This window comes from Lolium perenne, chromosome 4 (assembly GCF_019359855.2).
Source record: "Lolium perenne isolate Kyuss_39 chromosome 4, Kyuss_2.0, whole genome shotgun sequence".
NCBI lineage: Eukaryota > Viridiplantae > Streptophyta > Magnoliopsida > Poales > Poaceae > Lolium > Lolium perenne.
The window spans coordinates 154095765-154167853 of NC_067247.2; the positions used below are offsets into that span (position 1 = coordinate 154095765).

At 47.5% G+C, this 72089-nt stretch overlaps 1 protein-coding gene across 1 annotated transcript; it reads left to right on the forward strand.

The window, feature by feature from the left end:
* The first annotated feature begins 13317 nt into the window (after positions 1-13317).
* LOC127347302 (uncharacterized) lies at positions 13318-40044 on the forward strand. The gene is made up of 2 exons (XM_051373504.1): positions 13318-14247; positions 39632-40044. The coding sequence occupies exons 1-2, from the start codon at positions 13318-13320 to the stop codon at positions 39962-39964; spliced, it is 1263 nt and encodes a 420-aa protein (XP_051229464.1). The 3' UTR covers positions 39965-40044.
* Positions 40045-72089: the final 32045 nt, after the last annotated feature.

A 72089-nucleotide genomic window follows, 5' to 3' on the forward strand; every position in this document is an offset into this window, starting at 1 on the left:
TCCGATCACTTTCAGGAAGGGCACCCGAAGAGTCGTCAACAAATGAGGGCACTGGGAAGACCTGCAGGAAACACCGTTACAAAAGGATGATGGACATGGTACAGCTGAGCATCCGAAATAACTCCCATCGGGAGAAGTACAAGAAGAAATATCATAACAAAAGTGTGCTAACAACATTGCTAGCACGGAGTTTATTACAAGCATAAGTTTTGCGGCAGAACAATGTTTCACATCAGCTCAAGCATAAGTTTGCTACAAGAATCAAGGGGCTTGGGTCTGAGTCGATAAACTGGGTCCAGCCGACGATTTCCTTGATGAAACTAGTTCAAGGAGCTGGCGGGCAAAAGTAAGGGCAGACGCTTTAAAGGCGCTTAAATCAACAAGCTGCCCGTCTTGCTCTTTCGGCAGCTCCTTGGTCATCCCTTCGATGTCACCCTTAAAGCCGTAACCCATCATAAGCTGGAAGGTAAGGACAGCACCATAAGTGCGCGATGTACGCTTGAATACCTCGATAACCTCCTTGGTGTCAACCGCGAAGGTATCGACCAGCTGCCCCAGGGTCTTCTCCTGCTTGATCTTGGGGAAAATCATCAAGTGCATCCGCGCCAGGGCACCCTTCCCCTTTACAAGAAGCTCCCGTGTAAGCTGGTGAGAGGCAAGAATCATCGACACAGCATTTGCTGGAGAGTTGTTTGGAACTCTGTCCAGGGCGTCAACAGGGATATTCGCCGCTTCTGCAAGGAAAAGAAAGGAAAAAAGTACATTGGCAAAAGGATCGAATCCATAAGTACATCAATCGACAGAGGTGTATAAAAATTACCAAGTAAGGCCAAAGAAGACTGACGAAGGACTTCATCCTTTTCGGCTGCCCGAGCTTCAGCCATCATCCTGGATGCTTCCTCCTCCTTCAACTTCTCTTTCAGCTTGCCCAGTTCCACCTTCAGAGAGTCAACCTCTTGGCGAGCCTCAGCAGCTATCTTGACTGCGCCATCCAATTTCAACGAGGAAGATTTGACTTCCTCTTGCAGCCGAGCCTTGTCAGCTTCCAGAGAAGTGAATTGGGAGGCGAAGGCCTCCAAAGAGGAAATAACGCCTCGCAAGTCCTTAAGAAAGAAGGATATTTTACCAGAAATTGTCAAGCAAAGCACGCTCCAAGAGATTTGCATCGCAGTTAGAAAAAGACTTACTGAAGGAGGAGTCGCGGTGGCAGCAGTTGGAGAGACGTCTTTCCCTTTGGAAAGGGAAGAAGCAGTCGATGCTTGAGCCATAGGGGCAGCCTTAGGAGCCGAAGCTTCGGAAGCCACTACGACCGGCGAGGCAGCATCAGATCTGGCTTTTTTAGACGGAGGCTCAATAAAGCCTTCGTCGCTGCAAAGGTGAAAGGTCGACAATGGTTATAAAAAAGAGTAAGAAAAATAAAAGGGCAAAGTATAACTACAGAAAAGAAACTACTTACATGTCGAAGAGATCATCTTCATCGGCAAAGCCGCCGGTTGATCTCTTCACAGGTGAAGCCCTGGCCTCCTCCGCAGCTGCATCAACAAAGGTATCATGATCAGCGTCGTCATTACGCATTGATCCATCTGGGACACCAGCGCCATCGGCTGAGGAGGGAAGGTCGGTGTGGGCAACTTCAAAATCTATCGGACCATTGTATTCATCCTCTAGGCCTGTATGCTCGACAGTGTGAAAATCTACGGGGATTGAGGAGCCTCTCCCTTCAGAAGTATCATCTGGTGAATCATGCATATTTCCAGAAACTATGGGGATATGTCGAAGAAAATAACAAGTAAGAGCAATGGTAATTATGTCGGTTAAGAAAAACGGCATACTAGGAACATGAAGAAAGAAAAATACCTTTGATGGTGGATGGTCAGCGTCAAGGGGAGCATAAGAAGAAATCAGCGGAACCGAATCTTCCTGGTTAAAGGAAGTAAGGCGACGGACTTCGTCAAGCAACTCCTTTTCCGACAGATCGGCAGCATTGATCCTGGTTTCATCCTTTGGGCCTGAATACAACCACATCGGGTGAGCTCTGGCCATGACTGGCTGGACCCGACGTTTCAAGAATAACGCTGCCACCTCTGTGCCGATCATAGTTTGACCGTCAGCCTCTTTGATTCGTAGGAATTTGGCGAATAGTTCTTCGGCTGTTGCTCTTTCATCGGATGAGAGAATATTCTTCCAGGAATTCTTGGGCTTGGCTTCGGAGACATCAGCACAGCAAGGAAGCCGAGACTCGGGTGACAAGGAGTCCTTGATATAAAACCATTTCAGCCTCCACCCTTGCACGGACTCTCTCATTGGGAAGTTGAAGTAATTAACCTCCGAACGAGCTACAAACCCCACTCCTCCAGTGACAAAGTATCCATTACTACTGCTGTATCTCTTCACATAGAAGATCTTTTTCCACAGCCCAAAATGAGGTTCGATACCCAGAAACGCCTCACAAAGGGTGATGAACACAGCAACATGGAGGATTGAGTTGGGGGTAAGTTGCCATAGTTGAATTTCGTACATTCGCAAGAGATGGAGGAGGAATCCATGAGTAGGAAGTGAAAGGCCTCGGTGAAGGAAAGATAAGAACATCACAGTAAAGCCAGCAGGGGGATCAGGCCGAGAAATCGCACCTGGAAGGATCACGTCTCCCACATCGGAAGATATCAATCCTAGGCTTCGGGATCTCTTCTCATCACACTTGGTGACGGTTGATGCTACCCAGTCTCCGGGCTTGACCATTGAGCTCGACGGCGCTGGCGGCGCCGGAGCTGGGGGAGGAGCGCTCGGAGCGCTCCCCTTCGGAAGAGAAGAGGAGGACTTCGCGGCACCTCCGCTGGTGGAACTGGCGGCGGCGGCAGGATTCTTCTTCTTCACCATTGTGAGATCTGATGAAGATTGGAAAAGCTGCGGTGGCGGCGCAGCAACGGCAAAGGAAATAAGAAGGGGAAGAATGAGGAGATGCTGCGGGAACCGTGGAGGAGATTAGGGATTTTTCGCCCTTTGGAGATTTTGAGGAGAAGTTGAGAGCTGAGTAAGCACGTGGCGCTTGAAGGAGGGCAGGAACCGGCGGCCCACTATTTCAACGTTGTGCGAAAATCGAGGAGGCGCCTCGGTCACCACGCGTGCAATGATCAAGCCCTAAAAACTGCCTGCGCAGAGCTAGGGTGGGCCCGTCAGGTCAAATCCTGTCAATCAGCCCACAGCAGTTACACGTCAACAGTGACGTCATATAAAAAAAAGAAAAAACACTTTGAGGTATTCGAAGGAAAAATGAAAAGTTATCGGATGAAGGACTTGAGTCTACGCCCGGCTGCAGACATCCGTACCTAGACTCGGGGGCTACTCCCATCGGGAGCGCTGACGCGCACCCGATAAAATGAAGACTCGACAGAATGAGAAGTCGAAGGAAGAAGGTTTGAGTCTGCACTCGGTTACAAGCGCTTGCACCCAGACACTCGGGGGCTACACTCCCATCGGGAGCGCGTGATGCACACCCGATAGAAGTTTTTTGCACTCCAGGATCATGCCCGGGGACTTGATTCTGTGTAGGGTAACGTTGTTTTGCCATTGGCAGTTAACCAACAAAAGTTGGGCACGTTACTCATTATCCTTTGCACAAAGGAAATATATCGGATGACCTATGAAGAACTGTGGAAAACATCGGCAGCGGAGAATATTCGAGTGGTACAACTTGAGTCTACGCACGGATTGCAAGCATCCGTACCTAGACTCGGGGGCTACTCCCATCGGGAGCGCTGACGCGCACCCGATAAAATGAAGACGAAGCAGATTCAAGGTGAATAAGGGCAATAAAGGAGAAGAACATCAGGAAAAGACATGTTTTAGTCTCTACCCGAACTATCTTCGGCTAGACACTCGGGGGCTACTGACGTGGGCACTACCCTTCGGGTAACCCACATTACTCTATCCTGTGTTGACTAATTGGAGGCCCATGAAGACACTTGAAGGCGAGATGGGCCACTAGGACGGTGCACCAGAAGGTTCCTTGATGGGCAAGACAAGGAAGCGATCGAACAAGGAAAGATCGGATCTAAAACTACTGTAAACCTAGTCATGCTCGGTTAGACCTCTTGAGACCTGGCCTCCTATATAAAGGCCAGGGGAGGGGCTGCCGAGGGACACAATCAATCTTAGCGATCTTAGCCAGCAAAAGCTCAGAACTAGGTCACCCTAGCAATTAGCCAACTCGGCGAGATCTCAGCCGACCTATTCGGCACCCCATTGTAACCCATTATCATCATAATCAAGAACAGACAGGCAGGACGTAAGGGTTTTACCTCATTGAGGGCCCCGAACCTGGGTAAATCGCTCTCCCCGCTTGTCTGTAAACCGATGTCTCGTGTCAGCTTGCAGGATTCCATCAACCCTAAGCCCCTATCGGAGGGCATTGGCGAGGAGTACCCTCGACACATGTACTTCATCATCGTCCTTGAAATTTCATTGGAGGTTCTCCTAAAGATTGAGTATTCGAATGGCCTACCTTTGGGAGGCTAGTGAGAAGGTGTCGGGAGGAAAATGTAAGTTCAATTGGGACCTTGTTTGCAAGCCTAAAATTAAGGAGACCTTGGAATCCTAAACCTAATTTGCCGCGACGCTCCGTTTGAGGTGGCTTTGGTTGGAATGGACGGATGACTCCAAGCCATGGAGAGGCCTCAGAACCCCTTGCAATGCAAATGATAGAGATCTTTTTGCGGCGGCCACAAAGGTTACTATTGGCAACGGAGAGAGGGCCCTCTTTTGGGATTCCTTATAGCTTGATGGAGGCCGGCCTAAAGATATTTCTCCCCCAATATACAAGATCTCTAAAAGAAAGAATTGCACCATTCGGAAAGCTTTGGAAAACAACTTTTGGGTCTCGCAAATCAACTTGCAACATGGCCTCACCATGGAGCATATCACCCAATTTGCCAACCTTTGGGAGAGGCTTTCAACTATTCATGACAATGAAGAGGCGCATGATTCGATCACTTGGAAGCTTACTACGCACGATTGTTACTCCTCGAGTTCGGCATACAAAATGCAATTTGAGGGCCTCACAAACTCAACCATGCCGGCTGATAACCCACAAGTATAGGGGATCGCAACAGTCTTCGAGGGAAGTAAAACCCAAATTTATTGATTCGACACAAGGGGAGGTAAAGAATACTTATAAGCCTTAACAACTGAGTTGTCAATTCAGCTGCACCTGGAAAAGCACTAGTAACAGGGGTGATGTAAAAGCAGCAGTAATATGAGAGCAATAGTAACAGTAACACAGCAGCAGTAGCAATAACACAGAGGCGATGGCACTAGAAAATAGTTGATACTACTTCCAATGTCATATAGAATGAGTATATGATGATGAGAGATGGACCGGGGTTCCCAGCGATCTACACTAGTGGTAACTCTCCAATAACAAGTGAAAAATGTTGGGTGAACAAATTACAGTTGGGCAATTGATAGGATTGAAAGCATTAAGACAGAACATCAAGATTATTAATCATGTAGGCATGTTTTCCACATATAGTCATACGTGCTCGCAATGAGAAACTTGTACACCATCTTTTGTCCTACCAGCCGGTGGCAGCCGGGCCTCAAGGGAATCTACTGGCGATTAAGGTAATCCTTTTAATAGAGCACCGGAGCAAAGCATTAACACTTGGTGAAAATATGTGATCCTCATATCACAGCCTTCCCCTCCGGTTGTCCCAATTTCTGTCACTTTGGGGCCTCGGGTTCCGGACAGCAATATGTGCAAACAACTTGTAGATACAATCTAGGCAATAATTATAGAGCTTAAATCTAAGATCATGCCACTCGGGCCCTAGTGACAAGCATTAAGAATAACAAGATTGCAGCAACAATAACTTCACAAACTTTATAGATAGACTAATCATAATGTATCATCCATCGGATCCCAACAAACACAACACCGATTACATCAGATGGATCTCAATCATGTAAGGCAGCTCATGAGATCATTGTATTGAAGTACATGGGAGAGAGAGTACCAACTAGCTACAGCTAGAACCCGTAGTCCATGGGGGAACTACTCACAGAGCATGATGGAGGCGATGGCGTTGATGGAGATGGCTTCCGGGGGCACTTCCCTGTCCCGGAGGGTTGCCGGAACAAAGATTTTGTCCCCCCGAATTGGAGTTTCGCGATGGCGGCGGCGCCCCTGGAGTCTTTCTGGAGTTTCGTCAATCCGTATCGCGTTTTTAGGTCGAAAGGGGTCTTATAGGCGAAGAGGCGGCGCAGGAGGGGCACCAGGGCGCCCTCCCCATAGGCCGGCGCGGCCAGGGGCCTACCCGCGCGGCCCTATGGTGTGGGGGCCCTGGGCCTCCTCTCCGTCTCCCCTTCGGTGTCCTGGTCTGTCTCGGTGAATTATGATGTTTGGTCTTCGTTTCGTCGAATTCCAAGAATATTGCCCGAACAGCCTTTCTGGAACCAAAAACAGCAGAAAACAGGAATTGGCACTTCGGCATCTTGTTAATAGGTTAGTTCCGGAAAACGCATAAAAACATTATAAAGTGTGAGCAAAACATGTAGGTATTGTCATTAAACAAGCATGGAACATCAAAAATTATAGATACGTTGGAGACGTATCAGCATCCCCAAGCTTAGTTCCTACTCGCCCTCGAGTAGGTAAACGATAAAAAGAATAATTTCTGTAGTGACATGCTACTTACATAACCTTGATCATACTATTGTAAAGCATATGAGATAAATGAAATGACTCAAGGAAATGATCTATAGTTGCTAACAAATAGATAACATATAGCAAAACTTTTCATGAATAGTACTTTCAAGACAAGCATCAAAAGTCTTGCATAAGATTTAACTCATAAAGCAATAAATTCAAAGTAAAGGCATCGAAGCAACACAAAGGAAGATATAAGTTTCAGCAGTTGCTTTCAACTTTCAACATGCATATCTCATGGATAATTGTCAACATAAAGTAAAATAATAAATGCAATAAGCAAGCATGTAAGAATCAATGCACAGTTGACACAAGTGTTTGCTTCTAAGATGGAAGGAAGTAGGTAAACTGACTCAACATAAAGTAAAAGAAAGGCCCTTCACAGAGGGAATCAGGGATTAAATCATGTGCTAGAGCTTTTCAAGTTTTGAAATCATATAGAGAGCATAAAAGTAAAGTTTTGAGAGGTGTTTGTTGTTGTCAACGAATGGTAGTGGGCACTCTACCCCCCTTGCCAGACAGACCTTCAAAGAGCGGCTCCCATGATGTAGTTTATTTTTATTTTTGGGTGACACTCCTTCCAACCTTTGCTTTCACAAGCCATGGCTAACCGAATCCTCGGGTGCCTTCCAACAATCACATACCATGAAGGAGTGTCTATTTATTTTAGTTTTATTTAGATGACACTCCTCCCCACCTTTGCTTTCTCAAGCCATGGCTAACCGAATCCTCGGGTGCCTTCCAACATTTCACATACCATGGAGGAGTGTCTATTTGTGATTAATTGGGGCTGGGAACCCCGTTGCCAGCTCTTTTGCAAAATTATTGGATAAGCGGATGAAGCCACTAGTCCATTGGTGAAAGCTGCCCAACAAGATTGAAAGATAAAACACCACATACTTCCTCATGAGCTATAAAACATTGACACAAATAAGAGATGATAAATTTTGAATTGTTTAAAGGTAACACATGAAGTATTTACTTGGAATGGCAGGAAATACCATGTAGTAGGTAGGTATGTTGGACACAAATGGCATAGTTTTTGGCTCAAGGATTTGGATGCACGAGAAGTATTCCCTCTCAATACAAGGCTTAGGCTAGCAAGGTTGTTTGAAGCAAACTTAAGTATGAACCGGTACAACAAAACTTACATAAAAACATATTGCAAGCATTATAAGACTCTACACTGTCTTCCTTGTTGCTCAAACACTTTTACCAGAAAATATCTAGACCTTAGAGAGACCAATCATGCAAACCAATTTCAACAAGCTCTACGGTAGTTCTCCACTAATAGGTTTAAACTACATGGTGCAAGAGCTTAATCTTGTTCTACTTGAGAGCTCAAAACAATTGCCAAGTATCAAATTATTCAAGACAGTATGAGGCATTTTCTGTTTCCAACCAAATAGCAATAAGTGCAGTAGCTTCCAACTTTTGCCATTGAACATTAAAAGTAAAACGAAGAACACCAGTGTTCGTATGAAAAAGCGGAGCGTGTCTCTCTCCCAACATGGATTGCTAGGATCCAATTTATTCAAACACAAACAAAAATAAAAACAAACAGACGCTCCAAGTAAAGTACATAAGATGTGACCGAATAAAAATATAGTTTCAATAGAAGAAACCTGATAAGTTGTTGATGAAGAAGGGGATGCCTTGGGCATCCCCAAGCTTAGACGCTTGAGTCTTCTTGAAATATGAAGGGATGAACCACGGGGGCATCCCCAACCTTTGACTTTTCACTCTTCTTGATCATATATCATCCTCCTCTCTTGACCCTTGAAAACTTCTTTCACACCAAACTTCTCGTAAACTTCATTAGAGGGGTTAGTACTCAAAAAAAAAACTTTAATCCACTTTAGTCCTGTAGTGACATATTGCAAGAACTCAATAAAACATTAGCTACAGCTCTCCACGTCTAGAAAGCCTTGCTTAAAGTCCACAAGAGACAATGCAAAAAACAGAGACAGAATCTGCTAAAACAGAACATCCAGTATAGATGAATTTTCAAGAGGTACTTATGTTGCTCAAATCATAAAACTCAAAACTAATGAAAGTTGTGTACATATCTGAGGAACACGCACGTAAATTGGCAGATTTTTCTGAGTTACCTACAGAGAACCCTGCCCAAATTCGTGACAGATAGAAATCTGTTTCTGCGCAGAAATCCAAATCTAGTATCAACCTTCTATTAGAGACTTCACTTGGCACAACAATGCAATAAAATAAAGATAAGGAGAGGTTGCTACAGTAGTAACAACTTCCAAGACACAACAAAACAGTAGCAAAATAAATACATGGGTTATCTTCCAAGAAGTGCTTTCTTTATAGCCATTAAGATTGGCTCAGCAATTTTAATGATGCACTCGCAAGAAATAAGAGTTGAAGCAAAAGAGAGCATCAAAAAGCAAATTCAAAACAAATTTAAGTCTAACCCACTTCCTATGCATAGGAATCTTGTACACAAACAAATTCATGAAGAACAAAGTGACAAGCATAAGAAGATAAAACAAGAGTAACTTCAAAATTTTCAGCATATAGAGACGTGTTTTAGTACCATGCAAATTTCTACAACCATATTTTTCTCTCTCATAATAATTTTCAGTAGCTTCATGAACAAACTCAACAATATAACTATCACATAAAGCATGTTTTTCATGATCCATAAACACATAGTTTTTATCAAGATCAAAAATAATGGGATTAAAACTTCCAAATCCACTTTTATCAATAATATAACAAGATGATTGATTATTCTCAAGAGATATGGGAATCCTTGATAAAGTCAAGATCTCTTCAATCCCATTTTCATTAGTGGTACAATTAATATTATCAAGTAACATAGGACCATCATCTAGAGCTTTATCATAAACATTTGGTAAGCAAAACTCTTTAGTACCATGCATTTCGACATCAGGCACAAACAAAGCATTATCATAAGATTTATCAAAATAGCAGGGATTATCATAGATAATAGTAGCATAATTATTCTCACAAGTTTTACTCATAGGTAGTATTTCAAGAGAATCCACAGGAACATAACATTCAACCTCCTTTGGTAAGCATGGAGGACAATCAAATAGTTTAAGAGATAAAGAGTTACTCTCATTAGAAGGTTGGCATGGGTAGCTAATCCATTCTTCCTCCTTTTGTTCATCACTCTCCTCTTCTTTTTCATCCAATGAGCTTTCAGGTTCATCAATTTCCTCCTTATTTTCATCCAATGAGTTTTCATGTTCGTCAATTTCTTCTTCCACATGTTCCTGCAAAATGTGAGTGCATTCTTGTGCATTAATGAGTCTCTCTTTATAATCAATGATATAAGGATTATCACTGTAACTTTCTATGCAAAAATTAAGGATAGAAGAGACATAATCTTTAAGGTCCTTACAAACAACACAAGTTTCATAATTTTTAACCATGAAGGATTCAATCTCAGAGGCTCCCATAAATAAGACAAATTGTTCTACTTCTTCGAACCCAAGATGAATATAGTTATTCCAATTGTAGTTCTTAATTAAAACTTCTTCACTAAAGCCACATTGAAATTTAAGATGTTTAGTATCCTGTTGAGAGTAACAGTTTATATCATGGCGTTTAAGCAAGATTTTAGCAATTGTATTCAATTTTTCTATCACAACACTCATGACTTTACCCGTTCTTGATTCTCTATAATTATTATATATTTCAATAAGCTCCAACATGGTTATGCGTTCTTCCATAACAACAGTTTTTAATTTTTAGGTTTTTCAATTTTTTATGGATTTTTGGGTATATGAGAAAAATAAAACAAGAAAAAAAACAAACTAGACAAAAGTAAACTAAGCAAAATAATACTAGACAAAAATAAACTAAGCAAAACAAAATAAATTAAAATAAAAACAGAGAGAGAGGTAGAGTGTACTCCCCAGGTGAACTTATGACTAGAGCTATGCCTTCCCGGCAACGGCACCAGAAAATAGTCTTGATAACCCACAAGTATAGGGGATCGCAACAGTCTTCGAGGGAAGTAAAACCCAAATTTATTGATTCGACACAAGGGGAGGTAAAGAATACTTATAAGCCTTAACAACTGAGTTGTCAATTCAGCTGTACCTGGAAAAGCACTAGTAACAGGGGTGATGTGAAAGCAGCAGTAATATGAGAGCAATAGTAACAGTAACACAACAGCAGTAGCAATAACACAGAGGCGATGGCACTAGAAAATAGTTGATACTACTTCCAATGTCATATAGAACGAGTATATGATGATGAGAGATGGACCGGGGTTCCCAGCGATCTACACTAGTGCTAACTCTCCAATAACAAGTGACAAGTGTTGGGTGAACGAATTACAGTTGGGCAATTGATAGGATTGAAAGCATTAAGACAGAACATCAAGATTATTAATCATGTAGGCATGTTTTCCATATACAGTCATAAGTGCTCGCAATGAGAAACTTGTACAACATCTTTTGTCCTACCAGCCGGTGGCAGCCGAGCCTCAAGGGAATCTACTGGCGATTAAGGTACTCCTTTTAATAGAGCACCGGAGCAAAGCATTAACACTTGGTGAAAACATGTGATCCTCATATCACAGCCTTCCCCTCCGGTTGTCCCAATTTCTATCACTTTGGGGCCTCGGGTTCCGGACAGCAATATGTGCAAACAACTTGTAGATACAATCTAAGCAATAATTATAGAGCTTGAATCTAAGATCATGCCACTCGGGCCCTAGTGACAAGCATTAAGAATAACAAGATTGCAGCAACAATAACTTCACAAACTTTATAGATAGACTAATCATAATGTATCATCCATCGGATCCCAACAAACACAACACCGATTACATCAGATGGATCTCAATCATGTAAGGCAGCTCATGAGATCATTGTATTGAAGTACATGGGAGAGAGTACCAACTAGCTACAGCTAGAACCCGTAGTCCATGGGGGAACTACTCACGGAGCATGATGGAGGCGGTGGCGTTGATGGAGATGGCTTCCGGGGCACTTCCCCGTCCCGGCGGGGTGCCGGAACAGAGATTATGTCCCCCGAATTGGAGTTTCGCGGTGGCGGCGGCGCCCCTGGAGTCTTTCTGGAGTTTCGTCAATCCGTATCGCGTTTTTAGGTCGAAAGGGGTCTTATAGGCGAAGAGGCGGCGCAGGAGGGGCACCAGGGCGCCCTCCCCATAGGCCGGCGCGGCCAGGGGCCTGCCCGCGCGGCCCTATGGTGTGGGGGCCCTGGGCCTCCTCTCCGTCTCCCTTTCGGTGTCCTAGTCCGCCTCGGTGAATTATGATGTTTGGTCTTCGTTTCGTCGAATTCCGAGAATATTGCCCGAACAGCCTTTCTGGAACCAAAAACAGCAGAAAACAGGAACTGGCAGTTCGGCATCTTGTTAATAGGTTAGTTCCGGAAAACGTATAAAAACATTATAAAGTGTGAGCAAAACATGTAGGTATTGTCATAAAACAAGCATGGAACATCAGAATTTATAGATACGTTGGAGACGTATCACCGGCCATGGTGTGGAAGCCTTGGGCTACCCCCAAATGCAAGGTTTTCACTTGGCTTGTGCTCCAAAATAGAGTGCGGGCGGCGGATAGGCTTGAGCGTCGTGGATGTCAAAATTGTAGAAATTGTAAGCTTTGCAACCAAACTCAAGAATCTGCCGCCCACCTACTCTTCTTTTGCCGTTTCACAAAAAGAGTTTGGCTCAACATCAAGGGATGGCTTGGACTCATTGATGTCAACCCGGAGATGTGACATGAAGCTTTAACCGTTCTTGAGTGGTGGATGTCCTTTGTGCAAAAGAACGGTCAATCCAAAAGGGTGATGGCATCACTTGCCATGCTCGTGTCTTGGGAAGTGTGGAAAGAGATAAATGCGTGTGTCTTCCGAAATAACTACTTCACTGTCGACATGGTGGTCTCAAGGATAAAGAACGAGATGCCTTTGTGGGTCTTGGCTAGGGCGAAAACGTTGGGTAATGTAATTCCGCGAGAGTTAGACCTTTTGATTTGGATCCTGGCTTTTTCCTTGATCATGTTTGGTTTGTAACACTCTCAAACTTCTTCTCTATCAATTGTCAATTGAAATGGAAAATCTTTTGCCTCGTTTTCCAAAAAAAAAATCCTTCCGATGCATATTACTTGATGCTAAAATAGATATATCTACAACTGAAATGTTTCTAGATACATCTATATTAGCGTCAAGTAATATGAATAGGAGAGAGTACAAATCTCTCTCATGGTTGAGGGATATGGGAATTAATTGGGAAAAGGGAAAGGAAATTAAGAGGCCCAACTCCCAAATCCTGGCGAGCTAACTACGCGGGGAAGGAGAATTGGCAAAAAGAAGAAGCGATAGATCTCTTTGTTCGTTTCAAACATCCCGAGATCAAAGTCAGCTTTCAAAACAAAAGACCCCTATTGCACGCGCCGCGGTGACATCGTCTACTCCAATACGCAATCCCTCATCTCATGGACATCAACATTATAAGTAGCAGCTGCTGCTTTAATTTGCCCAATCCACTCTACGATCTTTTTTCCCAGTTTCCTTAATCATCGATCATCATGTGTTCTTTTCGGCAGCACGGCGGAGATGGGGAGGACGGAGTCAACAAGCACCACGACATGTTCAGCGAGCTCCCTGATGACATCCTGCTCGCTATCCTCCAGCTGCTCGACCTGCGCACCGCCGTCAGGGTCGGCGCCGTCGCACGACGACTGATGCGCCTCCCTCGTATGCTCACCGATCTCGTTATCGACGTCGGCGACCTGATACCACACTCCTGGGATTTCTCTCCTCACACGGCGGAACATGTCATGGCGACGTACACCTACGCCGCGAGGTGGTTCCTAGCTCCCAGTAAGGAGCGGAGCATCAAGAGCTTGCGCCTCGCTTTCCACCTCAAAGACCCTTACCTGCGGTCCATCGGGGACGCCATCATCGAGTGTGGCGGCGCGGAGCGGCTGGAGTTCGCCATACAGGCACAATTGAACTTCAGGCCTAGGCATGTGCACCATGCCGTGTTTGCCCGACGGCTCATGGCATTCGTTGCCGCCTGCCCCGTCGCCTTCGGCTGGCTCACCAGCCTCACCCTCCAAAACATCAGCTTCAACGACTCCGACATTGCGGACCTCCTCAACGCCTGCAACCGGCTCGAGCTCCTTTCCTTGATCCGTTGTAGCGGCTCCGACTTGGAGGGCCCCAACCTGCGGATAGACGCTCCCAGCTCCTCGCTCCGGGCACTGGAGATCCGCGATTCCTTGTACCCAGGAATCGAGCTGACCAGACTCCCGAAACTAGACCGGCTTTTCTGCGATGACAGCTTCGATCACTGGGCCGGGAACTTCTACGTGCGGTTTGGCGATGTTCCTCGCCTGCACCACGTAAACCTCTCATCGCTGCATCTGTACTACTGCTATGGGAATCCAGGACAGCTCTTCCCCGCGTTCAGTAACCTGAGAGCTATTCATCTCTGCGACCTAGACATCAAAAAAATGGTCTGGACTCTTTGCGTCCTGAAAGGCGCTCCTTTGCTCGAGACACTCTCTCTCAAGGTACGCACACATCCTTTTTCTTCCTTCAAATTTCTACATGATGACATTCTTGCAAGACAATATCCATCCCAGCCAGCTTATTAGTGCTATCCTTTCATCACTTCATTTTTACAGAATTTGACTTTAACCAAAAATTATACGCAGAATTATTTTCATCATACCTACCGTTATCACATACCTACCACTAGTGGAGAAGAGGCCTTTGGTCCCAAGCAAATGTCCCAGTGCTGAACCAAACCGGGTCCAATGGGGGCATTGGTCCCGGTTCGTTTCTGCCCAGGACGACCCCACCCGCTGGCGCCTGTCCTGTAGTGGCCTTTGGACCCGGTTTGTAATTCAAACCGGGACTAAAGGGTCCACCGCAGGGCGCGGCAGGCCGTGTCAGTCGTGGGGAACCCTTTAGTCCCGGTTTGTAATACAAACCGGGTCCAAAGGCCCCGCCTCTGGCTATATAACCTTGCCCCTGCCCAAGTGTGAGCCACACTTGGCCATTTTTTCACTATCTTCACAAGAGGGGTGTATTGCTTTCCTCTCTTCTTCACATGCACAAGAGGTGTTCGATGAAATGCTTAAGAGGATTTGTTACTTGAGTTTACACAAATCAAGCCACACTTAACTTGCTTTTTTCTTCTTCATCGAGGTTAACAACTTTATCCTTTTCATCTGCAATTGATAAAATGCATGTGTATATATACATCGTGATGTTCTGTAATGGTTTTGATCAGCTTAATTATATCATGCAGATGAATCGGCAATGGATGTACATTGACCGACGGTTTGACGAGTTCACTGCGGGCCTGGATAATTTTATGGCCGTGGCGGAGGCAAACAAACATGGTGGCTTCATGTATTGTCCATGTGTGGACTGCAAGAATACCGTAAATTACGCTCACTCGAGTCTCATTCACAGCCACCTTCTACGATCCGGTTTCATGCCCAGTTACTATTGTTGGACCAATCACGGAGAAAGAGGGGTTATGATGGAAGACAATGACGAAGAGGAAGAGGATGATGACGGTTATCCCAATTTCCCTGAATACGATGATACTGCAGAAGGCAATGAAGACAATGGAGTAGAAGATCAAGAGGCACCAGATGAGCCTGCTGATGATGATCTTGGCCGGGCCATTGCTGATGCAAGGAGAGAATGTGAAACTGAAAAGGAAAGGTTGGCCTTCGACAAGATGATAGAAGATCACAACAAATTGTTATACCCAACTTGCGAAGATGGCCATAAAAAGCTAGGCAGCACACTGGAATTGTTGCAATGGAAGGCAGAGAACGGTGTCACTGATTCAGGATTTTGAAAGTTGCTGACAATAATTAAGAGGAAGCTTTCAAGGGGTAACGAATTGCCCGCCAGTACGTACGAAGCGAAGAAGATTGTCTGCCCTCTAGGATTAGATGTGCAAAAGATACATGCATGCATTAATGACTGCATCCTCTACCGCGATGAGTACGAGAATTTGGATGCATGTCCGGTGTGCACTGCATTGCGGTATAAGATCAGACGAGATGACCCTGGTGATGCTGAGGGCGAGCGCCCCAGGAAGAGGGTTCCTGCCAAGGTTATGTGGTATGCTCCTATAATACCACGGCTGAAACGCTTGTTCAGAAATAAAGAGCATGCTAGGTTGTTGCGATGGCACAAAGAAGACCGTAAGAAAGACATGATGTTGAGGCACCCTGCTGATGGCTCCCAATGGAGAAAAATCGATAGAGAGTTCCCAAACTTTGCACAGGATGCAAGGAACTTACGGTTTGGTCTAAGTACAGATGGCATAAATCCTTTTGGAGAGCAGAGCTGCAGCCATAGCACCTGGCCTGTGACTCTTTGTATATAACCTTCCTCCTTGGTTGTGCATGAAGCGGAAGTTCATTATGATACCAGTGCTCATACAAGGCCCGAAGCAACCCGGGAACGACATTGATGTGTACCTGAAGCCATTAGTCCAAGAACTTCTACAGCTGTGGTCCCTAGCAGGTGTACGTGTGTGGGACGAGCACAAGCAGGAGGAATTTGACCTAAGAGCGATGCTTTTCGTAACCATCAATGACTGGCCTGCTCTTGGTAACATTTCAGGACAGTCAAACAAGGGATACAATGCATGCACACACTGTTTACATGAGCTCGAAGGTGATTATTTGGAAAAAGGTCAGAAGGTCGTGTACCTGGGGCATCGTCGATTTCTTAGGATTACCCATCCCGTAAGAAAGAAAGGCAAGCATTACAACGGTGAGGCTGATCACCGGAGGAAGCCTCCCCATCGTGATGGTGTTGATATATTTGGTATGGTCAAGGATCTAGATGTAATATTTGGAAAGGGTCCTGGCGGACGGTCTGTTCCGAATGACGATGCCGGACACGCGCCCATGTGGAAGAAGAAATCTATATTTTGGGATCTACCCTATTGGGAAGTCTTAGAGGTCCGCTCTTCAATCGATGTGATGCACGTGATGAAGAATCTTTGCGTGAACCTGCTAGGCTTTCTGGGTGTGTACGGGAAGACAAAAGATACACCAGAAGCACGGGAGGACCAGCAATGTTGGAAAGACCCCAGAAAGCTGCATGAGAGAGTTAAAGAACGTCATTTATCCAGCTACGCTCTTACAAAAGCAGAGAAGGAAATATTTTTTGAATGTCTTAGCAGTATCAAGGTCCCGTCTGGCTTCTCCTCCAATATAAAGGGAATAATAAATATGGAGAAGAAAACATTCCAGAACCTGAAGTCTCATGACTGTCACGTGATAATGACACAGTTGCTTCCGATTGCATTGAGGGGGCTTCTACCGGAAAATGTTCAACTGCCCATTGTGAAGCTATGTTCATTCCTCAATGCAATTTCTCAGAAGGTAATAAATCCAGAAATTCTACCGAGGTTGCAGAATGATGTGGTCCAATGTCTCGTTAGTTTTGAGCTGGTGTTCCCACCATCCTTCTTCAATATTATGACACATCTCCTCGTTCACCTGGTCGATGAGATTTCCATTCTCGGTCCTGTGTTTCTACACAATATGTTCCCCTTCGAGAGGTTCATGGGAGTCTTGAAGAAATATGTTCATAACCGTGCTAGGCCAGAAGGAAGCATCTCCAAGGGCTATGGAACAGAGGAGGTCATTGAATTCTGTGTTGACTTTATTCCTGACCTTAAGCCGATTGGTGTTCCTGAATCGCGGCATGAAGGGAGACTAAGTGGAAAAGGCACGCTAGGAAGGAAATCAATGATATGTAGGGACGGGATTTCTTTGACTCAAGCACACTACACAGTTCTACAAAGTTCCACCTTGGTGGCTCCGTATATCGGTGACCACAAGAACTTTCTACGCTCCCAGAACCCGGGGCAGTCGAACGATTGGATTAGACGTGAACACATGTCGACTTTCGGTGGTTGGTTGCAAAAACATCTCCTGAATAACAAACATATTGAAGATCAGTTGTACTTGCTGGCCCAGACACCATCTTCGACTGTAGTGACTTTCCAAGGGTACGAGATAAATGGGAATACATTTTACACGATCGCCCAAGATAAAAAGAGCACCAACCAAAACAGTGGTGTCCGGTTTGATGCAATAATGAATGAAGGCCCAAATGACACATATTATGGTTACATAGAGGATATATGGGAACTTGACTATGGACCTTCTTTTAAGGTCCCTTTGTTTAGGTGCAAATGGGTCAACAAAACAGGAGGCGGGGTTCAGGTAGACAAGTTGTATGGAATGACAACAGTGGATCTCAACAATCTTGGGTATAGAGACGAACCATTCGTCCTAGCCAAGGATGTGGCCCAGGTTTTCTATGTGAAGGATATGTCTACCAAACCAAGAAAAAGGAAACATAAGGAAACAAATACATCAAACGATGAGCCAAAGCGCCACATAGTTCTTTCTGGAAAAAGAAACATCGTGGGAGTGGAGGACAAGACAGACATGTCAGAAGATTATAATCAGTTTGATGAAATTCCACCCTTCAGAGTGAACATTGATCCAAGCATCAAGTTAAATGATGAAGATGCTCCATGGTTACGGCCAAAGAAGATTAATTAAATGATGAAGATGCTCCATCATCAAGTTAATTGAAGAATGTTCATGGCACAAATGAGTATCTCAACATGGCAATCAATTTCCCATTTATTTTTGTGTAATCATGTAACTGTATGTAAGATATTAAAAGTGGAGATGCGCCACGGGAGATTTCCCAACCCTTTCCCCAACACTGTTAGATGAGATGTAGTCGTTCAGGGGCTTGCAGGAAAAATTCCAAGGCGCAGTTTCTGAAGATGCCGTAGGGCGTGTGCACCAACGACATCTTCGAGAAACTGCGCCACGGGAGATTTCCCAACCCTTTCCCCAACACTGTTAGATGAGATGTAGTCGTTCAGGGGCTTGCAGGAAAAAATTCCAAGGCGCAGTTTCTGAAGATGCCGTAGGGCGTGTGCACCAACGACATCTTCGAGAAACTGCGCCACGGGAGATTTCCCAACCCTTTCCCCAACACTGTTAGATGAGATGTAGTCGTTTAGGGGCTTGCAGGGAAAAATTCCGAGGAGCAGCTTCCAAAGATGTCGTAGGGCGTGTGCACCAACGACATCTTCGAGAAGCTGCGCCACGGGAGATTTCCCAACCCTTCCCTTCATCCATGGGAATGAAACTCTGCTTGGCTTGTTGATCTGCTTGGCAAGGCGTATCGATGCTCCTTTTATAGGCACGGCACCTCTTCTACTTTGTCTTGTTCCTTCGACAGGGCGTCGTGCACTACATGCTTTATCTCATCGAGCAGTGCGTCCACCCATGCGTTCTTATCCTGCCGACATCTTTAGTCCCGGTTGTACCCACCAGCCGGGACTAAAGGTTACCCACACGTCCTTATCCCACCGACAGTTTTGTTAGATGACACAAAAAAGGATCTTTAGTCCCGGTTGTACCCACCAGCCGGGACTAAAGGTTACCCACACGTCCTTATCCCACCGACAGTTTTTGGCGCCACTGCGTTCCCGCCTATTTTTCTTCCCGCGCTTTCCACTGCTTCCCGCCTCCGTCCTCCCGCCATTTTTTCACTATATATATGTTGGCTTGGCCTCCATTTACATATCACATCTAGACTCATATCTGCAAACCTCATCACCAGGTCACATGGCTTCCATCGTATCTCTAACCCTCCGGGAGGCGGAGGCGCTTTGCGCGTCGAACTACCCCTGCCCGCCGGGCTACCGCGTCCCTACCGGCTGGTTGCTGAGCGTCGGAGGGGTACCGGTCCCTCCTGTCCCTCTAGGTGTGGCGCGCGAGATGGCCATCACGAACCACTACTACTTCGAGCTCACGCCAGAGCAGCGGAGGAATCCCCAGTGGCATCCCGACTACAGCCCGACTTGGGAAAGCTTCTTCATCAATCGGCGTGAGAGGGCGCTCGCCAGGCACGAGGAGGGCGGCCCACCTCCTTCGAACTTCAACGAGGCCGGCTGTCAACACCCGGATTTTTAAGTCCAGATGCCTATTATGCCATACATCGCAATCCCAGGAATATTGTTGTTGCGAGACATAATAGTTGAATATCATAGAGTCATCATTTATTACAACACATAATCGTCTTACAAAGGTACATCACATGATCCAAAATTACAATAGTAGTTGATCTATTGATCAACGAACATCACAAATAGCGGAAGCGAAGTAGTAGTGGCTATCTAATCCACAGGCCAACGCTTGACGTCAGGAGCGGTCCTAGTTGTCGTAGACGTCCTGCTGTCCATCTTCCTCGTACTGCTGTTCCCCTTCATAGTCTGGCCATTTGAATAGCCAGGGACAAAGCCATGAGTACTTTAAAGTACTCGCAAACTAATACTAGTGTAAGCACTATCAATTTTAGTAAGGGGATACTAAGCTCTAGGTTTATTTGCATAAAGCCAAGTTTATTTCATAAACATTTAGTAAAGACTCTTCATTTGCTAAACTAACTCAAGTGGGAACATTAGTGTCATTCCCACAACTCTGTTGTGATTCAATTCAAAGTCACCATTCACCTTTCAAATTCAAGTCCCAAGTCATATGTCACATTTTTGAAAAGATCCTGATGACGGAACAGTATGGCCTTTCCAACCGTCCATAACCGTGGACACGGCTATTCGAATAGTCTACACTCTGCAGAGGTCGTACACTTGTGCCACAACATTTGCAATAATCCGTCAGGGTTAACTAGCCCTGATTTATCATACTCCGTATGCGGACTACCAACCATAACCTTTCACTTACATACTCTAGTATGAGCACCTCTCCCCATGAGCTTGGCCTCCCGGTGAAAACCGCAGTCAACCCGGGAACTGCACAGGGCTTGGGCCGTACATTCACCTCATATTAACATCATTTCTCATCAGTTCTTTTGTTGTAGAGGCAGCCTCCAGCCTAACCCCGATGACGCTTGTTTAGAGGGAACCCATACTAAAGCACATAAATTTCTAGTTAAGCCCTTACCCATGTTGGGTATTGTGGGGGTACTTTCAAATTGGAATGGTATCGCATCCGAACCCAACCATCAGTTTTCGTAAAATCCACCAAGTCATTCACCAGTCATATTCACCTTCAAAATCTTTCAATAGAATGACTCATCATTCCAAGGTTTTCAAAGTCATTGGTTTTCACAAGTTCCCATCTCTAGTAGTCCATTTTAGTTTAGCACTAGCAACTACTTATGAGGGATGCTAAGTATCTTGGATTGCTCTAGGCTAAGTTTGATACTCTTGCACTACTCCATAACTAGACTAAGTGAGTCAGGAATCAAAAATATACTTTGATAAACAAAATTTAGTAAAGCTTGTAAAGAAAAAAACTTGGGATAGGAGCATTAAGGATAAAATGAAAATAATGGTGCCTTGCTCTTGTAGAGCTTTGCACAAGGGAACCTTGCAAGAGTGTTAGCTTGCCTTGATTGGTAAGGTGATCAAAGTTTTCTGGCTCTTCCTCCTGGTAGAATACCTCCTCCTCTTGATAGTCTCCGGTACTAGCGTCTATAGATGAATACGAGGTACACAATCACCAAACAATACTTACATGCTAGACTAAAACACACAAAAGGGTTCACACAACTTATTCTAACATCACTTCTTGCATGGTATGGTGAATTACTTGGTTTGTTCTTATTTAAGAGAAAAATAATTTCCTCTCATTATAAGCATTTATTTGATTTGCTATTTAAGTCTTTGGAGAAAATAATTTCCTCTTATTAAGTCCTATCAAGATTTAACCTCCACAAATAATAATAAGGTATGAGATATAAGTTGACCCAGGTCAACCTTTCATATCTATTATGAGGGAGTAATAATTTAAATGAGGTGCTACACCTCATACATCTTAATACTAGTATGGAAATAATTTAATGTCTCTAAGTAACCAAGCATGAGACTTATTAGACCAAGGTCAGTACCTCTATTTGAATTTCTTAGGATCACAATTTAAATGAGAGAGAAGCTCCCATACTATTTAAATAAGTTTATGTGTATGTGTTAAATGGACTAGAAATGGCTCCATAGCCATTATTTGGATCTAGTCCATGATCATGCAAAACAACTATGCTATATTTTTGCATAAACAATTAGATTATGTCAAATGTGAATTATTAGAGTTGGAATCAACCAAATATCATTTGTAGATTATTTTTAATAATTATTTGAAGTTAGAAAAGTCCCTGCCTTGTTATTTTTATCATTTGAATTTAATTACGAATTTGGACATGAGGCCAGTGGCATTATTTAGATAATTTCATGAGCTTTCCAAATATATAAAATTGGTTAAATTTGGTGTAGTATATTTCAAACTATTCAAATTTGAAGTGGGCAGTAGTATTGGATTTTAGCTAAATAGATTAAATCGAATTTGAATGACCTGGGCCGCGCGGGAAAACCTAACGGGCCTAAAGGAATTAAACAGAGTAGCACGGCCCAGCAACACAGCCCGTGTGCGCGGGCCGCCTGACGAGGTGGGGCTCATCTGTCAGCGACACATAACCTCCGAATCGGTACCTTTCAACTGGAGCCGTGCGATTAGAAGCTGATCCTACGGTTGATCGTCGTCGTCGTCGACGGGGGAGGAGAGCTCGCTGCGCCGGCGAGGTAGGGGGTTGGCGGCGCGACGGAGGTTCCCGCGGTGCTCTGCTGGGTGCTGGGCGTCGTTGTCGAGGACGAGGAAGCGACTGGTACCGTCGGCGGGGCGTGGGGTGGCGTCAATCTTCGGCGGCGATCTGCGAGCTCCGGTGGCCGTCGGCTTCAAATTGGAGCAGCTCCGGTGAAATTAGGGCGAGAGAGGTGTTCGAGGAGGTCAAGGAGGAGGAGGGGAGCAGATTGTGTGAAGGAAGAAGGTGCGGGGGAGCTCTATTTATAGGCGGGTGGTGAGTCCGGCGGGTGCTGTGAGAGGTTGTCCATGGCGCGGCCGCTCAGGCGTGCGAAAGGTCGTGGCGAGGACAGCATCTTGTAGGCGGCATCACGACGATGCTCTAGGTGCAGCTAGTTCGTCCAGGGCGTGATGGAATGGCTCGGGAGCGTGCGTGTTCTGTCACGGCGTGCGCGGCCAAAAGTCGATGCGTACGACGGCGACGGCGTGGGCGTGGGCACTTGAGGTTGTCTAGTGGCTAGAGGGTGCTGCGGCGATGCTCGATACAGGCGTAGCCTTTGCAGGGGTGCGCGAGGGTGCTCGAGCGTTTGGCGCTCTGGCGCGTCCAGGATTGGGTCAGGGCGCGGTCACCGTGTGCCTGGCACGCCACGGCATGGTACTGGGCGTGCGCGTTCTGGACCGTAGCGTGTGTTTCCTTGCTTAGGGCTGGTACAGGCGTGCTTGGGGGAGTACATAGATGCTCGATGACACGGTGAAAGAGAGAGGGGAGAGCCAGAGAGATGAGTGGCATGTGTGGCCGGCATGGTGCACGGTGTGAACGTTTCTCTCCTTTTCTCCACTTTAATCGACCATGGCAAGGACGTGGTGTGGTGCAGGGGTTGCAGGAGAAGATGATCATCACATATGGAAAGGGGTTTAGCCCAAAATCCAGAGGATAATAGAGTGTATGCCAAAACCAGAATCATGCCTGCAAGGTGCTCGACACAATGGCCGCATGCAAATTCTTTTCAAATTTTGAAATTCTTTTTGGTGCAACTCAATTATATAAATAAAGTGAAATATTGGTGGTGGTGGTGTTCATTTTAGAGTTGTTTTGCAAAGATTTCAAAATGTGGTCATCTTCACCTAGTTTCAACATCACCACTTGTCAAAACTCTACTGGTCAACCTGGTCAACTTCAGCTGTGATGGTCAACATGAAAGTTGTTGACCTTGACATGGTCTTGGATGACATGGTCATAGTTGACCAAGTTTGGTTTAGGAAAGAATTAAACCAGAGGGGTAAAGAGGGGATCATGTTAAAAATCACCCAAATGACCATCATCACATGTGAGATGGTTTTGAGATTTCCTTTGATTTGATTCTTGTTTCTTTGATGCAATTGTGTTTGTTTATCATATATATGTATTCTACAAGCAATAGATCAAGCATTGGTGGCCTTGGTTGAAGATTTGCAAATTTGGCTAAGTGTATGTGAGTGAATTTTGGGGATTTTCTCCCTATTTGATTTCTCCCCATTTGAGTTGACTTTTGTTGACTCTAATGTGGTCCTTATTAGTTTAGAAACATTTTCCAACCATTGAAACCAATTCAAATGGTCTTGTTCAAAGATTTGCAAAAATGGCCATAACACATAAGAGGTGAGGTGTCAATTTTCATTATTCTTGTTAATTGTTCATCTTGTTTTACTTGGACATGGGTTGGGGTCAATTTAGTGTTATATTAGGTTGAGGGATGGATTCCCACCATTTGATCAAGTTTTAAAGGCATAGGGCAAAAATTGGTGAAATGGCTATGTGCCACATATGCCTCTATGCATATGTTGCATTTGAGTTTGAATTTGACTTGGCTTGACCCAATTGGTGTTGTTGAGTGTTGAAATGGTGTATAGGAGTGATCCAACCATTCACAGCAAGTCCTAGGGTCAAGATTCTTAAATTCACAAATTTGCACTTTTCTCTCATATGCCTCTATGGCATTTTTAGTTTCTTTTTATTTTCTTTGGAAACCACTTGGATTTGGTTTGACAAGTACTAGGTAAGGTGTGTGGAAGTTTTCCAAACCTCTAAACAAAGTGGAAAGTTCTAGGGTAAAGATTTATAATTAGAGCCCTAGGCACATATGCCTTTTTCTTGTTTAACTTCCTTTTATTTTATTTTTAACTAGGATGATGAAAAGAGGGGTGGGGTTTAGGGTTTAAGATTATTTCAAATACTAATAACAAGCAATCATGGCAATAGCACAAGAATTAAGCAAGATCACTATGTATCAAACTTAATTTAATAAAAGTTTTTGTTGGTTCCAAAATTTGGAACTAGTGAAATTCATTTATTTTGTTTTGAATTTATTTGGGATGTTACAAACCCTTCCCCCTTAAACAAATCTCGTCCCGAGATTTTAAGAAAAGTTAGGTTCCTAAGAGAGATTGAGCATTTTGATTAACAGGAAGACATACTTGTCATGGTCTGGGGTGCTTCCTGGGCTTCAGTGGCAGTCATGTGGTAGAGGCGGTCGTTGTTGTTGTTCTGGTTCCTTCTACCGGCGAAGCGACGCTGTTGCTGGGCAGGTGCAGCGGTGTTGGCGGCAATCTTGGCAAGCTTCTTGGGGCACTCATTGGAGTAGTGGCCCACAACTCCACATTCATAGCAGTTGATCGTGGACTTGTCCTTGGGGTTGACGGGAGCAGTGTTGCTTCCAGTTATTGGGGCAGTATTGGGGTTGCTGTTGTTGCCATTGGGGTGGTTGTTGTTGTTGGTGCGGTTGCCATTGCTGTTGTTGCTGTTGGTGTTGCTGTGGTTGTGGTGGTGGCTGCTGTTGTTGTTGTTGCTTGGGCGGTAAGTCTGAGCAGGTGGCCTGTTGTTCCTTGGGGTAAATCCTCCAGAGTGGTTGTTGCGGTGTTTCTGGGCATTGTGGGGCCCATTTTGGTTCATCATTCTGCGCTTGCGGTTCTCATTGGCCTGATGCAGCTTTCCTTCCATCTGTATGGCTGAGTCTACAAGGGCTTCTAAGTCAGCGAACGGAATGTTCACTAACACAGTTTGCATCTCGTCGTGCAGTCCGTTCAGGAATCTTTTCTTTCTCTTCTCATTGGTGTCGGTCTCATCCGGGGCGTACCTTGACAGAGTGAGAAACCTGTCGCGGTATTCCACCACGGGCATCCTTCCTTGCTTGAGTTCACGAAACTCGTCTCTCATCTTCTTGATCAGTCCTTGGGGCACATGGTACTTGCTGAACTTCAGCTTGAAGTCTTCCCAGGTCATCATCTGTCCCGCATTCATTGCACGGGCACTTGTCCACCAGGCTCTGGCAGGTCCTGACAGGTAGTGGGTGGCGAACAGTACTTTTTCTGCGGCTTCAACTCCCGCAACTTCGAGGTTGTTCTCCATGGTCTGGAGCCAGTCATCAGCATCTAGGGGCTCTTCAGTCTTGTTGAACATCGGTGGGTTGGTGTTCTGAAAATTCTTCAGCTTTGACCCAGGGTGATCATGATTTCCGTGGCCTTGATTGTTCTGAGCTATTTGTTGCAGTGCGGCAAGGTTTGCTTGGCGTTCAGCTCTTTCGGCTTCGCGGTCTGCCATCATCGTCTGCAGCAGTTGCATCATGGCATCCTGGGTGGCGTTGCGGGTTGGTGGGGCCATCTGATCATTGAGGTAGATGATGAGATAAGGGGGAAATTTCTATGTTTTGTTTTGGTAAAGTAAAAAAAAAAAATTCATAACTTAAAAATTTGAGTAGTGTTGCAGGGGTAAAACCGACAACACTTTTTCATTCATACCAAGCATCACATATTACAAAGCTAACACACCGTTGGTTTGAAGAACCATTCATCGCTCTACGATACAAGGGGGATCCTGATACAACTCACACCTACTATAGTGCTGGAGTGATACTACTCTTCAGGGTGGAATTCTTCGTCTTCACGGGTAATGTGCTTGGCGAGAGGCGAGGGTGTTGTCCAAATCCCTGCGGGTTTTGTACATCCTGAAGTCCTGGTGTGCTACATAGGGGTTTATCTCCGTGTTCGGGGGCATGGTCATCGGTCTTCCCATGGAGTCATGTCTTGGGTAGTAGATGAAGCGATTGTTCTTGATCTTGTTCTCATTTTGTCCGCACAGGCGGAAAATTGCTTCTTGCATAGCTCTGACTAGTCCTTCCTTCAAAGTGTTTCCCGTTGCAGAAAACCATATGGTTTCCCATACCGGGGCTCCAAGCTTTCTTCGGAGATCAGTGGAAACGTCCCACCGAGGTGGTCCTCCGGAGTGGTTTTTGAGGGGTATTCCGAAGAACTCGGGATACGGGTGGCCTAGGTATTCCACTAGTTGCTTCAAATCTTTTTCGAACGTTAGTTCTCCTCCGCGACCAAGCTGATAGAACTCCCATTGGTACTCCATCTGTGAGCAATGAGGATGAGTAAGTTAATGAAGTGATCAAGTGTGCAAAATTTTATGTACAATTATAAAGAAAAGTAGAGCATGGATTTATTCTTTTGAAAAGATCTTAAGATAAGGGTGAGAATAAGTTTTCAGAAATATTCACTTTCTTTGTTTTGAAACTAAGTTTTTAGGACGTCCATTCTAACTAGGGTCTCCTAAGGTCAAACAATGGCTCTGATACCAACTTGTCAACACCCGGATTTTTAAGTCCAGATGCCTATTATGCCATACATCGCAATCCCAGGAATATTGTTGTTGCGAGACATAATAGTTGAATATCATAGAGTCATCATTTATTACAACACATAATCGTCTTACAAAGGTACATCACATGATCCAAAATTACAATAGTAGTTGATCTATTGATCAACGAACATCACAAATAGCGGAAGCGAAGTAGTAGTGGCTATCTAATCCACAGGCCAACGCTTGACGTCAGGAGTGGTCCTAGTTGTTGTAGACGTCCTGCTGTCCATCTTCCTCGTACTGCTGTTCCCCTTCATAGTCTGTCCATTTGAATAGCCAGGGACAAAGCCATGAGTACTTTAAAGTACTCGCAAACTAATACTAGTGTAAGCACTATCAATTTTAGTAAGGGGATACTAAGCTCTAGGTTTATTTGCATAAAGCCAAGTTTATTTCATAAACATTTAGTAAAGACTCTTCATTTGCTAAACTAACTCAAGTGGGAACATTAGTGTCATTCCCACAACTCTGTTGTGATTCAATTCAAAGTCACCATTCACCTTTCAAATTCAAGTCCCAAGTCATATGTCACATTTTTGAAAAGATCCTGATGACGGAACAGTATGGCCTTTCCAACCGTCCATAACCGTGGACACGGCTATTCGAATAGTCTACACTCTGCAGAGGTCGTACACTTGTGCCACAACATTTGCAATAATCCGTCAGGGTTAACTGGCCCTGATTTATCATACTCCGTATGCGGACTACCAACCATAACCTTTCACTTACATACTCTAGTATGAGCACCTCTCCCCATGAGCTTGGCCTCCCGGTGAAAACCGCAGTCAACCCGGGAACTGCACAGGGCTTGGGCCGTACATTCACCTCATATTAACATCATTTCTCATCAGTTCTTTTGTTGTAGAGGCAGCCTCCAACCTAACCCCGATGACGCTTGTTTAGAGGGAACCCATACTAAAGCACATAAATTTCTAGTTAAGCCCTTACCCATGTTGGGTATTGTGGGGGTACTTTCAAATTGGAATGGTATCGCATCCGAACCCAACCATCAGTTTTCGTAAAATCCACCAAGTCATTCACCAGTCATATTCACCTTCAAAATCTTTCAATAGAATGACTCATCATTCCAAGGTTTTCAAAGTCATTGGTTTTCACAATTTCCCATCTCTAGTAGTCCATTTTAGTTTAGCACTAGCAACTACTTATGAGGGATGCTAAGTATCTTGGATTGCTCTAGGCTAAGTTTGATACTCTTGCACTACTCCATAACTAGACTAAGTGAGTCAGGAATCAAAAATATACTTTGATAAACAAAATTTAGTAAAGCTTGTAAAGAAAAAAACTTGGGATAGGAGCATTAAGCATAAAATGAAAATAATGGTGCCTTGCTCTTGTAGAGCTTTGCACAAGGGAACCTTGCAAGAGTGTTAGCTTGCCTTGATTGGTAAGGTGATCAAAGTTTTCTGGCTCTTCCTCCTGGTAGAATACCTCCTCCTCTTGATAGTCTCCGGTACTAGCGTCTATAGATGAATACGAGGTACACAATCACCAAACAATACTTACATGCTAGACTAAAACACACAAAAGGGTTCACACAACTTATTCTAGCATCACTTCTAGCATGGTATGGTGAATTACTTGGTTTGTTCTTATTTAAGAGAAAAATAATTTCCTCTCATTATAAGCATTTATTTGATTTGCTATTTAAGTCTTTGGAGAAAATAATTTCCTCTTATTAAGTCCTATCAAGATTTAACCTCCACAAATAATAATAAGGTATGAGATATAAGTTGACCCAGGTCAACCTTTCATATCTATTATGAGGGAGTAATAATTTAAATGAGGTGCTACACCTCATACATCTTAATACTAGTATGGAAATAATTTAATGTCTCTAAGTAACCAAGCATGAGGCTTATTAGACCAAGGTCAGTACCTCTATTTGAATTACTTAGGATCACAATTTAAATGAGAGAGAAGCTCCCATACTATTTAAATAAGTTTATGTGTATGTGTTAAATGGACTAGAAATGGCTCCATAGCCATTATTTGGATCTAGTCCATGATCATGCAAAACAACTATGCTATATTTTTGCATAAACAATTAGATTATGTCAAATGTGAATTATTAGAGTTGGAATCAACCAAATATCATTTGTAGATTATTTTTAATAATTATTTGAAGTTAGAAAAGTCCCTGCCTTGTTATTTTTATCATTTGAATTTAATTACGAATTTGGACATGAGGCCAGTGGCATTATTTAGATAATTTCATGAGCTTTCCAAATATATAAAATTGGTTAAATTTGGTGTAGTATATTTCAAACTATTCAAATTTGAAGTGGGCAGCAGTATTGGATTTTAGCTAAATAGATTAAATCGAATTTGAATGACCTGGGCCGCGCGGGAAAACCTAACGGGCCTAAAGGAATTAAACAGAGTAGCACGGCCCAGCAACACAGCCCGTGTGCGCGGGCCGCCTGACGAGGTGGGGCTCATCTATCAGCGACACATAACCTCCGAATCGGTACCTTTCAACTGGAGCCGTGCGATTAGAAGCTGATCCTACGGTTGATCGTCGTCGTCGTCGACGGGGGAGGAGAGCTCGCTGCGCCGGCGAGGTAGGGGGTTGGCGGCGCGACGGAGGTTCCCGCGGTGCTCTGCTGGGTGCTGGGCGTCGTTGTCGAGGACGAGGAAGCGACTGGTACTGTCGGCGGGGCGTGGGGTGGCGTCAATCTTCTTCGGCGATCTGCGAGCTCCGGCGGCCGTCGGCTTCAAATTGGAGCAGCTCCGGTGAAATTGGGATGAGAGAGGTGTTCGAGGAGGTCAAGGAGGAGGAGGGGAGCAGATTGTGTGAAGGAAGAAGGGGCGGGGGAGCTCTATTTATAGGCGGGTGGTGAGTCCGGCGGGTGCTGTGAGAGGTTGTCCATGGCGCGGCCGCTCAGGCGTGCGAAAGGTCGTGGCGAGGACAGCATCTTTTAGGCGGCATCACGACGATGCTCTAGGTGCAGCTAGTTCATCCAGGGCGTGATGGAATGGCTCGGGAGCGTGCGTGTTCTGTCACGGCGTGCGCGGCCAAAAGTCGATGCGTACGACGGCGACGGCGTGGGCGTGGGCACTTGAGGTTGTCTAGTGGCTAGAGGGTGCTGCGGCGATGCTCGATACAGGCGTAGCCTTTGCAGGGGTGCGCGAGGGTGCTCGAGCGTTTGGCGCTCTGGCGCGTCCAGGATTGGGTCGGGGCGCGGTCACCGTGTGCCTGGCACGCCACGGCATGGTACTGGGCGTGCGCGTTCTGGACCGTAGCGTGTGTTTCCTTGCTTAGGGCTGGTACAGGCGTGCTTGGGGGAGTACATAGATGCTCGATGACACGGTGAAAGAGAGAGGGGAGAGCCAGAGAGATGAGTGGCATGTGTGGCCGGCATGGTGCACGGTGTGAACGTTTCTCTCCTTTTCTCCACTTTAATCGACCATGGCAAGGACGTGGTGTGGTGCAGGGGTTGCAGGAGAAGATGATCATCACATATGGAAAGGGGTTTAGCCCAAAATCCAGAGGATAATAGAGTGTATGCCAAAACCAGAATCATGCCTGCAAGGTGCTCGACACAATGGCCGCATGAAAATTCTTTTCAAATTTTGAAATTCTTTTTGGTGCAACTCAATTATATAAATAAAGTGAAATATTGGTGGTGGTGGTGTTCATTTTAGAGTTGTTTTGCAAAGATTTCAAAATGTGGTCATCTTCACCTAGTTTCAACATCACCACTTGTCAAAACTCTACTGGTCAACCTGGTCAACTTCAGCAGTGATGGTCAACATGAAAGTTGTTGACCTTGACATGGTCTTGGATGACATGGTCATAGTTGACCAAGTTTGGTTTAGGAAAGAATTAAACCAGAGGGGTAAAGAGGGGATCATGTGAAAAATCACCCAAATGACCATCATCACATGTGAGATGGTTTTGAGATTTCCTTTGATTTGATTCTTGTTTCTTTGATGCAATTGTGTTTGTTTATCATATATATGTATTCTACAAGCAATAGATCAAGCATTGGTGGCCTTGGTTGAAGATTTGCAAATTTGGCTAAGTGTATGTGAGTGAATTTTGGGGATTTTCTCCCTGTTTGATTTCTCCCCATTTGAGTTGAATTTTGTTGACTCTAATGTGGTCCTTATTAGTTTAGAAACATTTTCCAACCATTGAAACCAATTCAAATGGTCTTGTTCAAAGATTTGCAAAAATGGCCATAACACATAAGAGGTGAGGTGTCAATTTTCATTATTCTTGTTAATTGTTCATCTTGTTTTACTTGGACATGGGTTGGGGTCAATTTAGTGTTATATTAGGTTGAGGGATGGATTCCCACCATTTGATCAAGTTTTAAAGGCATAGGGCAAAAATTGGTGAAATGGCTATGTGCCACATATGCCTCTATGCATATGTTGCATTTGAGTTTGAATTTGACTTGGCTTGACCCAATTGGTGTTGTTGAGTGTTGAAATGGTGTATAGGAGTGATCCAACCATTCACAGCAAGTCCTAGGGTCAAGATTCTTAAATTCACAAATTTGCACTTTTCTCTCATATGCCTCTATGGCATTTTTAGTTTCTTTTTATTTTCTTTGGAAACCACTTGGATTTGGTTTGACAAGTACTAGGTAAGGTGTGTGGAAGTTTTCCAAACCTCTAAACAAAGTGGAAAGTTCTAGGGTAAAGATTTATAATTAGAGCCCTAGGCACATATGCCTTTTTCTTGTTTAACTTCCTTTTATTTTATTTTTAACTAGGATGATGAAAAGAGGGGTGGGGTTTAGGGTTTAAGATTATTTCAAATACTAATAACAAGCAATCATGGCAATAGCACAAGAATTAAGCAAGATCACTATGTATCAAACTTAATTTAATAAAAGTTTTTGTTGGTTCCAAAATTTGGAACTAGTGAAATTCATTTATTTTGTTTTGAATTTATTTGGGATGTTACACCGGCCGTCGGCTGTGGTGGCACGACCGAACTCTCCAGGGCGTCATGGCCCACCGTGGCCCCCGCCTGCGCTACCCTCAGTCCCAGCCCACGCGTGCTCTCCCGCCGAGGTTTGACTACCGCGACCCCGATGCCAGCGACGATGATGACGGCGACTACGACAACTACAGTGGCGAGTACTATAGGGCTAGGCACGAGTATGACTGAATGACTTGAACAGTCGAATCTGGCCATGTATCTTAATTAATTTTCAGTTGAGCTAAGCACGAGTACTATAGGGCTAGGCACGAGTACTATCTGGCCATGTATCTTAATTAATTTTTAGTTGAGTTCTGTACTTTAATTCCACATGTAATCTGGCGGGAAACTTTTCTCATCATCAGCGTCTGCCACAACGACTTTATTGAAAATACAATAAAATAGATAAACAACTAGTCTAGTCGATCTACTCGTCGTCGGAGGTTGTCTCGGTCCAAATGTCGTCCCACCGAGGGTCGTTGTCGGCCCAAGTTGTATTCGGGTTATCGAGCTCGAACACGGCGACGGCCCAACGGTGGCGCCTGTTGGACCTGCGTTGTGCCCGGAGGTCAGCGAAGAACGCGGCGGTGTTGTCGACGTCGTTGGGGAACTGCGCCCTCCACTGGCGCATCAACTCCTCGTCGTGCTCGGCGATTGCGATCCGGCGCTGCACCTGGCGGTGGCGGCGACGGTCCTCGTCGTCGACGAGGCACGGCGTCGGCGCGAGGAACTCCGCCTCCTCTAGCGATTCGACGTCTGGGAAGTTCATGTCGCACCGTGGCCGCCGAAATCGCCATGCGGCCGTGTCGTAAGCGCGCGCCGCCAGCTCCGGGGTGTTGTACGTGCCGAGGGTGAGCCGGAAGCCACCGGCGCGCATCTCGGCGTAGAACCTACCGTTCGGCCGCGCTCGGACGCCACGGAAGCCGGACGAGCCGCGACGGCGCGGCGGCATCCCGGCGATGAATGAACGGAGGAGACGGCGACGTGTGGTTCCGCGCGCACGCGGCGCTTTATAGCACAGCGACGCGGCAAGTTTGGCGACAGGTGGCGCGGGGAAGCGGCGGGGCGTGGCACGTGGAAGCGGCGGCGACAGGTGGTGCGGGGAAGCGGCGGGGCGTGGCACGTGGAAGCGGGATCTACACGTCGCACGGCGGTGGCGGCGGGGCGAGGCACGTGGAAGCGGCAGCGACACGTGGCACGGGGAATGGACACGTGTGGCGGTGGCGGTGGTGGCCAGTACATGGCGGTGGCGGTGGTGGGCAGTACACGGTGGTGGCCCGTACATGGCGGTGACGGTGGTGGCCAGGCGGTGGCGGTGGCGACGGTGGCCAGTACACGGCGGTGGCGACGGTGGCCTGTACATGCATGGCGGTGGCGGCGGTGGACACGTGTGGCAGTGCGGTGGCTTTTTTTTCATTTGAAATAAGGCGGGAATGAAACTTTTTTAAAAAAGTGGCCTTTGGACCCGGTTTGTATTACAAACCGGGACTAAAGGCCTTTTTATGCGCGCAGCGAAAACGCAGCAAAAATGGCCTTTAGTCCGGTTTGTATTACAAACCGGGTCCAAAGTGGGGTTTTGGTCCCGGTTTGTAACACGAACCGGGTCCAAAGGGGAGCAGTATAAAGAAAACACTTCGTCTCCGCGGAGATTAATCCCGCGGAGACGAAGCAGTTGTGCCGCCAGGCTGCCGAAATCGCCGCCGGCCGCCGCTTCGTCATCGCCGCCGCCCTCCCGCGCGCCGTCGCCGTCGCCTCGCGCCACCGCCTCCGCCGCCGTCTCCGCCGCTGCCGGGCGCCACCGCCTCCGCCACCGCGCCGCCGACCGCGCGCCGCCCGAGCCCGCGCGCCCGCCACCGCGTCGCCCGCGCCGTCCGCCACCGCGTCGCCCGCGCCCGCCCACCGCCCGCGGCCGCCTCCTCGCCGTCCGCCGCGCCCCCGCCACCTGCCGGCTGCCGGCCACGCCCACCTCCGCCGCGGTAAGAGCCGCCGTCTTCTTTTTTTTTTTTTATTTGTTAGATTAGTTAATTTGTTAGGTTAATTATATAGAAACAATAGTTAGAAAAAAAGTTAGTACAATTAGTTAGAAATTTAGTTAGAAAAAAAGTTAGTAAAATTAGTTAGAAATTTAGTTAGAAAATTAGTTAAAACAATAGTTAGAAAAAAAGTTAGTAAAATTAGTTAGTAAAATAGTTAGAAATTTAGTTAAAACAATAGTTAGAAATTTAGTTAAAATAGTTAGAAATTTAGAAAAAAAGTTAGTAAAATTTAGTTAAAATAGTTAGAAATTTAGTTAGTGTTACTGTTACAAAAATAGTTATGAGGGCCGCGCCGGTAACCGCTACGCTCGCGATGGCGCCCCCCAAATACGGTAGTGCCGACGCCCCTGCCGGCGCCCCCAAAATAGAGTATGTAGTGCCGGCGCGCCGGTAACCGCTACGCTCGCGATGGCGCCCCCCAAATACGGTAGTGCCGACGCCCCTGCCGGCGCCCCCAAAATAGAGTATGTAGTGCCGCCGCGCCGGTAACCGCTACGCTCGCGATGGCGCCCCCCAAATACGGTAGTGCCGACGCCCCTGCCGGCGCCCCCAAAATAGAGTATGTAGTGCCGGCGCCCCCCAAATGGTAGTGCCGGCGCCGACTAACATAAAAGTAGTGAAGTTATTTTTTAATTTATGTTAACGTTGGTACATATATATATGATTTGTTTTCGTAGCTACGATGCCGCGACAGCCGCCGCGCCGTGGTCTGACTCTTCTAGAGGAGATGGAGCAGATGGGGGAGGTCCGGGACTGGGCTCCGCCGGGGTGGCACTGGGAGGTCTTAGCTTCCGGGTCGCGCACCTTGGTGCGGAATCCGGGTCCCGTTGTCGACCCGGATATTCTTTGGTGGAGGTCTTATGGGCCACGGTCGTTTCAGAGGGAGCCGGCCCCGCCGGAGGAGGTAGCTCAGCGCATTGAAGCGGAGGACCAGCACGTTCGCCGTTACATGTACGCGTTAGACAACATGTATAGGACCGGATGGAGCGTTATGCGGGGATCTCATGTTAGCTATGCTCCCGTTGTTGTTCCGTGGCTTTGGGGGTACACCCAGCGCGGCTCAGGACCCGGTCGGCGCCCTCTAGGACCCGGTCTGCGTGGTTGAGTGGTTGTAGTAGTGATTGATATGTATTAGGGTTAAATAAACATGAACCCGATCTATGTATGCATGTAACTGCAGTATCTGCTTTCAGCACTATATTATCGATCCTTAGTTAAGAACTACATATGTAACTCCATTTTCAGTTTTCTGCATTATCCTTAATTTGATCATATGATGGTTCCTATGTATAGCTTGCAGGTCGTTGTAGAAAGCATGGACAGAGATGAAATTCAAGAAAATTTCATGGAGGAACTCATAGCAAACGGTACTCTGGATGATCGCGACGACGACGTTATTCCAGATGATGGCGGTGACGATGTCACCGCAACTTATTTGAATGACTCCGGTGAGGGAGCGGAGAATATTGAGGAAGAAGATCCTAGTGGCGCCGGTGAGGAACAAGATCATCATAATGGCTCCCGAACTGTAGTTATCACCGAGGTATATAAATTAATTAAGCCGCTGTTGATCGATTAGATGCATTAACTAATTAAATTGTACTGACTATGAACTATTTCTTTTTTAGCACTCCGGATCGAGCACTTCTTCTGTAAAGTCGAGGAAGCGAGGCCCGGCCAAAAAGTTGGATGACGGTGTTAGGCACGACATCACCCACATCGAAAAGGATGGTAAACCGATTGCTCCAGAGAAAGGTGCAAAGGCATTTATAGCTCAATGCGGAGTGCTTGTTAGGGACCACGTCCCGATCACCGTTCGAGAATGGCACAAGCCGAAGGGACTAGTGCTGTCTGCAGAGGAAGAAGCTCAAGGTCTTTATATCGATGATGTAGCCAAAAACAGCATTATGAACAAGCTCATGTCACATTTCAACATAGTACCCGAAGAGGGGGGTGACGCTGAAAAGGCCAAGATGGAGCAGGCCCTCCGCGAGTTTGGCAAGAAGAAGATGGCCGAACTATTCAAGAGCCACAAGAAAAGATTGCGCCGACTTATCAAGTTAAAGAAGACTCCGGACAGTGAGAAGGTAAAAAATCACTGGGATGAATTCGTGAAGTACAGCACGAAGTCAGAAGAATTTAAGAGAAGGTCGGAAATAAATAAGGCAAATGCTGCGTTGAAGCTATATCACCAAATTCTGGGTCCAGGTGGATACAGGGCTAACCGTCCTAAGTGGCTGGCAGCTGAGGCGGAACTGACCAAGAAAGGGATCAGATTAGGGACACACGGTTGGATCGAACGGTGCAAGGAGTGGTTCTACGGGATTGGGGGAACGTTGGATCCAGAAACAGGGAAGTGCATCTATAAGAAAGCTCATCTGAAGGTTCCCATTGATGCCCTGGAACAAGCACATAGGGACGTGGAGGCGGGGTTGTTCCAGCCCGAAAGAGAGAACGATGAGCTGACACGCGCCCTTGGGAACAAAGAACACGGCGGACGAACACGAGGCACAGAAGGCTCCGTTCCGTGGAAGTATGGCTTTCCTGCGGAAAGGAAGAGATTTCCTGATAAAAGCCATGAGAGGAGGAAGGCAAGGGAAACAGACCGCCTGGCTAACTTAGAGGAGGGTATGAGCACCATGAAGGCCCAATTAACCATGGTAACCCAAGTACTTACATCTCAGATGGCTCGGGGGCAGGCTGTAGATCCTGCACTGCTCAATGCCCTCGCCCCGCTGCAATCTCAACCACACCGGAAAAGCAGCGTGGCTTCCTCTCAGCAGGTGGATAATGATGATGATGATGACCAGGTGGTCGAGCCTCCTCGCTACCCCCCCCGTGGATGATCTCACTGAGAGCCGTCCTTGTGAGCTGCATGTTAAAGTTTTCAACCTATCCTTCAAGGCGGCGGTCGGCATCCTCTTACCTACAAGGTCTTACCATTGCCGTCCGGTCCAAGACGACTTTGCTGTTGTGATGGTGGATGAAGTGTTGAGAGAGTATGAGGGGTTGGTGCTTGAGCACCCTGCAGGTGAAGATGGGGAAATCAAAGAACTGCGAGAAGCCCGTAGAACCACCGTGCAATGGCGGAAGGAGAACATTGTGTTTCCAGGTGAGAAGCCAACAAGCAGGCCACCTCCGCCTCCTCCGCCACCTGTGCAGTCTCCTCCGCGTGATGATTCTCCTCTGCGCGATGATGATTCCCCTATCCATGACCAGTCTCCTCCGCGTGAAAATACTCCGCCGCCTCCTCCTCCTCGTCAGGAGACTCCGCCGCCTCCACCTAAGCAAAAGAGGAAGCGGTCCGCGGCACCTCCTACAGCTTCGAAGAGATCATCAACTCCAATGAGGGCACAGACTCCAGAGTTGTTACCACATGAGTAGACTGAAGAGCAAAAGGCGTTTCTTGCGCCGAAGAAGATGTTTATTCCACCGCAGACAGTGAAACACTTTGCCGAGACGAGAATGAAGAGACCTGAGCTGAGAGCTGATTATGACCGCTCTCTTGGACAGTCCTCTAGAGCGAGCAAAGAAGCAAAAAAAGTCGCCCAGCTTGGACAGCAGGACATTCAGGCCGTACCCCACTTCATCGTGGAGCCCTATCATGATCCAGAGACGGCATCGATGATCGAACCGGCGGCTAGAGCTCAGGGAGCATCAGTTGAGTACGAAGATTACTATCCAACGGCTCAAGTGGTAAACAAGTATAGATACGGATCTGATCTCGTCAAACCTGGCGAGCTCGCGCGTCTAGGGACTCAGATGCGAAGGTTGCATGACTGGTACCTGAAAGCCTGTCGAAGATGTGAAAGCTACCTCACGGTGTATCTTAGAGATGAGCATTACTTCCGGGGGGAAGACGAGATAAACCTTGAGTTAGAAGAACTATTTCAGTTATTCAATCAAGACGCCCTCGACAAAGCTGTCATCAGTTGCTACTGCATGTAAGTGATTTATTTGTGTAATTAAGTTTGTAGCTCATTCATTTGCACTAAAAATTATCCTCATTATATTCTTTGTGTACGCTATACATTTAATTATGCAGAATGAAGAAGCTGGAATACAAAAGAGGCAAGCTCCTACCGCTGGGGTTCATAGACCCAAACACAGTTCATGAAGTTACGGTTCGACAGTACCCCAAGGACACAGAGGACAACATCGTAATGTTTTTAGAGAAGCAAGCAGACAAAGAGGATATATTCTTTCCCTACAACTTCAAGTGAGTGTTATATATAACATACATTATGCTTGTGCACCTTCCACTTTATTCTCGTAATCATTGAGCTATGCTTGTGCAGATTCCACTTTATTCTCCTAATCATTGATCTTCCCCTTGGAGTTGTAAAAGTCATGGACTCGAAACGTAAAGAATATGCGGAATGGGCGGACATGGCTGCCATCCTCCAGAGGTAGTTTCAATCAATTTCGTATTGGCATCTTCATCTGTTCTAATTCGAAGATATCATCAACTAATCAATTACTCATTTACTCATTATTTTTTGCCGGGCAGGGCTTGGAAACGGTTCATCAATACTGTTCCGGGTAAATGGAAACCGGAGCTTACATTTGAAGATTACCCTGTAAGTAGTACTATATATATAGCTATGTCCGTGAAACTTTATATATGATATTTACTTTCAATACGATGCTTGATTATTAGTTTGATCGAACTATTTTTTCGTAAAGTGTATGAGGCAGGAACAAGGGAATAACTTATGTGGATACTACGTCTGCACCTTCATGCGTGACATGTCCTGTCCCAAGGGTGGGGATGCCCAAATACACCACACTCGTGTACGATAACAAATTTTTACAATTAATCTTAATTAGTACCATCTATTGTATTGAGTTCCATTCATATATTGATCTCCTTTTTTAAATATAGATGACACGCCTGCGGGACACTCTCATAACAGCGGATCAAATAAAAGCAATTCAAGAGGAAATCGCGGGATTCTTTATTACCGAGGTCCTTACCCCAGGTGGAGAGCACTATCGGAAGATCGTGACGGCGGAGGAAATTCGTCGAGGAGATGTTGTATTGTAAATATGCATGCATTACGTGTACTGTGTTGACTATGTCGTGTACTGTTGACGATGTCTATATATATTCATGACGATTTTTTGTGGTTTCTTGAATGATATATATGCATTGCTGAAACTCTGCCGCGGCAGAGAAACGCCCTGTTTCTCTGCCGCGGCAGAGAAACGCTGGTACAGCCTAAATCTGTGCCGCGGCAGAGAAATAGCAATTCTCTGCCGCGGCAGAGAAACCTAGGCCCGGTTCGTACCACGAACCGGGACTAAAGGCCTTCCACCGCGAGCTCCCTGGCCGCACCACGTGTCGAGGCCTTTAGGCCCGGTTAATCTTTGAACCGGGACTAAAGGGTACCCCCTTTAGTCCGCCTAATTGGTCCCGGTTCGGGAACCGGGTCTGAAGGCCCAAATGGACCGGGCCTATTGCCCCTTTTTCTACTAGTGTACCCGTCAATAGGTTTTACTAGTATTAGTTTGCAGTCAACCTCGAGTAATTTAATTGCACCTTCTAATTAAGGTGACATATATATTTGTGATGCGATGGATCTTATTTCTTTTTTCTTTAATTCCATGAAGATACACGGGCCTCGCTGCTACGAGACCAATGTGGTGGAAGAAGCACCAGATTTTAAGCATCAGAACCTGAGTCTGCTGGTGATGAAAGGCTTAGCTGGACTTCAAACAGACTTTGAGGTGGTGCGATACATCTGGCTCGTCATGGAGCGTGCCGTCTCTTTGAAGAAAATCCACTTAGTTGAACAGTGCTGGTTTATTGGAAATTGCAGTGATGTCAGATGCTGCAGTCGGGACAATGAGCAAGAAATGAATCTGTTAAGCAAGGTACTTGCTGACGCCGGTAGAGCACCTGAAATAACCGTAGAATCGATGTCTGGTGACACTAGTTTGTGAGTTGTGACCTGAGTCCCTAGATTGTGCAGTTGAGTTCGTGGTTGATTCTGGGTGTAATTCATACAAGAATATTCAATAAAATAAATGGATTTCTAAGTTGTCCTAGCCAAATTGAGTACTATCTTAGATTTCACAAAATTTATAGACAATAGTACCAGCATGTACAAGTAGAAAATAAATACACTAAAGATTTTTGGTCTGCTAGCTTCTCTTTTAAGTTGGCCAAACTTAAGTGAGTTTGAATTAAGTCAAAACTATTAAAAAAACGATTAAGTGTTGGATTACATGACTACTTTATATATACAAGAATGTGCAATAAAAAACATACTACTAGTATTATTACAAATCCTAGACCGGCCTGTACCGTTCTTCCCCATGAACAAGATCGGAGTGCCCACGTGGTTGATAAGAGTCTCTTATATTAGACATCACTTGCCGTTTAGAAAAGGAAAAAAAGAACATGTTACACAATGGCTTATTTCTTAGTGATATATATGATATATCGTTAATAATTAGTATTTGCATGCTTCTAAGATCATAACATGATTAAAAAATATAGTAAAAAATGTAACTAAGAGCATAGCTAAAACTTTTCTTTCCGGCGAAGTGGGTTCCCGTTTTTGTCTCCACAAAATCTGCATAAGCATCGGAAATATTAATCATTGCATAAGCCACTACAGGAAACCGATCATATGCTGACGGCACCGTCGGCACATGCCTATGCCCCTGGCAGCGTATCGCCCTCAGCAAAGCCCCTTGACGACGCAGCACAAACACCGTCGGCACAACAGACCTATGCTGACGGCTTTGCGCCCTGTTAGCACCTTTTGGTTGTCACTGTAACAATCTAACAGACGGCCAATTGATGGCGCAGGACCTATGCCGATGATTAAACCGTCGGCATAGGTGGACACGCGCCAATGATTGGTGTGCCACGCCAAACTCTCGCCGTACAAGACCTATGCCGACGGTTAAACATGCCAGGGCCCGAAAGCCGTCGGCATATCTCTGACGTGCCAGGGCCCAACGGCCTTAACAGCTGGAAAGTTATGCCGACGTTTATACCGTTGGCATAGAACAACGCCGTCAACTGCCGCCATTCGGAGGACCGCGGAGCCACGCATCGCACGCTAAACCGACGATAGGAGATATGCCGACGGCCACCGTCGGCGTACCTCTATCTATGCCGACGGCCATTGTCCAGTCGTACCGTTTGGTGGCCGTCAGCAATTAAGCGTTTTCCTGTAGTGAGCATAAGCATCACAAATACTAATGACTAACAATAGACGTGTGATAAACCTTGTTTGAACTGTAGGCTGCTCATGCACAATTATTAGGAAATGAATGGCTTATTCTTTTAGTGATGAACAATTATGACTTATGAGCAACACTAAATCTACTGTGCCTGTCTTACTCTAGTTCCCACTGAGATATGCGTTCTTGATTCCGTGCAGCATTGCAGCCACTTCTTGCATGTTGAGGCGCTCGTTCGGGGACAGCTTGGTGCAGAAAAGTCCAATGTACATCATGTTCAGCGCTGAAATTGAACAACCCAGGTCGTTTTCCGGTCCACCGGATTTTCTTTAGGAAACTCACACTGATCTTGCAGTAGTTCAGGTTTAACAAGAAAATGCCGATGCCCCACTACGGGAGAACTGGACTTTGCCGTGCACCAGAATCGCACGGCAAAGGGGCAAATCGGCTCGGCAAAGCCTTTGCCATGCGGCCGTGCACGGCAAAGATTGCTCGGCAACGACCCGCCCGGCAAAGCCATCTTTGCCGTGCGTCGCGTGAAAATCGCACGGTAAAGGTTTTGCTGAGCGACGCAGCTTTGCCGTGCGCTGTGGCCTCTTTGCCGTGCGCTTGCCTTTGCCGTGCGCACCAAATCTTTGCCGTGCGGCAGTCTTTGATGTGCGCTTCCACTCCAACCCGCACGGCAAAGACTTGGCTTTGCCGTGCGCTTCTCCTCCACCCTGCACGGCAAAGAAACCTACAGCAGCAGCAGGTGGGCAGCGCGGGCGGCCTTTGCCGTGTGCATGTGCACAGCAAAGAGTGCCTTTGCCGTGTGCACACGTCTTTGCCGTGTGCATGTCAAAGGTGGTGCAAATTTTTCAAATTTTTCATGTTTTCCCATTAATAATTGCATATGCAATTCACAAATAGCAATAACAGTCCAGATACACATATAGCACAATATATAGAGCATTTGCATCATCAACAACAAAGTTCATACACGAGTAGTCCAACAAAGTCCATACAATAGTTCCAAGTCGCATAATTAGTTCATACAAGCAACATCAACAACAAAGTCTCTAACATAGAATGTTCCAAGTCGCACAACAAGTTCATACAAGCAACATTAACCTTCGCCACTTCCTTGTCCTTCTCCACTTCCTTGTCCTTCTCCACCTCCTTGTCCTCCTACAAGTTCATAGATGCATAAGTGGCATGGAATGGCTAAAATTGACATGTAAGAACTAGAATTGACATGGAAGAACTAGAATTGACATGGAATGGCTAAAATTGACATGTAAGAACTAGAATTGACATGGAAGAACTCGAATTGACATGGAATGGCTAAAATTGACATGTAAGAACTAGAATTGACATGGAAGAACTAGAATTGATATGGAATGGCTAAAATTGAACATAATCGCTAGAATTGACATGAAATGGCTAAAATTCAACATAATGGCTAAGAATGACATGGAATGGCTAAAATTAACATGGAATAGCTAAAATTGAACATAATGGCTAAAATTGACATGGTCGAATGGCTAAAATTCACAAGTGACATGGTATGGAAGAATTAGAAGTGTAGGAGAACTCACCTAGAAACTGTTGCAGGCTCCGGATGATGCCCGTATTGTTGACAATCAAGCCAGGTGTCAGTGGGCTCTGACTTGGCGCTTGCTGGAGGAGCGCCATCACAGCCGCATCAGGCGCGGGGATCTACAATATCCAAAGTTCGGTTAGAAAACAAACAAGATTGAGACAGAGATATTAAGTTAACCACTTACAAAATGGGCGAACATAGGAGGACACGACGTGCTAGGAGCACTACTGCCCGGTGGGGAAGTCAGCACGGCCTGGTTCATGAACATCTGCTGGAACATCTGCTGTTGTTGTTGCATCTGATGCAACATCTGCTGCCGCATCTGCATGCTCTCCCTAAGCTGCCGCTGCATCTGCATCTTCTCCTCTTGGTTCCTCCGTTCCCTTTCTTCCATCTCCGCCTACGTTGTGTTGTTGCGATGTCAGTAACATTGCAATGGAAAACATGTAATGAAGCGTAGAGGATCGACGAAGAACTTACCCGTAACTTCTCAACAGCTAGGTCTGAAGGCCGTGGGCGGGTCTCTACCCGAGGCTGCTCGCTCGTACGCCCACGACGGATCTAGCGTAGAGATGGAATGGTCTTTGGGTCGACTAACCCGTCAGCAATCCATAGGCGGCCACCCTTCTTGCCTTGTCCCGCAAGCACCGCAACCTCAACGTCAAAGTCTTTGGTGGTTGGGTCGGCGTCTTCGCCGTGCTTGGCCTTGAACGTCGAGCGGTACACGCCACACTGGGCCTCCGCTAGCCCGTTGACCCACACGGACCCCGTTTCAGGATGCGGCTCCCTCATGGTCTTCGACTTTTGGAAAAGACCAAATAAGTTTGGTGTCACTCCTGTCTTCACTTCCTGCAAAAGAGTACATGCAAGTAAGTGAAGAGGGACACCCTTGCGGGGCTAACAATAACATGAAACGAAAGAATGAAGAAACCATTTGCTCACCTCTTGCTGCAAGGTAAGGGTCAAGTTCTTGCTGCCCAGGACATGTGATCCACCTCCCATCTCTAAACGCTTCTGCTTGCCCTCCTCGTGCTTCCGGGCGTACTCGGGGGATGTCCACCATATGACCATCGCAAGAAAGCACGCCTTGTCTTCCCCGACGTACTGAGGAGGGTTCTACATACACAAGATAGACCCATTATTAGAACATAAACTACATGAAAATGCGGAAATAAATAACACATCGATGCTAATACCTGCAGGTACTGCCACGGTGCCATGAGCGTATCCCGACAATCAGCCTTACTCATCCAAACTTTGCGCTCGGCATGCCAGTCGCGGACGCACTGGACACGTGCCTCGTAGTGCATGCCAGTCACCCTCACCCTGCACAACTCGTGTAAGATAACGTCGCACGCAATTTCCTCGCCCTCAGCCCTCTTGAAATATTTCTGCAACCATGCACATAGGTAAAACAAGAGGAATTAGCGCAACTATTGGTAGTCAAGACGTGTTTGAATGCTAAGAAGCGAAAAGTCACGTACCGAGAAGTGGCGGACAACCCACTCTTGCATGTTGGTGCACTTGCCGCTAGGATCTTCCGCGTAGCTGTAGTGCTTCCAAGTCCAAGCCACATCGTGGCCACCACTAGGGAGATTGACAATCCCAGGGAAATGCTTCCTAATTAGGCCTCAAAGGATGTTCGAGTACTCACGTGTCGGCTTACTCCTCGGGTCACCATACTTGAACATGCTGCACAACGAAATTCCAAAATCAGTATGCATGTGATAAAAATTTGTATAATGATAAAAATTTCAATAATGGAATGCCAAAATCAGTATGTACCTCTTTCCAGCGGGCACGAGAACAACATTGCGGAAGGCCCAAGTTTTTAGCTTGGGGATTTTCGTAATCCCGCGCTTATACGGCTTCTTGTCCCATGGTTCCAGCCTCTTCTCGGCTGCAACGTACACCTCCTCCGCCGGCGGATACCAAGCTAGGTTTTGGTCTAGCTCCAGCGACAAACCCCCCAGCCCCTCCTCCTCGTCGAGGTCCTCCCCACCGTCCTCCCCACCGTCCTCCTCGTCCTGCCCACCGTCCTCCTCGTCCTGCCCACCGTGCTCCTCACCGTCCTCCTCGTCCTCCCCACCCCAGTGCTCCTCGTCATCATCCTCGGCTGGGGGAGGACTAGGAGAAGGGGTACGAAGTCGCCGTGGCTGGGCATTCTTCCTCCGTGGTGGAGGGCTAGGAGGAGCGCTAGGAGGACGTGTCTGCGACGAACCACTCGAAAGTCCCACAAGCTCAGCCACGGCCTTGATCTTCTTTTTGAAACCTCCCTTTCTTTTTCTTGGCGGCATGTTTCAATCACCTGCAAACACAATGAAAAGAGTGGTTTATTAGTATGCAATGTAAACAGATGAATATTAGTGAAATGAACAATAATGCAAATATATAAGTAGATGAATATTAGTAGATAGATCATAGTTTATTACAAATAGCACATAGTTCAGTACATAGATCATAGTTTATTACAAATAGCACATAGTTCAGTACATAGATCATAGTTTATTACAAATAGCACATAGTTCAGTACATAGGATAGCCTCACAATTACAACTACATAGATCAGTAGCCTATGTCGACATTCGTAATCGGACCACATGTTTCATCATCATCAGGCTCAGCGAACCAATAATCATCGATGAAACCTGGAGGTGGTCCATTTGGAGCTAGGTCAATGCCTGCTTTGAACGCCTCGAGCAAACTTAGGTATTCTACAGCACACACATCCTCAGCTTCATATTCTTCATTGTCTTCCTCCATAACCGCATATTCTTCTTGCTCATCGTCTACGACCATGTTATCAACGGCCTACAAGTCGATAGTGAAATGATCGGGGAGCCCTTCTTCTTAATAAAAATCAACAGTCCTTGTTGAGGGGTCTACGCAGCGGTAATCGTCCTTGTTTGGCGGGGGTGGCCTAATGCGTGAAGGAACCGTCATCACAACATCCCATCCATGTAGACGTTTGGTCGGGTTTCGGCACGCGTACGGGAGATGGAATACTTGGAAGGCTTAGGTGGCCAAAATGTACACGTCCTCTCCCTTAACTTTCAACTTCGACCAATCCAATTTCAGGATCCCGTCTCACGCGATGTGGGTCGAACCAATGGCATTTGAATATGATGGGATTTAGCCCTTTATCAAACCCGTAATTCAGCTCGTATATACCCTCGACTCTTCCATAGTAATGGAGTCCATCATCACCTTGACATACCACCCCGCTATTTATTGTCTTCTTGTTTGGACGGCTTGTTGTGTATTGATGGGTCTGGAAGCGATACCCGTTCACGTCATAAGAATTGAACGAGTCGACGGAATGGTTGAAGCCCCTAGCAATTTTTCGTAGCAAGGGATTCATGTCTTTTTCAGTTCTTGCCTACAAGATTAGGACGACAAGTTTAGAATAAGAAATGACCGAGAAATGTCGACAGTGTACAAGCAAATTTGGATAGGATAGTACCAAACCACAGAACCAGCTACTGAAACCGTGAGCGCCGCCCTTATCGAAAATATCCTTGGATTCTTCCGAGGTAGGATCCCTGTGGGTATACCTCCAATATTTAGTCGTGAATTGTCTATAACAGTGAACAGAGGAAGAGTTAGCCACGAACATACGAGTGAATGTTTGCGAATAACTAAATGGTTAGCACTTACTTGATGTACGGCTTCACTTCCACCATGGTGTTCAAGACATATGAGTGGATCAACTCCCGCTCATGTAAATTCGTTGTGTACGGCTTCGAGCCACTTGACTTGCCGCCAAGCCCTATGAAGATGCTAAGCTTGGGTACATCTTCATTGTTGGCGGCATTGTAACGGAGGACCGGGTTGTGCTTTGTGGGAATGTTGGGATCATAGTGCTTAGTGGTGAAGTTTGCCACCTCCACGTTTAGGACTGCCTCGGCTATGGATGCTTCGATCTTGCATTTATTGCCAGTCATCTGACGAAGCTTTTGTGTTTCTCTCTCGGGACCAAACTTCCAACGGCCCCAATTCGGCCCCCCCTTTAAGCATTCCTTCGCGAGGTGCAGGATCATATGTTGCATCGGATTAAAGAACGCTGGAGGAAAGATCTTCTCTAGATCACAAAGCAACATGGGTGCCTGTTCATCCAGCTTCTCAATCACTTTAGTGTCTAACTCCCCAGCACAAATCTGGCGGAAGAAAAAACTCAACCTCGCTAGCACTCGCCAAGTCTTCTCAGGCACATAGCCTCGAATCATCACCGGCATTATCCGCTCAAGCCACACGTGGTAGTCATGACTCTTCAGTCCTTGTACTCGCAACGTTTCAATGTTCAGACCCCTCATCCAATTGGCTGCGAACCCATCAGGGAAAAACAAGGAGTCCTTCATCCATTGGAAGACCTCCCTTTTTTGGGCCTTTGTGAGGCAGAACGGAGCGTGTGGCTTAGTCCAAGTTTTTTTGGCACCTTGAGGTGGCTTCATGTTCAACTCTGGCCTATCGCACAACTTTTCTTGGTCAATTCGAGCCTTTATGTTATCCTTCGTCTTCTCAGTGTCCACTATGGTGCTCCAAATGGCTTCACTGATATTCTTCTCGGTGTGCATTACATCAATGTTATGCGGGAGCTCCAGAAACTCAAAGTAAGGAAGCTTCTAGAAGCACGGCTTGTGGGTCCATTGTTGTGTCTCCCCATATCCCAAGAAACCATTCCCATCAGGGTTAGGCTGGAGAGCGTCTAACTCGGCCTTGGTTTCCTGTCCGGTCTTCGGAATTGGCTTCGGTGCATGGACAACACGGCCTTTTTTGAAACTCTTTACATCACTCCTGTATTCATGACTCTGCTCAAGGAACTGTCGAGCTTCATCAAAGCAGGAATACTTGCCACCCTTGTTTAGCCAGAAGAAAGTCACGGCTTGCCTGCACTCCGGACAAGGCCACTTCCCATGTGTACACCACCCGCAGAACAAAGCACGTGCTGGCAATTCATGCAGAGACGTGTGGTACCAGACATACATATCGAAGTGTTCCTTCTTTGCCGCGTCATAAGTTCGGATCCCGCGATCTTCCCAACCAAGAAGCAAGTCATCAATCAGTGGTTCCAGATACACGTTCATGTTCTTACCCGGGTATTTCGGTCCTGGGATTATCATCGACACAAACATGTACTCTGATCTCGTGCAAACGCCAGGGGGTAGGTTCAGGGGAATAACAAACACTGGCCAACAACTGTATACCGCAGCCGACATACCATACGGATTGAACCCATCGGTTGATATCGCAATTGCTACGCTCCGTGGGTCACCGGCTTTCAGGGGATATTTCTTGAGAAAGTTCTTCCATGCAGTACCATCCGACTGATGTATCATCTTGCCACTGTCTGATCTGATCCCTTCTACAGCCCACCTCATCTGCTGGGCAGTATCCTCGGTCATGAAGAGCCGCTGGATCCTCGGTAGGACTGGAAGATAGCGGAGGATATTCTTGGCAACCGTGGTCTGCCTCTTCTGACCATCACCATTGGTGTCAACCTCAAAGTACCTAGAGCTTTTGCAATGGATGCAATAATTTCTATTAGCATGCTCCTCTCCGAATAGCATGCATCCCTTTGGACAAGCGTGTATCTGCTGCGATGACATCTTGAGGTCACTTAGCAATTTTTTTGAATTGTAGAAGTTTTGCGGCAAGAGGGGCCCTTTCGGCAGAATGCTGCCAACGAGGACCAGAATTTCATCGAACCCATCTCTGCACAGATTCCTGTGGCACTTAAAGGCCAAAAGCCGAGCGATGGCATCTAGTTGGGTAACATCTGTATTTACGTGTAGGGGTTTCTGCGAAGAAAACAAAGCCTCGTAATACTTCTTTGTGTTTTCCTCCGGCTCCTCACTTGTCTCTGCATCCCTAGATGTCTCCGCCTCTACATGAGGGCTTTCAGGCACATTACCATTAGCCAAGTTCTCTAGGCACCTATCAAACCCAGTATCATATTCTCTCGTAGGCTGAATCTGCCGCACCTCCTTCCTAGCACGTTTCTTCGCCTTTTCTCCATGAAAAGTCCAAATCTTGTAGGACGGTTTGAACCCAGACTTGATCAGGTGAAGACTCATAGTTTCCTTGTCCTGTGTTTTTTGGTTAGCGCACTTACTACAAGGGCAAAAAACTGTCCTGGGTCTGCTAGGGATGTCAAACGCCATGTCCACGAACTGCTTGGTCTTTACTCCCCATTCCTCAGTATATTTCCACGGACCAATTCTGCCATCGTACATCCAGTCACGATTATCCATCCTCTAATCAGCACCAAAACAGACGAACTTAGAATTTATATCAAACATGGTCCGCATTTTAATTTTTCCTTTTTTACGCATGCATCAACCTGAATCTCTACTAGGTGGGCTCCTAGCAGCCGCCGGATCCGTAGATTGAGTACGTTCTCCCTGCTCTACCCTGATCCGAGACGGAATTTCGGCAGCACCTCACTGCTGCTCTCCCGATATACGTCTCGCCAAAAAGCTGAGAGGGGTGTGCATCTGGAGAACAATGGGGAGGCGTTGCCGAAATCCTGATGCGGATCGGGGTAGAGCAGGGAGAACGTACCCAACTACGCATCCGCCGACTGTCCCGATAAATGCCGTAAGAGTTACGGTTCATAATATGCAAGACCACTAATGCATATTTATCCGCGTAACCCTTACGGTCGGGAAAAGACGCCTAGGTAACGTGACATACTTGGTGATCTAGACCCACAAAAAAACCTAGGTACATAGGGCGAGATTTTTACTCTTGACGCGTGAGCGAATCGGCGAAAAAGATCCGGGACGCCCCCTCAAAGACCCCGACGATGCCGCCCCCGTGTCCACCTCGAAGCAGATCCGAGACGCCCCCTCAGAGACCCTCGCGGCGCCGACCCCCGTGTCCACCTCGAAGCATCGCCTGCATAGCGAGAAAATGAATTACTATGCAAGTGAACACAATTTATTTGACAACTATTACTTCTAATTTGCTTGCAGCATATTATCTTTTTTTGCTACATTGGTCTATTTTTACCTATTTTTATAAATTCTACAATAAATTCTATTTTAAAAAGTCCTACACTAAATCCAATTTCAAAAATCCTACACTAAATCCCTACACTAAACTACACTAACTAATATCCTACACTAGTGCAGGGATGAAATCGTAGGAAGTACAGGGCCGGGGCGCACACATACCTTGGTGCCGGCCGGCGAGCCGGAGGAGGAGCCTGACGCGCGGGGCGGGGCAACAAGGCGGGGGCCGGGAGCTGCTGCGGTGGCGCTGGCTGCGGGGAGGAGAGGGCGCGGGGCGGCGAGGCGCGCGCGGCCGGGAGGCGCGTCGACGGGGGTGAGGCGGGAGGGGCGGGGGCGGCGGGAGGAGCTGGGAGGCGCGGCTGCGAGGCGCGTCGACGGGGGCGGTGCTGCGAGGCGGGAGGGGCGGGGCGAGGCGGGAGTGGTGGGGGTGAGGCGGGAGGGACCGGGAGGCGCGGCGGCGGCGTCGCGCCGGGAGGCAGGGCGAGGCGGCGGCGGCGCGCGTGCGGGGGGCAGCAGGGGAGAGAGGAGGCTAGCTGCGCGTTTGTGTGTGTGGCTGTACGTGGCCGGTCGAGCTAGTAGGATAAGGTTACGCGGCTTTGCCGTGCAAGAGGCTTTGCCGTGCGCTTTGCACGGCAAAGAGCTCTTTGTCGTGCGAATGCCCATTTGCCGTGCGCTTTCTCGCCTTTACCGTGCAACCTGGGCATTGACGTGCGTCTGTGCACGGCAAAGACCTCTTTGTCGTGCAGGCCACTCTGTGCCGTGCGCCACTACACGGCAAATAGCTCTTTGCCATGCACCTTTACCTTTGCCGTGCGCTTTTGGAGAATAATTTTTATTCTTCACCATTTTATTTATCGTTAAAATTCAAACATATTTCAAAATTATATTAAACCTGTACTTTAACATGTTTATTATTTAATAATTTCATTATCATGATATTTTAAAACTACACAGATGAAGGCCTCGCGCGGTGAAATCTAGGGAGTACTGACCCCCGGGGCACGCAGACCGCCAGATCACCGGAATGCCAGTAGACCTAGGATATGTGCCAAAGGGTGCCAAACCTAGCTTTCCATGTGTACATGGCCTAATCAAAACTAAACCTATCAAAAATTATGTTGGTGGAACCTCGCGCGGTGAAATCTAGGGGGGTAGACCCCCCGAGGAACGCAGACCGCCGTTTTCGGGAGAGAATGACCGCCGGAGCACCGGAATGCCACCAACACTTGCATGTGGACCTATGATATGTGTGAAAGTGTGGTGGAAGGTGTGATTCACCAAATGGTTCAAGGCATTGCTCCCATGTGTGACATTCCTCTCTTTCGGGCGATAACACTTGGAAGATTCCTCGACTTGTAGGCTGAAGTGTCCCGCTGCGGGTATACCGGTGGCTAAAATGTGCCAAAGTGTGCCAAACCTAGCTTTCCATGTGTATATGGCCTAATCAAAACTAAACCTATCAAAAAGTATGTTGGTGGAACCTCGCGCTGTGAAATCTAGGGGGTAGACCCCCCGAAGCACGCAGGCCGCCGTTTTCGGGAGAGAACGACCGCCGGAGCACCGGAATGCCACCAACACTTGCATGTGGACCTAGGATATGTGTGAAAGTGTGGTGGAAGGTGTGATTCACCAAATGGTGCAAGGCATTGCTCCCATGTGTGACATTCCTCTCTTTCGGGCGATAACACTTGGAAGATTCCTCGACTTGTAGGCTGAAGTGTCCCGCTGCGGGTATACCGGTGGCTAAAATGTGCCAAAGTGTGCCAAACCTATCTTTCCATGTGTATATGGCCTAATCAAAACTAAACCTATCAAAAAGTATGTTGGTGGAACCTCGCGCGGTGAAATCTAGGGGGGTAGACCCCCCGAGGCACGCAGACCGCCGTTTTCGGGAGAGAATGACCGCCGGAGCACCGGAATGCCACCAACACTTGCATGTGGACCTAGGATATGTGTGAAACTGTGGTGGAAGGTGTGATTCACCAAATGGTGCAAGGCATTGCTCCCATGTGTGACATTCCTCTCTTTCGGGCGATAAAACTTGGAAGATTCCTTGACTTGTAGGCCGAAGTGTCCCGCTGCGGGTATACCGGTGGCTACAATGTGCCAAAGTGTGCCAAACCTAGCTTTCCATGTGTATATGGCCTAATCAAAACTAAACCTATCAAAAATTATGTTGGTGGAACCTCGTGCGGTGAAATCTAGGGGGTAGACCCCCCGAGGCACGCAGGCCGCCGTTTTCGGGAGAGAACGACCGCCGGAGCACCGGAATGCCACCAACACTTGCATGTGGACCTAGGATACGTGTGAAAGTGTGGTGGAAGGTGTGATTCACCAAATGGTGCAAGGCATTGCTCGCATGTTTGACATTCCTCTCTTTCGGGCGATAACACTTGGAAGATTCCTCGACTTGTAGGCAGAAGTGTCCCGCTGCGGGCATACCGGTGGCTACGATGTGCCAAAGTGTGCCAAACCTAGCTTTCCATGTGTATATGGCCTAATCAAAACTAAACCTATCAAAAATTATGTTGGTGGAACCTCGCGCGGTGAAATCTAGGGGGGTAGACCCCCGAGGCACGCAGACCGCCGTTTTCGGGAAATAACGACCGCCGGAGCACCGGAATGCCACCAACATTTGCATGTGGACCTAGGATATGTGTGAAAGTTTGGTGGAAGGTGTTATTCACCAAATGGTTCAAGGCATTGCTCCCATGTGTGACATTCCTCTCTTTCGGGCGATAACACTTGGAAGATTCCTCGACTTGTAGGCTGAAGTGTCCCGCTGCGGGTATACCGGTGGCTACAATGTGCCAAAGTGTGCCAAACCTGGCTTTCCATGTGTATATGGCCTAATAAAAACTAAACCTATCAAAAAGTATGTTGGTGGAACCTCGCGCGGTGAAATGTAGGGGGTAGACCCCCCGAGGCACGCAGACCGCCGTTTTCGGGAGAGAACGACCGCCGGAGCACCGGAATGCCACCAACACTTGCATGTGGACCTAGGATATGTGTGAAAGTGTGGTGGAAGGTGTGATTCACCAAATGGTGCAAGGCATTGCTCCCATGTGTGACATTCCTCTCTATCGGGCGATAATACTTGGAAGATTCCTCGACTTGTAGGCTGAAGTGTCCCACTGCGGGTATACCGGTGGATACAATGTGCCAAAGTGTGCCAAACCTATCTTTCCATGTGTATATGGCCTAATCAAAACTAAACCTATCAAAAAGTATGTTGGTGGAACCTCGCGCGGTGAAATCTAGGGGGTAGACCCCCCGAGGCACGCAGACCGCCATTTTCGGGAGAGAATGACCGCCGGAGCACCGGAATGCCACCAACACTTGCATGTGGACCTAGGATATGTGTGAAAGTGTGTTGGAAGGTGTGATTCACCAAATGGTGCAAGGCAATGCTCCCATGTGTGACATTCCTCTCTTTCGGGCGATAAAACTTGGAAGATTCCTCGACTTGTAGGCCGAAGTGTCCCGCTGCAGGTATACCGGTGGCTACAATGTGCCAAAGTGTGGCAAACCTAGATTTCCATGTGTATATGGCCTAATCAAAACTAAACCTATCAAAAAGTATGTTGGTGGAACCTCGTGCGGTGAAATCTAGGGGGGTAGACCCCCCGAGGCACGCAGACCGCCGTTTTCGTGAGAGAACGACCGTCGGAGCACCGGAATGCCACCAACACTTGCATGTGGACCTAATATATGTGTGAAAGTGTGGTGGAAGGTGTGATTCACCAAATGGTGCAAGGCATTGCTCCCATGTTTGACATTCCTCTCTTTCGGGCGATAACACTTGGAAGATTCCTCGACTTGTAGGCAGAAGTGTCCCGCTGCGGGTATACCGGTGGCTACAATGTGCCAAAGTGTGCCAAACCTAGCTTTCCATGTGTATATGGCCTAATCGAAACTAAACCTATCAAAAATTATGTTGGTGGAACCTCGCGCGGTGAAATCTAGGGGGGTAGACCCCCCGAGGCACGCAGACCGCCGTTTTCGGGAGAGAACGACCGCCGGAGCACCGGAATGCCACCAACACTTGCATGTGGACCTAGGATATGTGTGAAAGTTTGGTGGAAGGTGTTATTCAGCAAATGGTGCAAGGCATTGCTCCCATGTGTGACATTCCTCTCTTTCGGGCGATAACACTTGGAAGATTCCTCGACTTGTAGGCTGAAGTGTCCCGCTGCGGGTATACCGGTGGCTATAATATGCCAAAGTGTGCCAAACCTTGCTTTCCATGTGTATATGGACAAACCAAAACCAAACCTATCAAAAAGTATGTTGGTGGAACCTCGCGCGGTGAAATCTAGGGGTTAGACCCCCCGAGGCACGCAGACCGCCGGGGTCGGGTGCGCACGACCGCCGGAGCACCGGAATGCCACCAAAACTTTCATGTTGACCTAGGATATGTGTGAAAGTGTGGTGGAAGGTGTGATTCACCAAATGGTGCAAGTCATTGCTCCCATGTGTGACATTCCTCTCTTTCGGGCGATAACACTTGGAAGATTCCTCGACTTGTAGGCTGAAGTGTCCCGCTGCGGGTATACCGGTGGCTACAATGTGCCAAAGTGTGCCAAACCTTGTTTTCCATGTGATATGGCCTAATCAAAACTAAACCTATCAAAAAGTATGTTGGTGGAACCTCGCGCGGTGAAATCTAGGGGGTAGACCCCCCGAGGCACGCATACCGCCGTTTTCGGGAGAGAACGACTGCCGGAGCACCGGAATGCCACCAACACTTGCATGTGGACCTAGGATATGTGTGAAAGTGTGGTGGAAGGTGTGATTCACCAAATGGTGCAAGGCATTGCTCCCATGTGTGAGATTCCTCTCTTTCGGGCGATAGCACTTGGAAGATTCCTCGACTTGTAGGCTGAAGTGTCCCGCTGCGGGTATACCGGTGGCTACAATGTGCCAAAGTGTTCCAAACCTAGCTTTCCATGTGTATATGGCCTAAAAAAACTAAACCTATCAAAAAGTATGTTGGTGGAACCTCGCGCGGTGAAATCTAGGGGGTAGACCCCCCGAGGCACGCATACCGCCGTTTTCGGGAGAGAACGACTGCCGGAGCACCGGAATGCCACCAACACTTGCATGTGGACCTAAGATATGTGTGAAAGTGTGGTGGAAGGTGTGATTCACCAAATTTGGCAAGGAATTGCTCCCATGTGTGAGATTCCTCTCTTCCGGGCGATAGCACTAGGAAGATTCCTCGACTTGTAGGCTGAAGTGTCCCGCTGCGGGTATACCGGTGGCTATAATGTGCCAAAGTGTTCCAAACCTAGCTTTCCATGTGTATATGGCCTAAACAATACTAAACCTATCAAAAAGTATGTTGGTGGAACCTCGCGCGGTGAAATCTGGGGGGTAGACCCGCCGAGGCACGCAAACCGCCGTTTTCGGGAGAGAACAACCGCCGGAGCACTTGAATGCCACCATCACTTGCATGTGGATCTAGGATATGTTTGAAAGTGTGGTGGAAGGTGTGATTCTCCAAATGGTGCAAGGAATTGCTCCCATGTGTGACATTCCTCTCTTTCAGGCGATAACACTTGGAAGATTCCTCGACTTGTAGGCTGAAGTGTCCCACTGCGGGTATACCGGTGGCTATAATATGCCAAATTGTGCCAAACCTTTCTTTCCATGTGTATATGGACTAACCAAAACCAAACCTATCAAAAAGTATGTTGGTGGAACCTCGCGCGGTGAAATCTAGGGGGGTAGACCCCCCGAGGCACGCAGACCGCCGTTTTCGGGAGAGAACGACTGCCGGAGCACCGGAATGCCACCAAAACTTGCATGTTGACCTAGGATATGTGTGAAAGTGTGGTGGAAGGTGTGATTCACCAAATGTTTCAAGGCATAGCTCCCATGTGTGACATTCCTCTCTTTCGGGCTATAACACTTGGAAGATTCCTCGACTTGTAGGCTGAAGTGTCCCGCTGCGGGTATACCGGTGGCTACAATGTGCCAAAGTGTGCCAAACCTTGTTTTCCATGTGCATATGTCCTAATCAAAACTAATCCTATCAAAAGTATGTTGGTGGAACCTCGCGCGGTGAAATCTAGGGGGTAGAACCCCCGAGGCACGCATACCGCCGTTTTCGGGAGAGAACGACTGCCGGAGCACCGGAATGCCACCAACACTTGCATGTGGACCTAGGATATGTGTGAAAGTGTGTTGGAAGGTGTGATTCACCAAATGGCGCAAGGAATTACTCCCATGTGTGAGATTCCTCTCTTTCGGGCGATAGCACTTGGAAGATTCCTCGACTTGTAGGCTGAAGTGTCCCGCTGCGGGTATACCGGTGGCTATAATGTGCCAAAGTGTGCCAAACCTAGCTTTCCATGTGTATATGGCCTAAAAAAACTAAACCTATCAAAAAGTATGTTGGTGGAACCTCGCGCGGTGAAATCTAGGGGGTAGACCCCCCGAGGCACGCAGACCGCCGTTTTCGGGAGAGAACGACCGCCGGAGCACTTGAATGCCACCAACACTTTCATGTGGACCTAGGATATGTGTGAAAGTGTGGTGGAAGGTGTGATTCACCAAATGGTGCAAGGCATTGCTCCCATGTGTGACATTCCTCTCTTTCAGGCGATAACACTTGGAAGATTCCTCGACTTGTAGGCTGAAGTGTCCTGCTGTGGGTATACTGGTGGCTATAATGTGTTAAAGTGTTCCAAACCTATCTTTCCATGTGTATATGGCCTAATCAAAACTAAACCTATCAAAAAGTATGTTGGTGGAACCTCGTGCGGTGAAATCTAGTGGGGTAGACCCCCCGAGGCACGCAGACCGCCGTTTTCGGGAGAGAACGACCGCCGGAGCACCGGAATGCCACCAAAACTTGCATGTGGACCAAGGATATGTGTGAAAGTGTTTTGGAAGGTGCGATTCACCAAATGGTGCAAGGTATAGCTCCCATGTGTGAGATTCCTCTTTTTCGGGCGATAGCACTTGGAAGATTCCTCGACTTGTAGGCTGAAGTTTCCTGCTGCGGGTTAACCGGTGGCTACAATGTGCCAAAGTGTGCCAAACCTAGCTTTCCATGTGTATATGGCCTAATCAAAACTAAACCTATCAAAAAGTATGTTGGTGGAACCTCGCTCGGTGAAATCTAGGGGGGTAGACCCCCCGAGGCACGCAGACCGCCGTTTTCGGGAGCGAACGACCGCCGGAGCACTTGAATGCCACCAACACTTGCATGTGGACCTAGGATATGTGTGAAAGTGTGGTGGAAGGTGTGATTCACAAAATGGTGCAAGGCATTGCTCCCATGTGTGACATTCCTCTCTTTCAGGCGATAACACTTGGAAGATTCCTTGACTTGTAGGCTGAAGTGTCCCACTGCGGGTATACCGGTGGCTATAATATGCCAAATTGTGCCAAACCTTTCTTTCCATGTGTATATGGACTAACCAAAACCAAACCTATCAAAAAGTATGTTGGTGGAACCTCGCGCGGTGAAATCTAGGGGGGTAGACCCGCCGAGGCACGCAAACCGCCGTTTTCGGGAGAGAACAACCGCCGGAGCACTTGAATGCCACCATCACTTGCATGTGGATCTAGGATATGTTTGAAAGTGTGGTGGAAGGTGTGATTCTCCAAATGGTGCAAGGAATTGCTCCCATGTGTGACATTCCTCTCTTTCAGGCGATAACACTTGGAAGATTCCTCGACTTGTAGGCTGAAGTGTCCCTCTGCGGGTATGCCGGTGGCTATAATATGCCAAATTGTGCCAAACCTTTCTTTCCATGTGTATATGGACTAACCAAAACCAAACCTATCAAAAAGTATGTTGGTGGAACCTCGCGCGGTGAAATCTAGGGGGGTAGACCCCCCGAGGCACGCAAACCGCCGTTTTCGGGAGAGAACGACCGCCGGAGCACCGGAATGCCACCAAAACTTGCATGTTGACCTAGGATATGTGTGAAAGTGTGTTGGATGGTGTGATTCACCAAATGTTTCAAGGCATAGCTCCCATGTGTGACATTCCTCTCTTTCGGGCGATAACACTTGGAAGATTCCTCGACTTGTAGGCTGAAGTGTCCCGCTGCGGGTATACCGGTGGCTACAATGTGCCAAAGTGTGCCAAACCTTGTTTTCCATGTGCATATGTCCTAATCAAAACTAATCCTATCAAAAGTATGTTGGTGGAACCTCGCGCGGTGAAATCTAGGGGGTAGAACCCCCGAGGCACGCATACCGCCGTTTTCGGGAGAGAACGACTGCCGGAGCACCGGAATGCCACCAACACTTGCATGTGGACCTAGGATATGTGTGAAAGTGTGTTGGAAGGTGTGATTCACCAAATGGTGCAAGGAATTACTCCCATGTGTGAGATTCCTCTCTTTCGGGCGATAGCACTTGGAAGATTCCTCGACTTGTAGGCTGAAGTGTCCCGCTGCGGGTATACCGGTGGCTATAATGTGCCAAAGTGTGCCAAACCTAGCTTTCCATGTGTATATGGCCTAAAAAAACTAAACCTATCAAAAAGTATGTTGGTGGAACCTCGCGCGGTGAAATCTAGGGGGTAGACCCCCCGAGGCACGCAGACCGCCGTTTTCGGGAGAGAACGACCGCCGGAGCACTTGAATGCCACCAACACTTGCATGTGGACCTAGGATATGTGTGAAAGTGTGGTGGAAGGTGTGATTCACCAAATGGTGCAAGGCATTGCTCCCATGTGTGACATTCCTCTCTTTCGGGCGATAACACTTGGAAGATTCCTCGACTTGTAGGCTGAAGTGTCCCGCTGCGGGTATACCGGTGGCTAAAATGTGCCAAAGTGTGCCAAACCTATCTTTCCATGTGTATATGGCCTAATCAAAACTAAACCTATCAAAAAGTATGTTGGTGGAACCTCGCGCGGTGAAATCTAGGGGGTAGACCCCCCGAGGCACGCAGACCGCCGTTTTCGGGAGAGAATGACCGCCGGAGCACCGGAATGCCACCAACACTTGCATGTGGACCTAGGATATGTGTGAAACTGTGGTGGAAGGTGTGATTCACCAAATGGTGCAAGGCATTGCTCCCATGTGTGACATTCCTCTCTTTCGGGCGATAAAACTTGGAAGATTCCTTGACTTGTAGGCCGAAGTGTCCCGCTGCGGGTATACCGGTGGCTACAATGTGCCAAAGTGTGCCAAACCTAGCTTTCCATGTGTATATGGCCTAATCAAAACTAAACCTATCAAAAATTATGTTGGTGGAACCTCGTGCGGTGAAATCTAGGGGGTAGACCCCCCGAGGCACGCAGGCCGCCGTTTTCGGGAGAGAACGACCGCCGGAGCACCGGAATGCCACCAACACTTGCATGTGGACCTAGGATACGTGTGAAAGTGTGGTGGAAGGTGTGATTCACCAAATGGTGCAAGGCATTGCTCGCATGTTTGACATTCCTCTCTTTCGGGCGATAACACTTGGAAGATTCCTCGACTTGTAGGCAGAAGTGTCCCGCTGCGGGCATACCGGTGGCTACGATGTGCCAAAGTGTGCCAAACCTAGCTTTCCATGTGTATATGGCCTAATCAAAACTAAACCTATCAAAAATTATGTTGGTGGAACCTCGCGCGGTGAAATCTAGGGGGGTAGACCCCCGAGGCACGCAGACCGCCGTTTTCGGGAAAGAACGACCGCCGGAGCACCGGAATGCCACCAACATTTGCATGTGGACCTAGGATATGTGTGAAAGTTTGGTGGAAGGTGTTATTCACCAAATGGTTCAAGGCATTGCTCCCATGTGTGACATTCCTCTCTTTCGGGCGATAACACTTGGAAGATTCCTCGACTTGTAGGCTGAAGTGTCCCGCTGCGGGTATACCGGTGGCTACAATGTGCCAAAGTGTGCCAAACCTGGCTTTCCATGTGTATATGGCCTAATAAAAACTAAACCTATCAAAAAGTATGTTGGTGGAACCTCGCGCGGTGAAATGTAGGGGGTAGACCCCCCGAGGCACGCAGACCGCCGTTTTCGGGAGAGAACGACCGCCGGAGCACCGGAATGCCACCAACACTTGCATGTGGACCTAGGATATGTGTGAAAGTGTGGTGGAAGGTGTGATTCACCAAATGGTGCAAGGCATTGCTCCCATGTGTGACATTCCTCTCTATCGGGCGATAATACTTGGAAGATTCCTCGACTTGTAGGCTGAAGTGTCCCACTGCGGGTATACCGGTGGATACAATGTGCCAAAGTGTGCCAAACCTATCTTTCCATGTGTATATGGCCTAATCAAAACTAAACCTATCAAAAAGTATGTTGGTGGAACCTCGCGCGGTGAAATCTAGGGGGTAGACCCCCCGAGGCACGCAGACCGCCATTTTCGGGAGAGAATGACCGCCGGAGCACCGGAATGCCACCAACACTTGCATGTGGACCTAGGATATGTGTGAAAGTGTGTTGGAAGGTGTGATTCACCAAATGGTGCAAGGCAATGCTCCCATGTGTGACATTCCTCTCTTTCGGGCGATAAAACTTGGAAGATTCCTCGACTTGTAGGCCGAAGTGTCCCGCTGCAGGTATACCGGTGGCTACAATGTGCCAAAGTGTGGCAAACCTAGATTTCCATGTGTATATGGCCTAATCAAAACTAAACCTATCAAAAAGTATGTTGGTGGAACCTCGTGCGGTGAAATCTAGGGGGGTAGACCCCCCGAGGCACGCAGACCGCCGTTTTCGTGAGAGAACGACCGTCGGAGCACCGGAATGCCACCAACACTTGCATGTGGACCTAATATATGTGTGAAAGTGTGGTGGAAGGTGTGATTCACCAAATGGTGCAAGGCATTGCTCCCATGTTTGACATTCCTCTCTTTCGGGCGATAACACTTGGAAGATTCCTCGACTTGTAGGCAGAAGTGTCCCGCTGCGGGTATACCGGTGGCTACAATGTGCCAAAGTGTGCCAAACCTAGCTTTCCATGTGTATATGGCCTAATCGAAACTAAACCTATCAAAAATTATGTTGGTGGAACCTCGCACGGTGAAATCTAGGGGGGTAGACCCCCCGAGGCACGCAGACCGCCGTTTTCGGGAGAGAACGACCGCCGGAGCACCGGAATGCCACCAACATTTGCATGTGGACCTAGGATATGTGTGAAAGTTTGGTGGAAGGTGTTATTCAGCAAATGGTGCAAGGCATTGCTCCCATGTGTGACATTCCTCTCTTTCGGGCGATAACACTTGGAAGATTCCTCGACTTGTAGGCTGAAGTGTCCCGCTGCGGGTATACCGGTGGCTATAATATGCCAAAGTGTGCCAAACCTTGCTTTCCATGTGTATATGGACAAACCAAAACCAAACCTATCAAAAAGTATGTTGGTGGAACCTCGCGCGGTGAAATCTAGGGGTTAGACCCCCCGAGGCACGCAGACCGCCGTTTTCGGGGGGGGGGGGGGGACGACCGCCGGAGCACCGGAATGCCACCAAAACTTTCATGTTGACCTAGGATATGTGTGAAAGTGTGGTGGAAGGTGTGATTCACCAAATGGTGCAAGTCATTGCTCCCATGTGTGACATTCCTCTCTTTCGGGCGATAACACTTGGAAGATTCCTCGACTTGTAGGCTGAAGTGTCCCGCTGCGGGTATACCGGTGGCTACAATGTGCCAAAGTGTGCCAAACCTAGCTTTCCATGTGTATATGGCCTAATCGAAACTAAACCTATCAAAAATTATGTTGGTGGAACCTCGCGCGGTGAAATCTAGGGGGTAGACCCCCCGAGGCACGCATACCGCCGTTTTCGGGAGAGAACGACTGCCGGAGCACCGGAATGCCACCAACACTTGCATGTGGACCTAGGATATGTGTGAAAGTGTGGTGGAAGGTGTGATTCACCAAATGGTGCAAGGCATTGCTCCCATGTGTGAGATTCCTCTCTTTCGGGCGATAGCACTTGGAAGATTCCTCGACTTGTAGGCTGAAGTGTCCCGCTGCGGGTATACCGGTGGCTACAATGTGCCAAAGTGTTCCAAACCTAGCTTTCCATGTGTATATGGCCTAAAAAAACTAAACCTATCAAAAAGTATGTTGGTGGAACCTCGCGCGGTGAAATCTAGGGGGTAGACCCCCCGAGGCACGCATACCGCCGTTTTCGGGAGAGAACGACTGCCGGAGCACCGGAATGCCACCAACACTTGCATGTGGACCTAAGATATGTGTGAAAGTGTGGTGGAAGGTGTGATTCACCAAATTTGGCAAGGAATTGCTCCCATGTGTGAGATTCCTCTCTTCCGGGCGATAGCACTAGGAAGATTCCTCGACTTGTAGGCTGAAGTGTCCCGCTGCGGGTATACCGGTGGCTATAATGTGCCAAAGTGTTCCAAACCTAGCTTTCCATGTGTATATGGCCTAAACAATACTAAACCTATCAAAAAGTATGTTGGTGGAACCTCGCGCGGTGAAATCTGGGGGGTAGACCCACCGAGGCACGCAAACCGCCGTTTTCGGGAGAGAACAACCGCCGGAGCACTTGAATGCCACCATCACTTGCATGTGGATCTAGGATATGTTTGAAAGTGTGGTGGAAGGTGTGATTCTCCAAATGGTGCAAGGAATTGCTCCCATGTGTGACATTCCTCTCTTTCAAAGCGATATCACTAGGAAGATTCCTCGACTTGTAGGCTGAAGTGTCCCTCTGCGGGTATACCGGTGGCTATAATATGCCAAATTGTGCCAAACCTTTCTTTCCATGTGTATATGGACTAACCAAAACCAAACCTATCAAAAAGTATGTTGGTGGAACCTCGCGCGGTGAAATCTAGGGGTAGACCCCGAGGCACGCACCGCCGTTTCGGGGACGACTGCCGGAGCACCGGAATGCCACCAAAACTTGCATGTTGACCTAGGATATGTGTGAAAGTGTGGTGGAAGGTGTGATTCACCAAATGTTTCAAGGCATAGCTCCCATGTGTGACATTCCTCTCTTTCGGGCTATAACACTTGGAAGATTCCTCGACTTGTAGGTCAAGTGTCCCGCTGCGGGTATACCGGTGGCTACAATGTGCCAAAGTGTGCCAAACCTTGTTTTCCATGTGCATATGTCCTAATCAAAACTAATCCTATCAAAAGTATGTTGGTGGAACCTCGCGCGGTGAAATCTAGGGGGTAGAACCCCCGAGGCACGCATACCGCCGTTTTCGGGAGAGAACGACTGCCGGAGCACCGGAATGCCACCAACACTTGCATGTGGACCTAGGATATGTGTGAAAGTGTGTTGGAAGGTGTGATTCACCAAATGGCGCAAGGAATTACTCCCATGTGTGAGATTCCTCTCTTTCGGGCGATAGCACTTGGAAGATTCCTCGACTTGTAGGCTGAAGTGTCCCGCTGCGGGTATACCGGTGGCTATAATGTGCCAAAGTGTGCCAAACCTAGCTTTCCATGTGTATATGGCCTAAAAAAACTAAACCTATCAAAAAGTATGTTGGTGGAACCTCGCGCGGTGAAATCTAGGGGGTAGACCCCCCGAGGCACGCAGACCGCCGTTTTCGGGAGAGAACGACCGCCGGAGCACTTGAATGCCACCAACACTTTCATGTGGACCTAGGATATGTGTGAAAGTGTGGTGGAAGGTGTGATTCACCAAATGGTGCAAGGCATTGCTCCCATGTGTGACATTCCTCTCTTTCAGGCGATAACACTTGGAAGATTCCTCGACTTGTAGGCTGAAGTGTCCTGCTGTGGGTATACTGGTGGCTATAATGTGTTAAAGTGTTCCAAACCTATCTTTCCATGTGTATATGGCCTAATCAAAACTAAACCTATCAAAAAGTATGTTGGTGGAACCTCGTGCGGTGAAATCTAGTGGGGTAGACCCCCCGAGGCACGCAGACCGCCGTTTTCGGGAGAGAACGACCGCCGGAGCACCGGAATGCCACCAAAACTTGCATGTGGACCAAGGATATGTGTGAAAGTGTTTTGGAAGGTGCGATTCACCAAATGGTGCAAGGTATAGCTCCCATGTGTGAGATTCCTCTTTTTCGGGCGATAGCACTTGGAAGATTCCTCGACTTGTAGGCTGAAGTTTCCTGCTGCGGGTTAACCGGTGGCTACAATGTGCCAAAGTGTGCCAAACCTAGCTTTCCATGTGTATATGGCCTAATCAAAACTAAACCTATCAAAAAGTATGTTGGTGGAACCTCGCTCGGTGAAATCTAGGGGGGTAGACCCCCCGAGGCACGCAGACCGCCGTTTTCGGGAGCGAACGACCGCCGGAGCACTTGAATGCCACCAACACTTGCATGTGGACCTAGGATATGTGTGAAAGTGTGGTGGAAGGTGTGATTCACAAAATGGTGCAAGGCATTGCTCCCATGTGTGACATTCCTCTCTTTCAGGCGATAACACTTGGAAGATTCCTCGACTTGTAGGCTGAAGTGTCCCACTGCGGGTATACCGGTGGCTATAATATGCCAAATTGTGCCAAACCTTTCTTTCCATGTGTATATGGACTAACCAAAACCAAACCTATCAAAAAGTATGTTGGTGGAACCTCGCGCGGTGAAATCTACGGGGGTAGACCCGCCGAGGCACGCAAACCGCCGTTTTCGGGAGAGAACAACCGCCGGAGCACTTGAATGCCACCATCACTTGCATGTGGATCTAGGATATGTTTGAAAGTGTGGTGGAAGGTGTGATTCTCCAAATGGTGCAAGGAATTGCTCCCATGTGTGACATTCCTCTCTTTCAGGCGATAACACTTGGAAGATTCCTCGACTTGTAGGCTGAAGTGTCCCTCTGCGGGTATGCCGGTGGCTATAATATGCCAAATTGTGCCAAACCTTTCTTTCCATGTGTATATGGACTAACCAAAACCAAACCTATCAAAAAGTATGTTGGTGGAACCTCGCGCGGTGAAATCTAGGGGGGTAGACCCCCCGAGGCACGCAGACCGCCGTTTTCGGGGGGGGGGGGGAACGACCGCCGGAGCACCGGAATGCCACCAAAACTTGCATGTTGACCTAGAATATGTGTGAAAGTGTGTTGGATGGTGTGATTCACCAAATGTTTCAAGGCATAGCTCCCATGTGTGACATTCCTCTCTTTCGGGCGATAACACTTGGAAGATTCCTCGACTTGTAGGCTGAAGTGTCCCGCTGCGGGTATACCGGTGGCTACAATGTGCCAAAGTGTGCCAAACCTTGTTTTCCATGTGCATATGTCCTAATCAAAACTAATCCTATCAAAAGTATGTTGGTGGAACCTCGCGCGGTGAAATCTAGGGGGTAGAACCCCCGAGGCACGCATACCGCCGTTTTCGGGAGAGAACGACTGCCGGAGCACCGGAATGCCACCAACACTTGCATGTGGACCTAGGATATGTGTGAAAGTGTGTTGGAAGGTGTGATTCACCAAATGGTGCAAGGAATTACTCCCATGTGTGAGATTCCTCTCTTTCGGGCGATAGCACTTGGAAGATTCCTCGACTTGTAGGCTGAAGTGTCCCGCTGCGGGTATACCGGTGGCTATAATGTGCCAAAGTGTGCCAAACCTAGCTTTCCATGTGTATATGGCCTAAAAAAACTAAAACTATCAAAAAGTATGTTGGTGGAACCTCGCGCGGTGAAATCTAGGGGGTAGACCCCCCGAGGCACGCAGACCGCCGTTTTCGGGAGAGAACGACCGCCGGAGCACTTGAATGCCACCAACACTTTCATGTGGACCTAGGATATGTGTGAAAGTGTGGTGGAAGGTGTGATTCACCAAATGGTGCAAGGCATTGCTCCCATGTGTGACATTCCTCTCTTTCAGGCAATAACACTTGGAAGATTCCTCGACTTGTAGGCTGAAGTGTCCCGCTGCGGGTATACTGGTGGCTATAATGTGTTAAAGTGTTCCAAACCTATCTTTCCATGTGTATATGGCCTAATCAAAACTAAACCTATCAAAAAGTATGTTGGTGGAACCTCGTGCGGTGAAATCTAGTGGGGTAGACCCCCCGAGGCACGCAGACCGCCGTTTTCGGGAGAGAACGACCGCCGGAGCACCGGAATGCCACCAAAACTTGCATGTGGACCAAGGATATGTGTGAAAGTGTTTTGGAAGGTGCGATTCACCAAATGGTGCAAGGTATAGCTCCCATGTGTGAGATTCCTCTTTTTCGGGCGATAGCACTTGGAAGATTCCTCGACTTGTAGGCTGAAGTTTCCTGCTGCGGGTTAACCGGTGGCTACAATGTGCCAAAGTGTGCCAAACCTAGCTTTCCATGTGTATATGGCCTAATCAAAACTAAACCTATCAAAAAGTATGTTGGTGGAACCTCGCTCGGTGAAATCTAGGGGGGTAGACCCCCCGAGGCACGCAGACCGCCGTTTTCGGGAGAGAACGACCGCCGGAGCACTTGAATGCCACCAACACTTGCATGTGGACCTAGGATATGTGTGAAAGTGTGGTGGAAGGTGTGATTCACAAAATGGTGCAAGGCATTGCTCCCATGTGTGACATTCCTCTCTTTCAGGCGATAACACTTGGAAGATTCCTCGACTTGTAGGCTGAAGTTTCCCGCTGCGGGTATACCGGTGGCTACAATGTGCCAAAGTGTGCCAAGCCTAGATTTCTATGTGTATATGGCCTAAACAAAACTAAACCTATCAAAAAGTATGTTGGTGGAACCTCGCGCGGTGAAATCTAGGGGGGTAGACCCCACCGAGGCACGCAGACCGCCGTTTTCGGGAGAGAACGACCGTCGGAGCACTGGAATGCCACCAAAACTTGCAAGCGGACCTAGGATATCTGTGAAAGTGTGTTGGAAGGTGTGATTCACCAAATGGTGCAAGGTATAGCTCCCATGTGTGAGATTCCTCTCTTTCGGGCTATAGCACTTGGAAGATTCCTCGACTTGTAGGCCGAAGTGTCCCGCTGCGGGTATACCGGTGGCTACAATGTGCCAAAGTGTGCCAAACCTAGCTTTCCATGTGTATATGGCCTAAACAAAACTAAACCTATCAAAAAGTATGTTGGTGGAACCTCGCACGGTGAAATCTAGGGGGGTAGACCCCCCGAGGCACGCAGACCGCCGTTTTCAGGAGAGAACGACCGCGGGAGCACCGAAATGCCACCAAAACTTGCATGTGGACCTAGGATATGTGTGAAAGTGTGTTGGAAGGTGTGATTAACCAAATGGTGCAAGGTATAGCTCCCATGTGTGAGATTCCTCTCTTTCGGGCGATAGCACTTGGAAGATTCCTCGACTTGTAGGCTGAAGTGTCCCGTTGCGGGTATACCGGTGGCTACAATGTGCCAAATGGTGCCAAACCTAGCTTTCCATGTGTATATGGCCTAATCAAAACTAAAACTATCAAAAAGTATGTTGGTGGAACCTCGCGCTGTCGAGGGTACTCCTCGCCAATGCCCTCCGATAGGGGCTTAGGGTTGATGGAATCCTGTAGGCTGACACGAGACATCGGTTCACAGACAAGCGGGGAGAGCGATTTACCCAGGTTTGGGGCCCTCGATGAGGTAAAACCCTTACATCCTGCCTGTCTGTTCTTTGATTATGATGACAATGGGTTACAATGGGGTGCCGAATACTTCGGCTGAGATCTAGTCGAGATTGCTATTGCTAGGGTTACCTAGCTCTAAGCTTTTCCGGGCTAAGATTGCTAAGATTGTTCGTGTGTCCCTCGGCAGCCCCTCTCCTGGCCTTTATATAGGAGGCCAGGTCTCAAGAGGTCTAACCGAATACGACTAGATTTACAGTAGTTTAGATCCAATCTTTCCTTGTTTGTTTGCTTCCTTGTCTTGCCCGTCAAGGAATCTTCTGGTGCGCCGACCTAGTGGCCCATCTCGCCTTCAGGTATCTTCATGGGCCTCCAATTTGTTAATACCGGATAGGGCAATACTGGTTACCCGAAGGGTAATGCCCACGTCAGTAGCCCCCGAGTGTCTAGCCGAAGATAATTCGGGTAGAGACTAATGCATGTCTTCTCCTGACATTCTTCTCCTTCATTGTTCTTGTTCATCTTGATTATGCTTCATCTTCTTTTATCGGGTGCGCGTCAGCGCTCCCGATGGGAGTAGCCCCCGAGTCTAGGTACGGATGTTTGCGATCCGTGCGTAGACTCAAGTTGTACTACTCGAATACTTTCCTCTGCCAAGTCTTTTTCGCAAGTCTTCATAGGTCATCTGATACATTTTCTTTATGCAAAGGATAATGAGCAACGTGCCCAACTTTTGTTGGTTAACTGCCGATGGCAAAACAACGTTACCCTACACAGAATCAAGTCCCCGGGCATGATCCTGGAGTGCAAAAAACTTTCAACGGGTGTGCACCACGTCCTCCCGATGGGAATAAATGTCGAGTCTGGATAGAGACTCAAACCTTATTCCTTCGACTGCTTATTCTGTCGAGTCTTCTTTTATCGAGTGTGCGTTAGCGCTCCCGATGGGAGTAGCCCCCGAGTCCAGGTTCGGATGCTTGCAATCCGTGCGTGGACTCAAGTCCTTCATCCGATGACTTTTTATGTTTCCTTCGAATGCTTCCAATTTATGACGTCATTGTTGACGTGTAACTGCTGCGGGCTGACATGACGGGTCCTGACATGACGGGCTAGCCCTAGCTCTGTACAATCAATTTTTTTAGGGCTTGACCACTATAAGCGTAACGATCGAGGTGGCTCCTCGATTTTCGCGCAATCGTGGGCGTAGTGGGCCGTCAGTTCCTCCCCTTCCTCAAGCGCCACGTGCTTACTTAACTCTTAACTTCTCCTCAAAATCTCCAAAGGGCAAAAAATTCCCAATTTTCTCCACGGTTCCCGCAGTATCTCCTCATTCTCCCCCTTCTTCCTTCTTTCGCCATTGCCGTGCCGCCACCACAGCTTTCCCAATCTTCCTCAGATCCTACGATGGTGAAGAAGAGGAATCCTACCGCCACCGCTAGCTCCACCAGCGGAGGTGCCGCCGCCAAGTCCTCCTCTTCTCTTCCGAAGGGGAGCGCTCCGAACGCCCCTCCCCCAGCTCCGGCGCCGCCAGCGCCATCGAGCTCTATGGTCAAACCTGGGGACTGGATAGCTTCAACCGTCACCAAGCGTGATGAGAAGAGGTCCCGAAGCTTAGGATTGATATCCTCCGACGCGGGAGATGTGATCCTTCCAGGTGCGATTTCTCGGCCTGATCCTCCTGCTAGATTTTCTGTGATGTTCTTATCTTTCCTTCACCGAGGCCTTTCGCTCCCCACTCATGGATTCCTCCTCCATCTCTTGCGGACGTACGAAATCCAATTATGGCAACTTACCCTCAACTCAATCCTCCATGTTGCTGTGTTCATCACCCTTTGCGAGGCGTTTTTGGGTATTGAACCTCATTTCGGGCTGTGGCAGAAGATCTTCTATGTGAAGAGATACAGCAGTAGTAATGGGTACTTTGTCACCGGAGGAGTAGGTTTTGTTGCCCGCTCAGAAGTCAATTACTTTAATTTCCCAATGAGAGAGTCCGTGCAAGGATGGAGGCTGAAATGGTTTTACGTCAAGGATTCCTCGTCACCCGAGTGTCGACTCCCCTGCTATGCCGATGTTTCTGAAGCCAAGCCCAAGGACTCTTGGAAGAACATTCTCTCAGCCGACGAAAGGGCCTCAGCCGAAGAATTGTTTGCCAAATTCCTTCGAATCAAAGAGGCTGACGGCCAAACTATGATTAGTACGGAGGTGGCAGCAGTATTCCTGAAGCGCCGAATCCAGCCAGTCATGGCCAGAGTTCACCCGATGTGGTTGTACTCAGGTCCAAAGGATGAGACCAGGATTAATGTTGCCGATCTATCAGAGAAAGTGTTGCTTGATGAAGTCCGTCGCCTTACTTCCTTCAACCAGGAAGATTCGATTCCGCTGATCTCTTCTTATGCTCCCCTTGACGTTGATCATCCACCATCAGGGGTATTTTCCTTTCTTCACATCTCTATTATGCCTTCTTGCTTAGCCGACATAATTACCTTTGTTCTTACTTATCATTTTTCTTCGCCAGATCCCCATGGCTTCTGAAAATACACGTGATTCACTGGATGATACTTCTGAGGGGAGGGGCTCCTCAATCCCCGTAGATTTTCACACCACCGAGCAAACAGGTCTAAAGGATGAATATAATGGTCTGATGGATCTTGAAGTTGCCCACGCTGACTTTCCCTCCTCAGCCGATAACACTTGTGTCGCAGATGGATCAGTGCGTAACATCGACACTGATCGTGATACTTCTATTGATGCAGCTGCGGAAGGGGCCAGGGCTTCTCCTGCGAAGAGATCAACCGATGGCTTTGCCGATGAAGATGATCTTTTCGACATGTAAGTAGTTCTTTTTCTGAAAGTTATGCTTTGCCTTCTTTACTTTTCACACCCTTTTTATAATCATAGTCGACCATTCTCCTTTGTAGTGACAAGGGCTTTATCGAGCCTCCGCCCAAAAAGGCCAAATTTGATGCTGTCTCGCCGGTCGTGGTGGCTTCCGAAGCTTCGGCTCCCAAGGCTGCCCCCATGGCTCAAGCATCGACTGCTTCTTCCCTTTCCAAAGGGAAGGATATTTCTCCAACTACTGCTACCGCGGCTCCTTTTTCTGTAAGTCCTCTTCTGATCGCAATACAGATTTCTTGGAGCGTGCCTTGGTTAATTGTTTTCCTTTCTCTCTTAAGGACCTGCGAGGCGTTATTTCTTCTCTGGAGGTTTTCGCCTCCCGATTCACTTCCCTAGAGGCTGACAAAGTTCGGCTGCAAGAGGAAGTCGAATCTTCTTCCTCGAAACTGGATGGCGCAGTCAAGATAGCTGCCGCGGCTCGCCAAGAGATTGATTCTCTGAAGGAGGAACTGGCCAGACTGAAAAAGAAGCTGGAGGAGGAGGAAGCATCCAGGCTGGTGGCTGAGGCTCGAGCAGCCGAAAAGGATGAAGTCCTTCGTCAATCTTCTTTGGCCTTGCTTGGTAATTTCTAACATACTTCTGTCGAATGACGTACTTATGGATTCAAACTTTTTGTCAATGACTGAATTTTTTTCCTTCCTTTCCACTGCAGAGGCAGCAAACATCCCTGTCGATGCCTTGGAGAGAGTTCCAAATAACTCCCCAGCGAATGCTGTATCAATGATTCTTGCTTCTCACCAGCTTACATAAGAGCTTCTTATGAAGGGGAAGGGTGCCCTAGCGCGGATGCACTCGATGATCTTCCCCAAGATCAAGCAAGAGAAGACCCTAGGACAGCTGATCGATACCTTCGCGGTTGACACCTAGGAGGTCATCGAGGTATTCAAGCGTACATCGCGCACTTTTGGTGCTGTCCTTGCCTTCCAAGTTATGATGGGTTACGGCTTTAAGGGTGACATCGAGGAAATAACTAAGGGGCTTCCAAAAGAGCAAGACGGGCAGCCCGTTGATTTGAGCACCTTTAAGGCATCTGCTCTTATTTGTGCCCGTCAGCTCCTTGAACTGGTTTCATCAAGGAAGTCGTCGACTGGCCCCAGTTTATCGACTCAAACCCAGCTCCCTTGATTCTTGTAACAAACTTGTGCCTTGAGCTGATCCGAAACATTGCTCTGCCGCAAAACGCATGCTTTGTAATAAACTCCGTGCTAGCAGTGTTGTTAGCACACTTTTGTTATGATATCACTTTCTTGCACTTCTCCCGATGGGAGTTATTTTGGATGTTCGGCTGTACCATATCCATCACCCCTTTATAATCAGTATTTTCTGCAGGTCTTCCCAATACCCTCGTTTGCAGACGACTCGTCGGGTGCCCTTCCTGAAAGCGACCGGATCCAGCGCATGAAGGACCGGGTCACACAGATGGAAAAGGACTTACGCAGCACTTATGCCTTGGCTGCCATCATCAATAAAAAGAGCGAGATTGCAGCTGACGTGGAGCGATACGTTCTTAGCGAGCTGCATAAGGCCACTGAAAGTTTAAACTGTAAGTTTCCTGATCCCTTTGCCTGTTTGCTAACAACTTCTTGTCTGAGTCTTTACTAATTCTTTTGACAGTCATAGCTTTGAACCATGCGGAAGAGAACAAGCGGATACACGAGCGAGTGCATGCTTTGACTCAGCTTTCCTCATCCGAAGAGATTTTCTGGCGGGAACACTCGAAGGCCTCGGCTGTCGTCAAATTTCAGGATCGAGTGCAATAGGTCCACCAGTTCTTCGACAAGTGCTACAAGGCTATGAGGGTAGTTTGGAAGACGATGTTTCCTTTGAATGCAGTTCCTCCTACTCTCTTGACTTTGATGTCTGAGTTTGGAAATGCCAAGAAGGTTCGGGGGTTAGTAAGATCTCAAGTCTTTGCAGGGGCCAAGTGCA

Bases quoted from the DNA above. Each gene is read 5' to 3' on its own strand.
- LOC127347302 (XM_051373504.1), top strand. From the start codon at position 13,318: ATGTTCAGCGAGCTCCCTGATGACATCCTGCTCGCTATCCTCCAGCTG. The intron at 14,248-39,631 runs GTACGCACACAT...AATTCCATGAAG, and splicing joins TCGAGACACTCTCTCTCAAG to ATACACGGGCCTCGCTGCTA.